The 72,089-nt window shown below is 28.0% G+C and overlaps 2 protein-coding genes and 1 pseudogene across 10 annotated transcripts; 1 reads left to right on the top strand and 2 right to left on the bottom strand.

Moving 5' to 3' along the window:
- Positions 1-25,792: 25,792 nt before the first annotated feature.
- LOC135924304 (putative uncharacterized protein DDB_G0271982) lies at positions 25,793-27,213 on the top strand (annotated as a pseudogene).
- Positions 27,214-28,287: 1,074 nt separating this feature from the next.
- On the bottom strand, positions 28,288-33,165 carry LOC135930979 (zinc finger MYM-type protein 1-like). Of its 9 annotated transcripts, XM_065467806.1 has the most exons (9): positions 33,140-33,165; positions 32,843-33,103; positions 31,787-31,873; positions 31,512-31,598; positions 29,844-31,328; positions 29,508-29,797; positions 29,314-29,464; positions 28,965-29,269; positions 28,297-28,922 (listed from the first exon to the last, which is right to left on the bottom strand). In XM_065467806.1, exons 5-9 carry the CDS (start codon positions 30,116-30,118, stop codon positions 28,555-28,557), a joined length of 1,389 nt encoding a protein of 462 aa, XP_065323878.1. In that variant the 5' UTR covers positions 30,119-31,328; positions 31,512-31,598; positions 31,787-31,873; positions 32,843-33,103; positions 33,140-33,165; the 3' UTR covers positions 28,297-28,554. The 9 variants fall into 9 exon arrangements, with proteins under 9 accessions (XP_065323884.1, XP_065323878.1, XP_065323881.1 ...); XM_065467809.1 differs by having other exon boundaries at positions 29,844-31,598; XM_065467808.1 differs by lacking the exon at positions 31,787-31,873.
- On the bottom strand, positions 30,430-34,107 carry LOC135924298 (uncharacterized). The gene is made up of 5 exons (XM_065459354.1): positions 34,093-34,107; positions 33,836-33,982; positions 32,843-32,986; positions 31,512-31,598; positions 30,430-30,942 (listed from the first exon to the last, which is right to left on the bottom strand). Exons 1-5 carry the CDS (start codon positions 34,105-34,107, stop codon positions 30,430-30,432), a joined length of 906 nt encoding a protein of 301 aa, XP_065315426.1.
- Positions 34,108-72,089: the final 37,982 nt, after the last annotated feature.

The raw sequence follows: 72,089 nt of genomic DNA, 5'->3' as shown, positions 1-72,089 counted from the left end.
TGCAAGCAAAGCCTTCTTTTGCATGGAAACATTTTGGATCCTTAATATTAAAAACTGACACAAATAATAAGAGAACCAGTGTTGCTACAAATAAAGTCTTTTGTAATATATGTTTGCAAATAGCACTTGATAAAGATGGTGAGGATGAAAATAATTCGAGTAAATTTTTTGATTATTTTAAAAATATTTGTAATTTTTTTTAATTAGTTATCCAATCAAATCTTTTTAAAAAAATATCGGCTAATAAAACATTTACTTGACAAACATGATTAATCATGTAAAGAAGAAATATCTAAACAAAATTTAAAGTTATTTTTCAAACCCATTGTAAAAGATACAACTGACCCTATAAAAGATAAAAAATGGATTCTGGTAAGGAATTATGTTCTCATGTGTTGCAAGGATTTAATGCCATTCTCTTCTATAAATATTACTGGAATGCAAGATTTTCTAAAGGTTATTTGTAAAATCATTATAATTTTTTATAGGGGAATCTTAATTTTTATTTATTAGGACATTTAATTATTTTATAACATCCCACATTTAAAATATTTTATGGCATAATATTTTTAATATTAAATTTTTATTATGTAGAAATATTGCATTATTACAGATGCCAAAGAATTACCAGATAGAACTACACTTAGCCGGAGTGGATTAGATGATGTGTATTTATCAATGAAAGCATACATATGCCAACAAATTAATATAGGTCCTAAATTTTATGCTATAACTTTTGATATGTGGACCGACAAATATAGACGGCGAAATTATATCACCTTTACATTTCACGAAATAGATAATAATTTTAATATTGTATTTTATACATTGGCGACACATCATGTCAAAACATACCGCTGAAACTATTCTTTCCGAAATAGAAAAAGTTGAAAATGAATTTGATTTAGGGTCCAAGAAAATTCAAATGGTTACGGATGCAGGACCCAATGTAAAGATTCGTCTAGGAGAATATGACCATCATTTATGTTTGGGGCATGGATTACATAATCTAGTGTCAGTCGATGGAATATAAAAAAGTTAATAAAATAGAAAATCTCATTAAAAAAGTGAGAGAAGTTATAGTTACCTTAAGATTCATAACAACGAATTTTGAAAATATAAACGATATAAAAAATAGAAAATGTTTTGAATCGATATCATATACATCGGATATTTTAGATTTGGATGATAATGATCCTTTTTATGAAGATCGTTTGGGGTTTGATGATGATAGTGAAAATCAAAAATCATATGAGAAAAAACATAAAACCTTAAAATTAAATGTGCTTACACGTTGACATAGTATTTTAATAATGCTTGAAAGTGTGACTAGCAATAACAAAAATCCTATAAATATTCTATTAAATAGAATGGAGAAATCGGATCTCAAATTATTTAACTCCGATTAGGACTTGGTGCATGAACTTTTAAATTTTCTTAAAACCTTCAAAAAAACTGTTGAATTTTTATTTGTCCAAAAAGGAGTTACTATAAATTTAGCCTTATTATTTCGTAGTGAAATTAAAAATCATCTAATTGTAAAAGAATATGATAGTCCACCAATAGCATCCCTTAAACAAAATATGCTTACTAAATTTGATCATAGATTTCCAATAACCGATCTTCAGGTAGTATTTTAAAATATATAAATTATTTTTTATATATTATTTCTCTTTCTTTTATTTTACTTAGGTGTTAGGAGCACTTTTGGATCCTCGTTTCAATCAATAAACATAGTAAATGAATATTTAAAGGAAAAAAAATATTACTCCGGTTGAATTTTTATGTCAACACGCTACCTCTCTACGGCCTTACACGGACGAATTAAAGGAATGTAAAACGACGGAAGTTGCTTCAAAACTCGATTATCTTAAGTCATTGGCTACGAAACATTCATCTATTCAAAACAATAACCTGGAACAACAACACTATTTAACTAGATTAGAAAAAGAGTGTTATTCATTATTTTCGCCTTATAATTTGGAGATAAAAGATGTCTTAGATTTTTGGAAGATAAGAGCATTGGACTTTCAATATTAGCTAGAAAGGTCCTGTGAGTTCCAGCTACAAGCACACCCAGCGAGCGTGTGTTTTCTATAGCTGGGCTCACTCTGAACTAGGCCTACTCAAAAATAATTCGAATATTCGATTCGAATTATTCGAATCTAATCGAATAATTACGAATACGAATAATAAATTATTTGTTTTATCTGAATACATTCGAATAAAACGAATTATTCGCAATATTTAATAAATTGTTTAATAAATCTAACATTTGTCATTTCTATTTGTTGACCTGCCAATCTGACAGGTGATGTGTTTGTGTTTATAAAGATTCTAGCACAAATTTAAAAATTTCTGAAGTGAAAATTTAAATTTTTATTTGCCACATTTTTTGAATCTCACGAAAAGTTTATTTTTTGAATCTCATAATAAATTATATTAAAAATTAAACAAACCAGAGGTATATAAAAATATATTACATCTCTAACAATAATTATTGTTAGCTAACCTAATTATGTTAGAGGAGAATGCTTCTGATGAAATTATCCTTGATGTTGAAGATAAGAAAATTTCCTCACAAAAGAGAGCAATCATATGGGATTAATATCAAATCCTTAAAGAAGGTGAAAAGGCTTCTTGCCATCATTGAAAGAGTATTATAAAATGTAAAGACAAAACAACCTCTCCTCCTATTAATCATTATAATATGTTTCATTCACACCTTAGTAAAAAAAATAATAAAATTGACATTTTTTTAAAGTCTACACCAAATTCTTCAAAAAAAAATTAATTTTAAGGATAATTTATTAAAATTATTGATAAATAATAATATACCTTTTAAAATTATTAATTCAAATTATTTTAAAAATTTTATAAGTGATCTTGATTGTTCTGTAAAATCATTATGCTCCAATACTTTTAAATTGCACATGTATAATATATTTGCAGATAAAGAACAGTTGGTAAAAGAAAAATGTATAAAAATAAAAGTCAGTTTAATTTTTCATCTGACATTTGGTCTAGCAACACAGGTTCCTTTTTTAAGGCTAACAGCCCATTTTATTGATGATAATTTTAAAATAAATAACATAATTTTGAATGTCAGTCCAATAAATGAAACACATTCAGGTGAAAATATATTTAAAGCCTTTGTTAAAATAATTAAAATTTATAATTTAGAGAATAAAATTTTTTATATAACTTTTAGATAATGCAACTAATAATACAACATTTATTGATACATTTTCTTTAAATAAAAATAGGGCACATCCGATGCTTTGCCCATGTAATTAATTTAATATCCAAAGAAATTTTAAAAATTTTAGATCCTTCAATTCTAAAACTAAGAAACATTATTAGAATGATTAGTATGTGGTGGAAGACAAATGCATATCGGATCCCCATGCTCTCGAAAATGACAATGGATTATCTATCTATACAAGGAACATCAACTGCTTGTGAAAGGCTTTTCTCAGTTGGAACTAATTTATTGTCAAAAAACCGTATGTCATATAAGGAAGAAAATAAAAGAAAAACTCTTTGCCTTAAAAATTGGCTTAAATTATAAAATAATTTAATAATATACATTTTATTTTTGTTTATAACTTGATTATATATTATTTATTATCAGATTATTGATTATATATTATTTATTATCAGATTATTGATTATATATTATTTATTATCAGATTATTGATTACATATTATTATAATTTTTTCTGTTTAAAATCAAATTTGTAATAAAAAAATTTGTCAATATATTTGAGTATGATTTATTTTATTATAAAAATTAATTCGAATTAACGAATAATTTAAATCGAATACAAATAGTAGATTTTATTATTCGTACGAATTCAAATAGTAAATTATTCAATTCGTTTAAACGAATCGAATATGAATAATGCACTATTCGATTTGAATTCGTTTTTGAATAGACCTACTCTGAACTCTAAAAGATCATTATTATGTCCTTTAAATCTTGATAAAATAATATTTATTCATGATAATTATAACTTAATAAAATCATTAAATTATAGTTATAAACATAATAAAGTATAAATTTTATAAATTTAATTAAAAAAATTTAAGTTAGAAAAATATTTGACGCCGCCGCCAGCCGATCATTTTAAAAAAAGAAACGTCGCCGCCGAAAATGCTGTCGGCGCACATGTCTAGATATGGTACTTTTAAACAAAAGTAATCATCATCTTCATCAATTGAAGATTTTGTTGACGTATTAATTTCAATATTATTTTTAAAAATAATTAAAGCTTCATGTATTAACAAATCCTGAAGGTATTTTTTTTTCATTTTCACCATCAATCCAACGAATTTTAAAATAGGGATGAGAAATAGTTGCCAAAATTGCGTTTTAAAGTTATTATCAAAATCATATATATTTTTAAATCTTTTATTTAAAGAATTTTCTACGACAATAGCTAATGGTTTGCAAAAATGTAGATCAGTTTGAATTAAATTTGTAATTTTTTTTAACGACATTTAATATTGGAGCTGATTCTCCATAATAGCAGTTGATTTCACTTTGTATTTTGTCAATCGCTATAGCCAATGGGGCCATTATATTGCAATATTCTTCTAAATATTGAATTTCAATATCTCTTAATTTTGGAAATTCTAATTTTTGACATAATTTAGGAAGTTCGCCTTTAAATTTTGATAAACTAATAAGACTATCAAACAAACTATTTCATCTTATGCAGCAAGGTAAAACTAATTGTTTTCCTAAAACTGCTTTGATAAGTTCTGCAGTTTTAGGCCTATTACTAGCATTCCATAGCTTAGTACATTTGGCTATTGCGGGATGATGAATTTTAGAAAGGTTAGGAGAATCCTTAATAGCTTTCTCGACATCTGTTGTGGCAATAAGACTTATCGTATGGCACAGACAACTAATGTGTCGAGGAAATGTTATTGAGGCTTCTTTAGACCCTTAAATTTAAACAAATAAATAATTTTATTTGAATAAAATCTTTTACTAAATTTACGATATCATAATAAATTTTACTATAAAAGAAGTATTAAATAATACTTTCAATGATTTCGAATTCTATACATTCATCATCATTGATGTCAAAATCATTCTCCACACCTTCCATAGAATATCCAAACTCCTTGAAAGCTTTCTTTCATCAATCAATAATATGAAATTTTTTTAAAATACTTCTAAATTTAGCAACAGATATATGGAATATGAATTGGTAATGAATATGAATATAAATGTGATTTATTATATAATTATATATTATACTTTTAGATGCTTGACAAAATTTGATGATGAATCCGCAAAACCACTTATAGATTTGTGGCATTCTTTACATTCTGCAGTAATTTTATTATGATCATGTTGAAGTACTTGAAAAAATTTCTTATTTAAAATACTTAATTTAAATTTATAGTTATATTTTTCTGTTAAAAAGAATCATCTGAAGACGAAGATAAACATTTATTCTATTTTCTTCTTTCATTATTTTAAAATAGACGGATATAAAATGATTCAAATAAAATATGGTAGTTCTAATTGTTAGCAAATTGCTATATGACGACCAACGTCATATATCATAAATTATCTTAAAATATCTAAATTCTGATTAAATTTTTCATTTAAATTTTAAGACAATATCATTTTAAATTTTAATACTATTTAAATTAACTAATATAAAATTTTTAAAGCATCTGTATCTTTTTGAATACAAAGTTGGTTAAGATACAAATACTTTTAAATAATATGTATCTTAGATACAAATATCCTAGTTACTGCCCAACCCTGCATATTGTAAATAGATATTAATAAGATTTAAATAAAAGAATTAAGATATTATATAATTTTTACGTTAATAAATCTCTCATTAACTTTGAACCTTTGCGCAAATAAACAAGAATATCTTCAAGTTCAATCTGCGCTAATAGTTCTCGTTCAACTGACATATTCATATGCCAAAAATAAATTAGCGTATGCACTTGTTGTAATAGTTATCGATGATACAGAAGACTTAGCGTCTTCTATCATTTTCCATGCTGATAAAATATTTAAATTTTTAGTTTGAAGATATAATGACAGTGGCCGCCCCATTATTTCAAAATTTTCCATATATAATATAGCTGTATTTAGAGTCTTAAATTTACATAAATTATCGAGTTTTTGCCTCAAATGATTTATTATCTATTATAAATTGAAGTGCATTTATCGTTATTGGAGCAAGGTTTTTTTGCCATATATCCATCAAAAGGCTTTTTCACGTGCCCACCACCTTATCTCACCTATTTTTTACGGCCTTCTCAACTTATTTTGGTCAGATGAATTATTGTGTTTCACCCAAGCATCCATCCTTTTATATAATACATCGACCTGCGTTTTATTAAATTTCAATAAATTAAGAACAAGAAATGTTGGCTGTAGTAAACTGTGTTACTATTGTTAATTAATGTCGAATTAGTGGGAGAGACTGGAATATCTGTGGAACTAATAATAAATAAATAAATATATAATTATTTAATAATTTCAATACTAAATTTACTAATTTTACTCTTCCAATTCTATCTAATAAAAATAATAATGATGATGATTATATAAAATCTTTCCATTATATACGATTTTTTAATATGCAAATACATTTAAAATTCATAAAATATATTGAAAAATATAATTACATATGAGTATTCATAAAAATATATTAAAAAATATAATTAAATATAAGTATTCATAAAAATATAACAATTATTCTCTATTCATTCAAATATAACATCTCCGCCCCTTAAGATTAGTCTTTTACCGCCTTTGTTGAATTCCCATCTTCCTGTACGGCAAACTATATACCATTGCTCGAGGACGCTATAATCGTCGGACAAAACCTCAATTTGTGTCTTCCTCCGCACGACCAACATTCTAATCTGTTTCTCCTAACCCCATACGGTTCCACTCTTCTTTCAATCCTCTGTCTTCGGGGTACCTCCTGTAATATCTCCCCGTATCTTTGTTGCGCTTCTGTTCTTGCCGCCTCCATCCATCTGTGGGATTCGGCTGATCCGTCCACTTCTCTGATTTCCATCTTAATGATCTTATTACCTATTCTGAAGTAAGATGCCATCTAAAAAAATTACTATAAAATATGTATTCCATAATCTTCTAATCATCTACTATTTCTTTGGCCATTCCTAACCATTTACTCCCTCATAATTAAATCTATCATAAATTTCTTTCATCGACCATGATGATTCTCCTAATTAAATCTATCATCTATTTAACCCTTGATACATTATTATTCCCCTAAATTGTCTATCATCAATTTCATTTCATCCGACAATATGATTCTCCATTTAGGTCTATAATCAATTTATCTTCTTATAAATTATGGTTCTCATCATTATGTCTATCACTAATATGATTCTCATAATTATGTCTATCCTCAATTTATCTTCTTAAAAATTGATTCTCATAATTATGTATATCATCAATATAATTCTCATAATAATGTCTATCATCAATTTATCCTTTATCATTATGATTCTCATAACTATGTCTATCATCAATTTCATTCTATTTGAAAATATGATTCTCATAATTACATCTATCATCAATTTATTTCTTCAAATGGTATCCAATTTCTCTTCTTACCCTAAACTTCTAAGTCTTACTTGTTTCAGGTGTCTAGTAGAAGTTCCTTCTTGTCCTTCATTTTCTACTTCTACCTTTTTCCTTCCTATATTCTTACTTATTATACCCTTCCCCCATTTAACTGGACCATCAAACAGTAGAATCCATACTAAACTTCCAACTTTAAATTTCTCATCATATGTATCCTCCTTTTGCTTTCTCCTTTCTTTCAAAAAATCTAATTCAGTTCTTGTCTTTCTACCTAAAAATATCTCCGCGGGTGACTTCCCCTTGGCTGTCTTAGTGTTATTATAAGCTAATAATAATAACCACCATTTTCCTTCTCCATATTTTTCTTTCTTAATCCAGCTTTTTACAATGGAAACCATTCTCTCGGCCTGTCCATTATTTCTCGGGTAATGTGTTGGCGATAATAAATGCTTAACATTCCACCTTTCAGAAAATTGGTCAAACACTCTATCTTTAAACGCTGGTCCTCCATCCGTAACTAAAGTTTCCATTAATCCAAACTTACCTACAAAATCTTTTATTTTGGTCAACGCTATCTTCGTCGTTAAACCTGAAACCTGTTGACAATCTATCCATTCGATCCTGCATCTACCATAATAAAATATTTTCTTTTTTCATATTCTAAAAAATCTACATGTATTCTTTTACATGGAATGCCCGTTTCTGGCCATTTATCTGCTTTATTCCTTGGTGGTACATTAGCCCACATGTTACATGTCTCGCAGCTTCTAGCTAATTCTTCAACTTCACTATTCATCTTTGGCCACCAAGTATATTCTTTTGCTTTATTCTTCATTCTTTCTATACCCTGATGTCCTGCATGTAATACGGCTAATGTATCTTTCCTTAACTTACTCGGTATCACTAATCGATATCCTCTCAATAAACAATTGTCTTCTATATTTAATTCATTCCTTATATTCTTAAAAGCTTAGTCTTCACTTTTCCATTCTGCTTCTCCTTTCAAACAAGTTATAATTCTTATTAATTCTTCATCTTTTTTTGGACATCTCCTCTATTCTTTCGAACGTTATCGGTTCTTCTCTTGCACCTATCTTCAAAGCTCTTATCACTTTACTATTTAATTTTTCTTCCTCTTTAATATATTCTAAACTATTGCTTACTGTATCCTTGTCTGCAATGTCTTTATTAAACAATCTCGATAATATATCTGGTAAACAATTTTGTTTACCCGCTCTGAATCTTATTTCAAAACCGAAATTACCAACTAAAATTAACCATTTTTGTAACCTGGGTGACATCATAAGCTCCTTATTTTCTTTTTTGAATAAATCTACCAAAGGTTTATGATCAGTATATAAGACAAACCTTCTTCCTATCAGATATTCTTTGCACTAGTCCGAATTTCACAGCCAGAGCCTCAATCTCGATCGTGGAGTAATTTTTCTAGTGCTACTAAACCGTCTAGATAAATATAAAATCGGTTTCTCAACATTGTCGGTCATCTGTAACAAAACTCCTCCTATACCTTCATTAGATGCATCAACCGCTAATATCATATTTAATTCCTCATTGAAACAATTTAAAATCGATTTCTCTACCATCTTTATTTTTAATTTTTCGAAACTTTTCTCCTGTGCTTCTCCCCATTCAAACCTTTTATTTTTCTTTAATAAATCATACAACGGTGATGCGATTTCTGCAAAATTTTGAACAAACCGATGATAATAATTCGTTGCTCCTAAAAACGCCTGTACTTCAGTTTTATTATTTGGGCCTCTCAAACTTATTATCTTATCTATGTTCTTTGCAATTGGAGTAATTTCATTTCCATTTATAATAGTCCTAAATATTTTATTTTTCTTGATCCAAAAACACTCTTCTTCATATTAGCTTTTAAACCATTTTCTAATATAATATTTAACACTTTAATTAACCTAGCATTGTGCTCTTCTTCTGTTCTACCAGATATCAAAACATCGTCTAAATAATACATTATTCCCTTTATTCCCTGAAATAACTCCGCCATTGTTCTTTGAAATTTTGTAGCCGATACTTTCAAACCAAATGGTAAACAACAAAAAGCAAATAATCCTCCATGCGTTGTGATCGTTAATATCTTACTTGTTCTCTCACTCACCTTTATTTGCAAGTAAGCATTCGAAAAATCTATCTTTGAAAAAATTGTTGCTCCTCTTAAATTAGTCAGTAATTGCTCTATTCTAGGTAATGGATATCTTTCGCTTATTACCCACGGGTTAACTGATACTCTATAGTCTATACACAGTCTTAAACTATTATTCGGTTTTCTTATGGGAACTAACGGTGATGCCCATACACTATGCATTATTGGTTTTATAATTCCTTCTTTTAACCATTTGTTTAATTCTTTATTTATATCTTCTATCCACGAAAACGGCAATCTTCTTGCGTAGCAATATTTAGGTCGATAATTTTGTTCTAATCGTATATCTACTTCAAAATCTTTAAGAGTCCCTAATTCTTCTTTAAAAACCTCTAAGTACTGATCCAAAATCATACTTATTTTATGGCTATATTTATTTTCGATAATCTCTTCCTGTTCTACTGTCTTTTTAATTATTTGTTTGTTGATTTCGACGGGTGTTACCTCTAAAGAATTTATATCTCTTGACATCTTATTCTCTTTGACTCTATATTTAATCAAAAATTCTGGTGTTCGATTTCTAAGTTTATCGAGAACTAATTCTTGTTTATCTTCTATACTAGGTAACTTAATTTTCTCGAAATCTATCATTTCACTATTTTCATCATTACTTACAAGGATAGTATCGAAAAATTTCCACCAATTATAAACTGGACCTAACGTTCTTATATCATACATCCTAAAATTGGTTCAATCTTTAGTTATCCACAAATTTATACTTTTATTAACTCCTGGTAACCTTACCCTATAATACCCTAAAATTTTCACCATGCTACCATCCAATTATTTGGCTCTTATCTTTTTTTGTAACAAATTCTTTCTCTGGCCAAAATCTCATAAAATCCTTTATACTTATCAAACTAATTTCTGCTCCTGTATCTAATAAAAAACAAATTTCTGCTTCATCCATGTTTATCTTTACTCTAGGGCATCTATTCTTCATTAAAAAATTCTCTAATTCCATTTTTAGTACGTCTACACAAGTTGCCTTTTTAATTCTATATATTTCAAAATCTCTACTTTTTATTTTTATATCACTTCTATTAATATCGCTTGAATTATAATTATCAACGTTAAAACACTTTTTATTATCGCAAAATTTATCGTTCTTATTACAATAATTTTTCTTACTTGCACTAGCATTATCAACATTATCCAAATTATCATTATTAAAATTAAAATACTTATTTTTACTACAATTATTAACATTACCAAAATTATTATAATTATCAAATCTATCATTAAAATTAAAATGCTTAATTTTACCTGAACTAAAATTAGAAAAACTATTATTACCAAATTTATTATTAAAATTAAAATATTTATTCTTATTTGCTACTAAATTATCAACATTAAAAAAATTACTAAATTCATTATCAAAATATTTCTTTCTTAGTCATTTGTTACATTTTTCTTGAGTGTGTCCATCCTGGCCACAAATATTACATCTCACAATTATATTGTTTAATCTACATCTTATAGCTAAATGGCCATTCCTGCCACATCTCGCGCATTTCAAATCCTTTGTTAAATCACAATCATGCAACATATGGCCTGGCTGACCACAGCTATAGCAACTAATTGGTTAATGATGCTTACTACCAAGTGAATGTATGGAAATATTCTAAATACCAACCTAATTTGCTAAATACTGACCAAAATTTATTAAAATGTAATAAGATTATTATTATTTAATATATTAATACGGAATCACGTGGTCGAGTCCGGCCTCCTATATATTATCCCCCCAAGGATGGAACCACCAAGTTAGAATAAGAAAAAAAACATGATCATTCCCTGGATTCGAACCCGGGACCATGGGATAAGTAAACCATTGCCTACTAGGCCATAGAGGCTTTCCAAAAATCACGATTTTCAAATATATATTATAAATATATTTGGTAGTGCCTATCCAAATGAAAAATGAACAAAATTCAAATTTGATAGATGGTACCTTAAGGTACCAAGCATCATTAACCCAACTAATTCGTCTGAAAATATCTGTACTTCTAGAAATGTTTATGTTTCTCTCCTTAATTTCCTCATTTAATATATTTTTTATCTTATCTAATTCCTTATTTTCTATTTTTATGTACGATGTATTTCTACCTAAAATTAAACCTAATAAAAATGCTAAAATTATTACCGAAATTATTATTACCATTATATTTTCCAACAATAAATTCCTTAAAATAATTTGACTTAGATACATTACAAAGAATTCAAAATAATTTTAATCACAAATAACATTATGCTGCGGCCAAAATTATACAACAATGTAATTAATATTATGATTAAAATAAAAGCATAAAAAGGCATTAAAAATAAAAGAAAATATATATATATATATATATTTATTTTTTTATTATTTTTTCTTTTACCTTAAATTCGCTAGATCCACAGTAATATTAGAATGAACTTTGGTTTTCTAAAGCCTGATAAATCACTCTAAGGCACCAATGTAGTAAACTGTGTTACTATTGTTAATTAATGTCGAATTAGTGGGAGAGACTGGAATATCTGTGGAACTAATAATAAATATATAAATATATAATTATTTAATAATTTCAATACTAAATTTACTAATTTTACTCTTTATTCCAATTCTATCTAATAAAAATAATAATGATGATGATTATATAAAGTCTTTCCATTATATACGATTTTTTAATATGCAAATACATTTAAAATTCATAAAATATATTGAAAAATATTACATATGAGTATTCATAAAAATATATTGAAAAATATAATTAAATATAAGTATTCATAAAAATATAACAATTATTCTCTATTCAAATTAATATTCAAATATAACGCTATATTATTTCTACAATAAATCAATGTATAAAAATATAATTTAATAAATTAATTAAAACTTAACTTTCACTCTACTCTCACTTCATTTGAAAAAAATCAAAGAAAAGCAGGTGGTAGTATAGCGTCAGTTATTGATATTTTATGCATTAAATATAGTAAACGACATGATAATTCTCAAGGAATGTGATATTCAAATAATAGAGTATTATTAAAAATAAATAAATGATAAGAGATAATAATGTGAACATAATAATATTATTTTTTTTCTAATCGGCCTATTTTTTGATATTTTCCTCTGATCGGCCTCAAAAATTGACATTTTCTCGCGGCCTTGTGGGCAAAATGACAACCTGGTCTTATGGCCAGTCTGCCCCTGAGGAAATGTATTTCATCATCTCCTAGTGTTTTAAGGTTTTCTATTGGAATATCATCTGGACCCCTAGCTTTGTTATTTTTCATATGCTTGAGGCATATGATTATCTCTTGTTCTGTTATTGGTGGTACAAGGTCTTGACATGGGGAGTGTTCATCTAAATGTAGTATGTGGGGATTAAAGTTGAGAAGCTCCTCAAAATATTCTTTCCATCTATTCATTATTTCTTTTTCCTTTATTATCAATTTACCATCTTTATTCTTGATTACTTTCGGAGCTCCGTTTATATCCCTAGAATTTTTTCTCGCTGTTTGGCTAATCTGTATATTTTATTTTGCCCTTCTTTGGTATGTAGTTCTTCATAAATGTTATCGTATGCCATAGATTTGGCCCTAGCTACCGCCTTTGTAGCTATTATCCTGTATTTTTTGTTGTCATCTGGGTTTTTGGATTTGTACCATATTTTATAAAAGGCTTTTTTCTTCTGTATAGTGATTTGTACCTCTTCATTCCACCACCATAGTTCTTTGTATGATTTGTTAGCCCCCCCCCTTGTCAAGCCTAGTGTCCATTTGGCAGTGTCTATTAATCTGAATGAAAGGTCTGTCCACATTTTTTCACTGACTTGTGAGGAATCTATTGTTTCAATGTTTGCATTGATTGCAAAGGGATCTGTCATTGTTTTTAATTTACCCCATTTGAAGGTTCCAGTTTCATCTTGTTTTTAGTGGATTTATTTGTGATGTGTAAATCCATGACTAGTAGCTATGTGTTGCGCGGCTATATCTTCTCCTGGGATGACCTTGCAGTCTATTACATCTTTTAATCTTCTGCGAGAGATTAGCATGTAATATATCTGTGTTTCCCTTGCATCACTTCATATGTTATTAAATGACTGTATTTTTTCCTATAGTAAGTGTTGGTTAAGGCAAGGTCGAAGGCTTTGCGCAAATTTCAGTACATGCTCTCCTTCATCATTTCTTTCTCCGCATTCACACCAAGATGTCTTGTAGCTATCTCTTGCTATTCCCACATGTGCATTTAAGTCACCACCTATTATGACTAGGTCATCCTTAGGGATTTCCATTACAACTTCATCAAGGATAGCTCTAAAGTCATCTTTCTCTTCTTCCTTGCAACCCATTTGAGGAGCATATACTGAAAGGATGTGTAGCATTGATTGACCAATGCAGAGTTTTATCTTCATTAGTCTATCAAAAATCCTGTTGACATCTACTACTGAGGAGGTTAGATCTTGACTGAGGATGATACCGAGACCGTTCCTATTGCTAAGAATTCCATTATAGTACAATTTATACCCATCTCCAATCATTAAGGTCTTCTGACCTTTCCATTTCGTCTCTTGTATGCACGCTATGTCAACTTTTCTTTTGTTCAACATTGTAGCCAATTCTCTCGTTTTACCTTCAAGGGTCCCAATATTCAAACTTGCTAATCTTGTCTTCTTTGCTTTGACCTTTATTTTACTTTTCCCAGGATGGAGATTTACACCCTGCGCGTCGCTTTGAGGGAACGCCCTAGCTTTCATATTCATATTTTCCTTTGTTTCCTTCATTTTGTTTATTGGACAAGTATCCTTAGCACCCAGCTGCCCAGGCCTGTCGGTGACCGGAGTGTCATCTCTAAGCTCCGAAATTCATCTTATATGTCTTTACACATTAGTCATCGAAGAAAAACCTGAAATTTTTTATACTCCTTACCAGGATTGAATCTAATTCCTCAGTGTCCTTCTGTTTCCAAGCATACATCCTAAGCCGTTAGGCCACCCTGGCGATTGGCATAATATACTTTTAAAAATTAAAAATACGTATTTTAAGAGGAATTTAAAAATTATTCTATCTGCTGAATATCCTCAGATGTATCGGCCTATTTTTTGATATTTTCCTCTGATCGGCCTCAAAAATCGACATTTCTCGCGGCCTTGTGGGCAAAATGCCCACCTGATCTTATGGCCAGTCCCCTGCATTTCCTCACAAATCTATACAATAAAATAATTGGAAATGAAGAGGTTCCTCAAAAATGGAGGCAGAGCTATCTAGTTCCTATCTTCAAAAATAAAGGCGACCCACACAATTGTCAAAATTACAGGGGTATAAAACTAATGTCACACTGTCTAAAACTATACGAAAAAATAATATAAAAAAGATTAAGGCATAATCGAAATAGGAGAGACTCAGTTTGGCTTTATGCCTGGAAGATCAACAACTGATACTATCCACGCAATTAGGCAAATGAGTGAAAAATACAGGGAAAAGAACAAAAAGCTACACATAGTCTTTCTCGATCTAGAAAAGGCCTTCGATAGAATCCCAAGAAAACTTCTTTGGTGAGCGCTACGCCACAAAAAGGTTCCCGAAAAATATATAAGAATAATACAGGATATGTATATGGGCCATACAACAATGGTCCGTAGCACAACAGGTACTTCAGCAGGCTTCACATTAGCCGAAGGAGTTCATCAAGGGTCGGCTCTCAGCCCACTTCTCTTCATTACAGTAATAGATGTATTAGCACAGTCTATACCTCAAACAGTCCCGATGGAATATGATATTTGTAGATAATATTGTGATACTTGCCGAATCCAAGGATGAAATGAAAGAAAGATTAGTGAGTTGGATAAATATCCTAGAAAAGCACGGACTAAAGTAAATAGAGAAAAGACGGAATATATGGTGATAGGAGGAGATGAAACAGTGAGTATTGATATAAATGCAGATATCGGCAATTGAAAGCTGCAAATATTTGGGCTCCACTATACAAACACACAATCGAAAAAGAGATAAATAGTAAAATTAATCAAGGGTGGTTAAAGTGGAGATCTTTATCTGGAGTATGACAAAAGAATCCCACAGCTCCATAGTACAACCAACTATTCTATATAGTTCGGAAACATGGCCAACCTAGGAATCAGACGAGAGAAGTCTACAAATACAAACTATGGAGATGAGAATGCTGAGGATGATTGCTGGGGTAACAAGAAAGGATAAAGTGCGCAGTACAAGAATACTAAGTAGTTTAAAGGTTGTGCCCATTAAGACTAAGTTAATGGTAAACAGACTTAGGTATTATGGGTACACAATGAGAAGGTCTATGAACTACATAGGAAATAAGGTTGAGAGTTTGGAAGTGATGGGCAAACGTAAAAGAGGAAGGCCAAAACTTCAATGGGGACATAAAGTTGAGCCAATATGAAGAAGTCAGAAAAATAATTTAATGATATACCCCCTTTTAAAATGTTTAACTATTTAAAATTTAGATTGCAAATCTTATATTGCTGAGGATACTCAGCAGATAGAATAATTTTTAATTTTCCTCTTAAAATGTTTGGAAAATCCTATGAGGTTGGGAAGTATGATTTCAGGATTTCTATCTTGATGAAATAAATAGTAAAGATATATATATGTTAAATTACGTAACGAATAATGTTCATTTGCCAGTGTATTCAAAGATATGGTAATAAATGAAACGGAAGATGATCGTATGAACAAGTGAGGAGTCAAATGAAGAAGACGGAATATTACAATATGATAATAACTAAGAGTGTGATAATAAGTGTAACAAGTGTTTAATATGCGTGTATGAAATTTTTAAAAGATGCAATATGCATACAAGTGACACTAATTTATTGGCATATGAATACATTTTAACTTTGTCATTTACGAAGGTTAATTGCGAGAAAACATTTAGTAAATTAAAAATTATAAAAATAAGCTGAGAGCTAATATTGACCAAGAAAAATTAGAAGCGTTTATGATGTCAGTTGAATGAGAACCATTAGCGCAGATTGAACTAGAAGATATTCTTGTATATTTTCGCAAAGGTTCAAAATTAATGAGAGATTTATTAACGTAAAAATTATATATTTCCTTAATTCTTCTATTTGAATTTTATTAATATCTATTTACAATATAATAGGTGCCTGATTTTATAAGTGGAGCAATTTTATACGCTGTAATATTGTATAACTGCAATAATTTTATATGTGTAAAATTAATTGATTTGATATATTGAAGAGTATGTATTTTGTTATATTTAACATGTGATGTATGATTTGATTTTATAGTGCAATATCATTATAAATCTAATATAAAATATATATGTGCAATGAATATTATTTTATATTGGTAGTGAATATGATTTTAGATGTGAATTTTTTAAAAATAAATTATAAATACTATTTTTTTTTTTACTAAAAATGTAAATTTTTTGAACTTATTTTCAAAATTAAGAATTAATAAAAATCATGTAAAACGAAGAAGCCATATAAGGGAAGGGGGCGAAGCCCCCATATAAATGAGGCCGCTATAAATGCCCACGAGGCCGTAGCGTCGCCAGTTCGCCCCTGATACCCTGATAGACACAATTATGAGAATCATAATTCTGATGGAATGAAATTGATGATAGACATAATTATGAGAATCATAATTTATAAAGGAATAAATTGATGATAGACACAATTATGAGAATCATAATTTCTGATGGAATAAATTGATGATAGACACAATTATGAGAATCATAATTTCTGATGGAATAAATTGATGATAGACACAATTATGAGAATCATAATTTCTGATGGAAGGAAAATGATGAAAGATACAATTATGAGAATCATAATTTATAAAGGAATAAAATGATGATAAACATAATTACGAGAATTATAATTTTGAAAGAATTAAATGGATTATAAAAGGATCATAAAAATTCACTAGAATATTGAGAAATATAAATACATTTATATAAAGGCGCGTACGCAGGAATTTAGTCTGTGGGAGGGGGGGGGGGGGGTAATAAATTTTTTAAAGAAATATTATTGTTTTTTAAAAATATCAAGCATAAATTTATTAGAACTAATAATTATTTCTAATACACAATTTTAAATATATGTGAATTATAAAAAAATTATATGTATAAACCGTCATATAAAAAACTATAAAATAAATGTGAATTAAAAAATATTAAACGGATATAACTGGCGGTATAGAAAAACTATAAAATAAATGTGAATTATAAAATATTAAGTGACATAACCATTATATGAATCACTTAAGTGAACCAAAATAGAAATTTGAATTTTTTGAGCCTTTAAAATTTATATAATAATAAATGTTGGAATATAAATGAATACCAAAAAGTTTCCTAGGAATAATTGTATTTTGTATGTTATATATTTATATGTAAAATCCAATCTTCGTTGGGATTGAGCTAATTTTTCAATTATCTCATCCTTGCTTGTCGTCAAATGGCAATAAATATTCAAAAGATCCAAACCTTTCAATCTACTTTCAGAAGTTGTACTTTTTGGTCTGTCTTTCAGAGACCGGCCCCACCCATATTTTAATTTTTTTAAATATACCCGGGCCGAGCCCGATTTTTTTAAAAAAAAACACCTGGGCTGGGCCTGAAAATTTTTTTAAAAAAATATCCGGGCTGGGCTGTATATTTTAAAACAGCCTATATTTGATCGATATTATTAGCTATAAAAATCAAAAAGAAATATAATTTATTTTAAAAAAATCTGGGCCAAGCCTGAAAATTTTATTTTAAAAAAAGCCAGGGCATGCCTAAAATTTTTTAAAAAAAAACACGAACCAGGGCCGTAGAATCTTTTTAAAAAAAATCCGGGCCGTGCTCTGCAAATGGTACCTCTGCAGGATTCTGTTATTATTCTTAAAAAAGAGAATGTTCTCTCATTAGTTTAATAATGGCAAGAGTTGCTAATTTATATAAACCCTTTTAATACATTGGGATTCCCAATGTAGGGAATATAATCTAAAATATATTTGAAATGCAAAGCATCCATAGCATTTTTGGACTATATCAACCATAGTTAATCTTTTAAACATAGTAAAATCTAAAAAATATTTTTTTTCTATCACCATCAAAAAGGTTGGGAAAGGATTGGTAAGTGCGGCATGATGAATTAAAAACCATTCATTTATTTGGGTTATAAATGTATCTAAGAGAGGGGATATTTGTCACTCTTCTACTGATCCTATATTAATGTTTTAACGATGAGCTTGCCTTGCTGCAAGTCGAGGTAGACAAATATTAAACACAATAGCTCTGCTTTTGACTCAACATTAAAATATAAAATATGAAATTCTTCATCAACCTTAGCCCTAATTTTGTTGAGCTCTAATAAAATGCTCTCCGCTATTCACATCTTCTTAATCAAGCCATGTCATGTTTTTGAAAAGTATTACATATAGTTGTATAATTAAATAATACATTCTAATGAGAAAAAAAATTTGGAATAAGCATTGAATCCTATAATTTTTTTGCTTCTGAGGAAATATTTCTTTCAGGCCATTGTGATATTTTAGTAATAGCAAATAATCAGCTCTTCTAACTCCATAAAAGCTGTTACTGCTTGATAGCGAAGACGCTATCTCGTTGGACAAACTTGCAATTTCTTTCTCCCTGTTGAACAAGGAGTTTCAGAGATAATTATCATTTGACTAAAAATTTAGATAAATATTACGCCACTAAAATTTTTAAATAATAGGTAAATTACGCCAAGGAAAACTTGAAATCGAAATTAATTGATAAAATAACTTAGTAGGAATGTGATAAATAAATGTAATTAAATATATATATATATATGAGATAGGAATAAATATTAACAAATATAAATTAATATTAACAAATAATATTTTTGAAAAATATAATTCGGCATCTGCATTTTTTGGCTTTGGGGGGGGGGGGGGAGATTTGCCTTGCGTACGCGCCTGTTTATATAGTAATTCTTTATAGATAACATCCTATTTTAGAATAGGAAATAAGATTCTAAAGGTTGAGATCCGGGAAGTAGATGGATACTTGGAGTCAAGAAGATGGATAGAAGCGGCACGAATGGAAGCTCAATAGAGGTATGGAAAATTACTTCAAGAAAGGGCAAAAAGACGACAGTACAAAAGATATACTAAACAATTTTGGGTAAAGAAAAGCCGATTAGAATGTTGGTCTTGTGGAGGAATGCACAAGTTAAGATATTGTCCCATCGCAGTGGTAACGTGTAACGTCACATAATAACGCAGCTTTATCAGTGCGGGAAAATGGGGAGCATACTAAAAACGCTGTAGAAAGTTAATTTTTAAAGGGGGTGATGTTATATTTGCTTGTTTTTATTTCATTTTTTTAATATTTAAATAATTACTCTGTAATTTGAATATTTGTATAGGATTTATGTTGTTAAATAATTATTTTATATTTGAATATTGTGTTAATGGAGTTTTCGATTATTATAATAATTTAATATTTAGTTATATTTGAATATTTAAGTTGTTTGATTATATTATTATATCATGAACTTTGATTTGCTTTTAATTTTTAATATTAAAAAATATATATAAATACGCAAACGATTATAAAATTATTATTAGTATTTTTTTTCGGAAATCCCTTTTAATAAAGTCATAAGAATTGTTGTTGAATTAAATTGTAATTATTTTTTTATAATTTATGCAAATTATTTAAAGTTTCATTTTTATAGATTTAACAATCTCTGTAATTTGCCTTGGAACTTTTACCTAGTTTCCTTTAAACCATTCAATAAATATATTACGATAATTAAGATCGTAACATTAATTTACAACTCATGTATTTTACGAAAAACACATAAAAGCCAACAACGTCTGTTATGCTACATTACCCTAAAACATACTAATATTATTTTAAAAACAATTTGACTAAGGATATTTATATATAAAACTGATTCAAAAAAATTATTCGAGGTATAACATGCCATGAATCGCCATTACGATCAAATGCATTTAATAATTAACATAAGCCCTTCCTTTATTTTATATATTGTTATGAATAATGTTACCTAAATAGGTTTTACGGAATTCACCGAATTTCATGTCATGATCTCCGTCAAGGGCTTTAGACTCGAATAAATTTTTAAAGTAGTTAACCAACATTTCATCAATATATTTAATACCATTCAAATCATCGTCATAAGACTGGTATAGGTGAGGCAAGAGTATGGCCAAGACTTAAAAGAGGTAATTAAATCCCTGGAATATCCTAGTAAGGCTAGTATTTTGTGTTTATCTCGTACACTGTTATCCTATTTTTCAGAAAATTTTTTTGATTTTAATGAATAGGAACGGTAATAAAAATCGGTAGGAGGATCGTAAAATCCTTTTTGGAGATAGTTGAAGGTGGTCATTTCGTGACTATCCTCTATGAAAGCAGTTTATACGCAATTTCTCTCTTTTTAAACGCTTTCCACTTAAAACTGTAGTTATCGAAGCAATCCGTTTTGCCAATGTCTTCGGGATATCCCTCCAGGAATTTACCAGTTATTAATGCCACCAAATTGGGAAAAGTGTGATCTCCTACTTTAATATAGTGAAGCTCTCAGTTCTCTGAGACAACAAGTAACGATGAGTATTGAATAATTCACGAAGAAAATTTAATCTTGAAGTTGAATCTATATCAATCAAGAGAAGGCTCAGTATTCGATTATGAATTGGCGAATGTTTAAGAAATCTAAGTGTCATTAATGTCATTTGAGCTCATACTACTTTGATTTGGTTACTTTTGTTAGGCGGTATAGTTCTTTATACTAATTGATCTTGGAGTCCATATTTGCGATAAAATACAGAGTCTATAGTTCCGTTAGCATGTATATTGCTATAGAATGTATCTCTCCCACTCTTATTGTAACATTTAATTAACACAAAATAATCCTTTACAAATGCATCAATCTTATAAAATTTTCTATCCTCAGACAATTTGGTGCTATCATTTGGATTAATCACATTAATTCCTTATTAATATATGATAATTGTAAAAATACATATTCACCTTCTTGTAATATTGATTAAGGAGATTATAATTGACTACCAGAATATGATTTTGAATGGTTGTAAGGGCTGGGTTAGAACATATTAAGAGTTCCATCGTTTTTTTAATGAAGCCTCATTTTTATCTTTAGGGTCGAGATGTCGAACTTTGCAGTTTGTTGTGTAGATCATGATCCAAATTTTATATACTGTGATATAAAAGATTTAATGGATATCTTGGTTATCGTTTGATATTTAAGCTAAGGAATTCCGTATTATTGTGGATTGGAACAAAATGATTAACTAAAATAAATGAGCTGGAAAAGTGATATTATGATCAATCACGAATACCACAAAAAAACAACAAAGAATGTTGAAACTACAAACCCATTTGTATAAAATTTTATCCATGCAAATAAACATTCACAATTTCGTGTGGTTATTGAGTACCTGCCAGTGCATAAATGATATTTTTTGTAATATATTCTTTGCTTAAATATTCCTTCTATAATAAAAAAAAAATGGAGAGGCAATCCTTCGGTTTAATTTTTTACAAGAATATGTATTTTTATAAATAAGTTTCACCTTATACTTATTTTTAAATTTCGTTGGCATTGTCATATTTTATCAAAAACGAATTTTGACACTCGTTACGTTACCTATACTTAAAAAAGAAATACTCTCGGACTACTCTTTAAAAAAAAGGAGCGCATTGCCTTTAAAAATTTTAAAAAAACGTGTTAGAGCTAATTTATAAAAAATAAGCCGTTCTAACGCTACTTTAATAATATATCATTCTCTAAAAAAAAGAAGCACCAAACAGCTACTTAAAAAATGACGCTTGCGCTAGAAAAATGGGGCAACCATAAATTAAATTTGAGTTACCCAAAATGAGAAAATATTTGCATGAACCTGAATCATTAAAAGTAACCTTTAAGATACCCAAGGCCAACGCCACTGTACATGCCAGAATATTTTTATAATACACCATATTATTCATTCAAAACTTTTAATATATTATTTATTATTCTTAAAATAGCATGGACATTAGAGATCTTCAAAGTTAGGCCCGGCGCGTACCCGGCCCAAGTCGGCCTAATATTTTTAAAATAATTTCGGGCCGGGTCGGGTCTGACCTTGGAAATTTTATTAAATATATCTAAATATATCTAATTTTATCAATTTTATATTGAATATTTTATGTAAAATAAAAATTTTTAATTTAATTTATTGAAACTAAACGCTATATAACATATATCTTTTATTTTAAGTAATTATAAAAATTAATTTCTATATTTAAATAAATTCGAGCCTGGCCGGTAAATTTTTAAAATAAATTTCGGGCCGGGCCGGTCCGGCAAAACTTTGTTAAAAAAAATTTCGGGCTGGGCCGGGCTTGAAAAATTAGTCCCGATGCAGATCACTAATGGACATTTCAGTTTTATTCCAAAAAATAAAAGTTTTATCAAAATCTTAAAATAAAAGGAATTTTCTTTGTTATAATAAGAATATCGTTTTAATAAGCTTGTAAACGATTTCTTATATAACCGATTAAAATATACATATAACAAGATATTTTTCTCCCTAAAATCGATATGAATGTGATTATGATTTGATTAGATTTAGATTGCAATAAAGTTAAATATAAAAAAGCAGGGGCAGTAAAAATTTTGAAATTATGGTCAGGTGGACCCAACAATATATAATATATTTCTTACCTAGACTTCATACAGGAAACCAGAAATGGTGTGTTATCAGCTGATGTGCATTTACATTTAAACGTTATGGTATTTTTTAAATTCATACGATTTCAATTAAATTTGTTCATATTTAATTATAAAAAAAATATATTATTAAATATATTTATCCACATAAGTTTAAGTAAAAGATAAATTTAGGATCGAAAAATTGATCAATAGTAAAAGTATTACCATCACGATCCTCATTTTTTTAAGCATCGACGATCCAGACAATTTGCTAAAATGAAAATAGAGTTCAGCTTCTATCCTTAGATTGCGATCCTATAAAAACTCTGAATTTTACAAATTTTGAAAGTAAATCTTATTAAAAATATTCAAATAATTTTATAAATTTATAGAAAGTTACCTTTATTTTAAAAATTTTGGGAAAGAAATAAACAGCCTATATCTTCTTCCAGCACTGTATTTCGTTTATAATATTTATCTCATCCAGACATTCTAAATAATGGGTCAATAGCTAGATTAAATTTCTAATGTAATTTAAAATATATATTTCTTTTTTTTTATATTTAATTTTTAATATATCCATTTTAATATATATTTTTTAATCCTCTGTAATTTTAATGAAAATCAAAAAATAAAATACAGTTTAATATAAAAAAAAAAAAAATCAAAATTATATTTTTTATTTTAAAGCCAAAAATCTTTATTAATTTTATAAAATTTTAAAATAAATTACGATTTTTTTCCCCCGTTCAAGTTTCTTTATAACTAAAAGAATATATTATAAAAAAGGAAAGATATAATATATCTAACTGATATAAATATAAAATTGTAATTAAGGAGAACAAAAGGATAAAGATTTAAAAGAAGATATCTAAAAAAGTAGATAGTAAATAGAAACTAGGAAGAAGGAGGAAATAAAGCATAAAGAGGCATGTAAGATTATTTGATGAAAGAAATACTTAGGTAGTTGGAACGAATCATAGCGGTAGCAAGCCTTTGTCGTAAAAAAAGAGATTCCATAGGCTGATCAGTATTTTCTGAAATTAGTCTCCCTTAAAAAACCTTTGAGCTTTGTTGCAAAAGTGGCAAGAGTAGAGCAAGCGATGGGTTTGAATGAGTAAGAAGAATCAATGGGGCTATATGTGGTGTCGGGGTTCTGCAAGAGAGAGCATTGTTGTGATAGTATATAATTTTATTTTTAGTTTTATAGCGTTAACATTTTTTTAGATTTGTGAATTTTGTTTTTTTAAAGCCATTATGATTGCGATTTTTGAGTCATTTTTATTTGATATAATCGCGATTTTCAGCATGATTATGATTTTTATATTTTAAAAAAAAATATTTTTTAGCTTACCTATAAAAGGGAAACAAAATTATAATATATTCATTCGTTTTTTTTTCTGTTTTAAAAATTTAAAATATAATTAATAAAATGTTTGTAGTATTATTGGGATTATTTTCGGGGAGTAATATTCACCATAGAAACGGCACAACAGCAATAATCAGTAGCTAAAATTGATGTAATCTAATGTGTAAGAAAGTATAAGAAGGACATTTATGCATTTTTACTATATATAGATGACTAACTTTAATTTGTATTGTTGGGTTTCACGATCTCTGTAATGACAGATAAATCCGCATCTGTACTATAATTAAGAGAGGTTAAGACAGGGACTGCTATCTAAAAAAAAACAAAAGAAAAATTAAAAAAATAAAAATGAAACAAATCCCCAGAGGAGTCACTATTAGATGTGTCTTTCTAATTATCTAAAATACATATATATAATTTACTTTTATATAATATAATTTACTTATATTTAAAATTTCATGTGAGACACATTAGTTCTAATTTTACATGAATATTATATTTCTCTTCAAATCTGCAATACATTGTAATTAAAATTTCATGTGACCCATTAAAATTGAATTTACTTGAATACTGTTAAGTTAAATTTAGAGTAGAATGATTTGAAGAAAAATTGCGCATACTTTATGAGGATAGGTTGGAGAACTGAAAATCATATATATATATATAATTGAATTTACTTGAATACTGTTGAGTTGAATTTATAATAGAATAATTTAAGGAAAATATTTATTATTATTATATTTTTGATATTTTTAAATAAAGTATCTATTTATATTTGTATTTGTATTTATATTTTGATATTTTTAAATCAAAATAAATAAATACGTACCTATGACATGACTTAGTAAGGACATCGGAAAATTAAAATATAGATATAGTGATACTGAGTAAGTAGTGGGAATAATGGTAGATCCAACGAAATGGCAAGTTTTAAAAAGTTAGGATTCTTAAGAATAGATATGATATATAATTTTATTTAAATAATAAAAATAAAGTACTATGTATTTGGGGAAAGGAAGATAAATGAATAGAAAAAGGGAACGAAAGAAAAATGTAAAAGAAAAGGAAATTGGAAAGGAGTATAGAATAAAAATGTAAAAGAAACGGAAAAAGATGGAAATGAGAAAGCAAAGAAAAGGTAGATGAAAGAGAAAAGAGAAAGGGGAGGTAAGGGGAAAGAGAAAGGAAAAGTAGGAAAGGAAAGAAAAAACGAAAGGGAAAGAAAAGGTGTAAGGGAAAGAAAAGGTGTAAGGGAAAGAAAAATAGAAAGGGGAAAAAAAGCGAAAGAGAAGAAGGGCCGAAAAAGCGTTTTCATTCTAAATCGCTAAAATAAAAATACCTGAAGATAAAAAAAATTGGGAATTTTGCTTATATATCCTAGGAAATTTTTCAAGTAAATTTGAAATTAATTTTAATAGATGCTATAGAAGTAAATTCTTGTATTTAAATTTGAAGTTTTTAAAAATAGCTAAAAATGAGGGAAATAAGAACAATTAAAAAGGGAAGACAGGAAAGGGGAAAAGGGGGAAAGGGAAAGAAAGAAAAAGGGTAATGAAAGGGAAAGAAGAAAGATGAGAGAAATTAAAAGAGAAAGAAGTAAGGAAAGAAAAAGAGAAAGAAGTAAGGAAAGAAAAAGAGAAGAAGGGAGTAGGTAAAAAGAAAAATTAAAAGGGAAGGGGAAAGGGAAAAGTGAAAGAAAAAGTATGGAAAAGAAATTAAATGGGAAAAGGGGAAAGGGAAAGAAAAGGGGAAAGGGGGAAAAAAGAGGAAAGGAAAAAAAAAAGAGGAAGGAAAAGAAAAAGGATGATGAAAAGAAAACGGTAAAGAAAGGAAGCAAACGGGAAAGAAAGGGAAATGGAAAGAAAAGAAGAAAGCTAAAGAAGAAGGAGAAGAAAGCTAAAGAAGGAAAAGAAAAAGGAAAGAGAAAGGAAAAAGGAAAGGGGGAAAAGAAAAATTGAAAGAAATATTGAGAGGAAAAGAGAAGTAAAAAGGAAAAAGAGAAAAAGAAAGGAAAAAAATAGAAAGAAAAAGGAATATGGAAAGGAAATTTTAAAAAAAGAAAGAGGGGAAACGCTAATGAAAAGGTAAGGGAAAAGGGTAAGAAAAAGGTAATGGAAAAGAAAAAAAAGAAAAAAGAAAAGGAAAAGAAAGAGGGAAAGAACAGGCAGAAGAAAAAGGAAAGTGGGAGAAGAAAAAGGGCAAGGAGAAGGAGAATGAAAAGAAAAAGGGAAATGGAAAGGAAAAGGTAAAGAAAAGGGGTAAGGAAAAGAGAAAGAAAAATAAAATAAAGAAAAAGGGAAAGAAAAAGCGAAAAATGGAATAGGTAAAAAAAAAGGAATAGGGAAAGAAAGCGGCAAAGGAAAGGGAAAAGGAAAAGAGGATGGATAGGAAATGTAAAAGGGAAAGAAAATGGAAGGGGAAAGAAAAGGATAAGGCAAAAGGAGGAAAAAAAATTGAGAGAAGGGAAAGAAAAAGAACGGACAACGGATAAGGGAAAGAAGGGGGGGGAGGGAAAGAAAAGGGGAAATGATATAGAAAAGATAAAGGTAAATGTAAGGCGAAATGGAAAAGAAAAAGGAAAAGGGAAGGATAAGGGAAATAAAAATGAGAAGGAAAAGGGAAAGGAAAAAAGAGAAGTGACTAACGTTATTTGAATGGTTGACAGAATTTGTTGGATTTCGTGATTTATGGAACGTTTTATATTGTTGATCAACTTGCCGTCTCTTTCTTTGTTTGCAACGCCAGATAAATCAAAATTTGTACGATCAATAAAAGGGGTTAAGACAGGGCCTGTTTTCTAAAATAAAAACAAAATATAAAATTTATAAAATAATAATACACTGAACCTGCAGAGGAGTCAATATTAGGTATGACTCTGTAACAATTGTGGGAATATCATCAGATATTCGTAAAGCTAAAACAGATGTAATATGTTAAATATAAAATTAAAGATTATTTGAATATAAATTTTATAAATTGTTTAATCTTTAAATTTTGTAAAGTGTTTAACCTTAAGATTTTATTAATTTGTTAAATTTTCTTTTAAATTCTTTTTCTTTAATCTTAAAATAAATTCTTTTTAAATTTGTATATGTAAATAATTATAAAATAAATAATATATACAGCGTCTACATGGCAGAAAATTTGATGGAGGCAAACCCCTCCAAAATCTACCCATACCCACCTAAAAAAATCCTGCGGCCTTCGGCCGCGAAATTTACAGACCTACGATGGTATAGTGATTTTATTTAAAAAATCTTATCTGCCACCATTTATAACCTTACAACATAATTCTATTTACAATCTTTCAAGCCTATTTAGGGAAAAAAAATTTAAAAATTTGTAAGTGATAATGAACTTTTATTTAAATAATGCAATCTTTTCATAATTTGGTATTCACTTTATTTTCATAAAATATATATAAGTGAATTAAATGAGATAACATATTAATATTTCTATGAAAAAGATCTAAAATATTGTAAAAAATATAAGACGAATAAATTTAAAGAGGTATATTTAGCTTGATTCCACATAATTAAAAACATGTATTGTAAATAGAGCTATTATATAAAATATTAGAATAAAATGAATTATAGTATATTTTGCATTGAAATTATAAAATGTTAAATTAAATATACATTATTTAAAAGCCTATATATTCGCTGTGAAAAAGATACATTAATTATTTTATTAATAATTTGGATAACCTTATTGATGTTAAAGCAAATTGTGTTATAATATCATCAATTGTAAATTTTTCAAAAACATCAATTTCGCTGGATATTAACAGTAAATTTTCCAAAAATGGGTCCGAAATTTTATTCCGCATTCGAGTTTTGTTAATTTTTACTTTACTCATGGCTCTTTCGGCTGAACAGGAAGTTTTAGGAAGGGTTAATAAATATTTATATAATAAATTTAAATTTGAATAAGAATTTAATTGATTTAAAAGTCGGTATGGTAATATAAAAGAAAATTTTATCCATTTTTTTATTTTGGTCATGATTTCGCTGTTGATATTTTCTTTGGTAATTTGATCGTTTGCAATACCTTTAATTATATACAATTACAAATAAAATATCAATAAATTACTTTCATCAATATATACCGCGTCATTCTTTTTAACTTTTAAAAGATCTTCGCAAAAAATGATTGATTGAGACTCCAAATATAAAGAGCGAAAATCATTATATTCATCAACAATGTTTTGGACATCTAATTGATAAGTATTACAAATTTCGGATATTTGCCATCCTTCTATTTTTTCATTATCCATAATTCCAGCGGGAGTAAAAATGGATATCTGTGATAAAAAATTTAAACAATCATAATTAAATCGATCATTTAGGTGATTAATTATTGCATTTAGAACAGGGAAAAATATTTCCGTTCTATATCTATAATAATAAATAATAATTTAAATTTTTTTAATTTATTCAACTTGTTTTTTTTTTGTTCAACATAATTATTGAATTCTGTTTGATCCAATTTGAATATTGATTTCATATTATACAAATCAGTTATTACATTATTCTTTTTCAAAAAACTATTAGATAAGGAATGTAATTTTAAAAATAAACTGTCTCCATTAGCTATATTTTAAAATTATTTATAGAAATAGTAACTAATATTTACCTTTTAGTTTTTGTAATTTATTTTTTGTATGTTGTATTAATTTGGTTACCAAAGCCAAATCATTACCAACTGCCTGCATTTCAATACAAGCCTCATGTGTACATTTCAATATTTCTTTCAAAATAAAAAGACTTAATATAAAATTTTCATCTTTAATTCTTGATAATAACCCATCGGCAATGGAAGAGGTGCTTGGGTCATTAGAATCTTTTAATTCAACTAATGATGCTAAAATATGTTCATAAACATCTAAAAAGATTTCTACAGATTTGTAGGATGATGACCAATTTCTGAAAATATATAAGTTTCAAGTTTCATTAAAAATATTTTATTTACCTTGTTGTGTTTTTAATTCTTTTAAGAGATTTCTTGGACTTTCTCATTTGATATTTAACAAACACACCTTGACGTCTAACTCCATTCATAAAATTATATAACTCATCTAATATTCCCATTGCCTTTTTCATTTCAATTTTGCATCCACAAACATGAGCAACTACTAAATTTAGCCGATGTGCATGGCACCAAATATAGATGGCTTTTGGAGCCTCTTTCAATATTAAAGCCTGCATTCCTTTGTATACTCCTCTCATATTCCCTGCACCATCCATACTTTGTCCAACCAAATAATCAAGAGGAAGACCAAGATCATTAAACTTAGAAAAAACATGTTTCTTTATATTTTCCCCAGTGGTTTCTGATGTTGTAAAAACATGTATGATCCTTTCTACAGGATGTGGATGCAGATCATCTTCTATATACCGTACAAGCAAAGCTATGCATTCTTTTTTAGACACATCATATGTTCCATCTAATATGATGCTATAGGCACGATTCTCTTTATTTGTTTGAATAATGCTTTTTGTTATTTTTATCTTAATAATTTCAGTTATTTTTTTCACGTGGCCATATGACAGTAAATTTATATAAGGTCTCGAAATTTTATCTGATTTTTTCTCCGCAATTTTTCGTTGTTATCCATGTATGCACGTAAAGTTGGAACCGTTTTTGCCATTAATTTTATGAGACACATAAAATTACCTTCATTCGAATTAGAACCCCAAAAGGCTATATTACATTTTATAAGGTACATAATGGCATTGATAATATTATGAACTATATTACGATTTTCCATGATTATATCAAGCTTATTTGATAGCAAATGATCTTGAATGCGTTTATTTGCAAGCCAAGTCATGTTTGCATATTCACAATCTTTATGAAGAGAAGATGCTTCGTGTCTCTCTAAGTCACGCTTTATGTTTTTCCAATTATTTACCCCATGTTGAGTCCAAAAAGTATTGGACTTAGGGCCACCAAACATAATACAATATAGACAAAAGACTTTGTCTAAAGTAGTGCTATAAGATAGCCAATTTCTGGGGTTGAGGGAACCATCTATATTAACCTTTCTATAATAGGTTATATTAATGCTCTTGTTTAAAAAGTAAAAAAAAATATATTGGTATAGAAATAATGGATGGGTAAAAATTAATGAAAATAAATATTATTTAAAACCTGTTAGTAACAGGATATTGAAATTTATTTGTACATGGCTGACAAGGGCCTACAGCAATTATGAAATTTATTAAAATATTTGTCATCCTAAATAATATAAAGTGAAAAGGGTCATTTGGTTCCTTTTTTTTGTATAGCTGAATAAGACTTGGACTTTGAATATCCTCATAATTTATTCCCTTCAAAAGTCATTATATAAATTTTATTTAAATATAATGCCTCATGCAAAGTAAGTGCCTCACTAGAACCGGGGATTGGATGAGGAGATAATACAATTTGTGAATCTTCAATATTGGAGATTTGCTATAAATAAAGAGTATAATTTGTTTACTTATGAAAATCTATTTTTAATATAATTTCAGCCAAATGGTCATTTTATTCTTAGCTACATTATAATTAAGTTAATCAATAAATGTTGGAAATATTTAAATGTCCTAATTTATTTTCTTCAAAAGTTATCATATAATTCGTATTTAAATTAAATACCTCATCATGCAAAGTAAGCGCCTCACTGGAACTGGGGATTGGATGAGAAGATAATACAATTTGTGAATCTTCAATATTGGAGATTTGCTATAAAGAGTATAATTTGTTTCTTATGAAAAACTATATTTTTAATAAAATTTTAGTCAAATGGTCATTTTATTCTTAACTACATTATAATTAAGTTTTTAATAAAGGTTGGAAATATTTAATTAACCTCATAATCATAATTTATTTCTTTCAAAAGTTATCATATAATTCGTATTTAAATTAAATACCTCATCATACAAAGTAAACACCTCACTGGAACTGGGGATTGGATGAGGAGATAATACAATTTGTGAATCTTCAAAAACTGAGATTTTCTATAAATAAAGAGGAGTTTAATTTCTTTCCTTATGATAACTATATTTTTAATAAATTTTTAGGCAAATGATAATTTTTTTTAACTACATTATAATTAAGTTTTTAATAAATGTTTTAATTCTACATGAATACATGATTGAGAAAACAGGTATTAAAAATATTATGAAGTCCAACATAAAGTTATCAGGTTACAATGGAAAGATGATACAAGTAATAGGTAAAGCATAAGTGAATGTAGAATACAAAGGGAATTCACATATTTTGAACGCAATAATCATAAACATCAATATGACTTTGTTAGATCATGTAAAAACATTTTTAAAATATATTTGAAAGATTCATAGGCATGATAGATGCAGATTAATATAAAACTGCGATCACATGAAGAAATCATAAAACAATATTATAATGACTATAAAAATAAAAACAATATTAAGTATAAATAAAATTGTGAAATTCATGATGAAAGTATATTATCTAAAGAAATTCTAATAGCTAAATAAAACAATGATAATAAACACACCTAATTAAAGGGGATGAAACTCACACAGATAACATTTTGAAAATAGTTGATTCCAAATCATATTTTATAAGATTTATATTTAAAAAAAGTAAAAGAATTTGAAGTCTTAATTCAATTAAAGATGAAAAGATTTAAATTTAAAAATTCCTAGAAATTAACATTACCTTATTTTACTACATTATATTAACTTAATAAGTTTTTTTAATACTTTGGTTTTAAATTATTATTATTAACTTATTAAACATATTGTTAAATTGAACTTTATAAAGTATATATAGATATAAAAATAGTGTGATAAACAGTTAAAAAACATTAAATAATAATATATATAATTTATTTTCTCTATACCCTGACTACTTTAATATTAATATTATTCTGGTAAAATTTTAAATCAGTTTCTATTAATTCACAAATTTATAGTTACAATAATAAATAAAAATATTACTTTTTGGAAGTAAGATGTTATTGTCTTTTTTTGCAACTGGGTTTCAACTCCATTTGTGATATTATATGGAATATCACAATTTAAAGATACCCAATTATTATTATCTCTTTTGATGGCTTCCTTTGTAAATTTCATATCAGCTGGCTTGACATGAGGATGTTTATGTTTATAATGTTCATGTATCTTGTCACTTCTTATTTTAGAAGTTTTGCAATTTTTAATATTGCACTTAACTTTAAATATGGTTTTGTTACTTGGCATCTAGAAAGAAATAATTATTATAATATAATTTTTTACATATTATGTTTTTTATTATTCTTTGCTTGCTGATATATGTTTTTATGCATGACTCAAAAATTACCTAAAATTTATCCTGCTAAAATCTATAAATTTATTAAAAAACATAATATAAATATATTAACCTCTAAGAAAAGTACCAAATAGGAAATGTGTAAATATTAACTTGATAAAATGCTAAATGAAAATCGTTGACAAAGAAAATTTATATTATTTATTAATTGACAAATATCTTTACTTTAATTGACATTTTTCAGAAAATCAAACGATAACCATCATAATCGTATCAATTAATGGATTAAAAAAAGATTATAATTCAAATCAAAAATTACCCACCAAAAATCAATACCTACCCCCAAAAAAATAATGCCTACCCCCAAAAAATTAATATCAACCCCTTAAAATCGATACCTACCCCCAAAAATGCTAATATATTTTGGAGGCATTTGTCTCCTACCCCCCCCCCCCCCCACCGGCCATGTAGACGCTGAATATATATATAGAATAGAAAATTGTAAAATACAGATATAATTTTGATTATAAAAAATTTAATATCTTGTTATCTGCCTTCCCTGTAATTATCATAATATTAAATGTAAGAAAGTATAAGATGAAAAGCATGTTTAAAAAATAAAAAAAAATTATAAATTAAATAAACATTTATACATTTTTAGTATATATATATAGATGACTAACTTTATGTATGGTTGGTAGAATTTGTTGGATTTCGTGATCTTTGAAACGTTTATTTTGTTGATTAACCAACACACTTTCTTTGTTTAGCAATGACAGATAAATCAAATTTGTACAATCACCAAGAGTGGTTAAGGCAGTGTCTGTTTTCTAAAATAAAAACAAAAGAAAAATTTAAAAAATAATAATGAACCCCCTAAAGGAGTCACCATTAGTTGTGTCTTTTTAATAGATATCTAAAATACATATATATGATTTACTTCAAATCTGCACATCGTAATTAAAATTTCACGTGTGACCCATTAGTTCTAATTTTACTTGAATATTATATTTTACTTTAAATCTGAATAACATTGTAATTTAATTATAAAATATTTATATATTTTATTAGTTTATTTGATATTTATAACGTATTTATTTTTAATTTTTGCTATTTTTAAATAAAAATAAATAAATACGTACCTATGTACCGATAACATGACGTCAGAAATGACGTATCGAGGACACCGGGGAATTATAATATAGATATTTTATTATTTGATTTAGTTCTTTTAAAAAAAGAATAATTTTTGAAAACAAAAAAACTTCCACATTTTTAAGCAACATTTATTTTTAGTCTTATAAAATTATGATCAATTATAAATCTCTCAACTCTAGTTCAGCAATGGAAATTTGGTAATAAATAAATTAATTTAAATATTTTTTCATATATCTTTACTTTAATATTTATCAATATTCAAAGAATTCTCGGATAATCTGCGCAGATTTTCGCTCCACAATAAAAGTTTATCAATGGAAACAAAAATTAGCAAAATTTTGTCAACCTTTTGAATGTGTTACAAAATCAAAACTCTAAAAAATAGAACAACATTTCATTTAATAGAAAAATTTTATTATGCAGCTACTACATAAGGTAAACTTTCTAGACCCGAATTTAAGTCTTAAGTTTTTAATAGATGAAGAAAAGGAAGATATATATAAAACAAACTTAAAAGTGTGAAATAATATAAAATTAGATGATATGCATAAGTCGATGCCAACTATCATTTATAACTTTTTTAATTCATTCTGCACACATAAAAAATTGTATATTCTAAATGAAATATTTTAAGAATTTCTACATGATTCAGATGAAGCATCAACATCTACCGATAAAAGTTGTGAGGATCAGATTTATCTTTCATGAAACAAATAACAATGAGAATATTTTGAAGTTTTGGAAGCAGAAAAATTTATTTCCTTTTTTGAGATTAGCAAAAAGTTTTGTCAATCCAGGCAAGTGAAAAGTTATTTTCTACTAGAGGAAAGGCTAACACTTATGAAATAAAAAAACATGTACATTTTTCTTTTTCTAATTAAATATTTTGATTTATAAATTATAATTATTTTGTGTTATTAATATGGAATTAGAGAATTATAAATGATAATAAAATAAATTCAAAAAAGCGTAAAAGTATTGCAATAAATTCTTGAAAAATTAAAAACACTGTGAATTTTCAGAGGTGACGAGAGATATTGTCTTTCGTGAGCGGACGGGTAGAGTTTAAATTTTTTTTATTACCACAGTGAAATGGAATCATGTTGATGAGCCCGATCTCCTATATATCATCACCTCAAGGACTTAACCACCAATTTATCTTCAGAAAAAAAATGATCCCTGCTGGGATTGGAACACAATATCATCGAATTGGCAAGATTCGCTCTTATGGACTTGGCCACAGACGATTAAATATATACTATAAATTTTTGGCAGTGCCTGTCCAACTAAAAAATAACAAAATACCAATTTGATACATTAACCGTCAAAATGCAATCAGAAGAAAAGATATATATAAAAGTGTTCTAATATGTATAAAATATATATATATATATAAGCCTCAAATGTCAATCAGATGGATTGTAGACATCTGATTGGAGAAAAAAATTATTATTATTTAATGTAAAAAAAATAATAATTAATATAATAATATATTTTTTTTAAAATACAATTTTTATGGATTTTGATTCATTCTTTTTTTTGTTATGAATTTGAATCATTATGTATTTTTGGGATAATTTTTATAAAAAATAAAGAAATTTTGAATAATTTAAATATTATTTTTTTTATACTTATTCTATCGTTTTATACAATTCAATATCAACATGGATATCAAGAATACACTTAAAAAGTGTTGACCGTTCTCCCAGGATTCGAACCTGGAAATTCAAGGGTATTCATTATTTTAAGGTAAAAAAAAAACTCATTTGTATTTTACATATTATATGTTACCTTAGGACACAACGCAATAATAACGTTTTTGTTGTTTAAATTTTTGAATTTTAATTAACAAAATAGTTTGAAAAATATTTTGTTTTGTAATATGCGATGGTTGTGTATTTTGATAAATTCTGAGCCTACTTTTATTAATAAAATTGCCATCTTTAAGGATATGGGTTATAAAATCGTATCAGAACCTTAATGAATTGGATATAGGTCATCACTTAGTTACATTAGGATTAATAATAATTTTATATTTAATATATATACTTTTGAAATTTTTATGTGGAAAATGTACTTTAGTTGCGACCAAGGTATATGGTAATTGGAAAAAGGACACTCTGGTGTCGGTTAATTGTTTTAAGAGAATTTCGGACTTGGAAAGTAGTTTAAATGGAATTTTAAATGAAATCAAGAACGACAAACCAGGAATGGTTGAAACGATGAAAGATAATAACGATGATCGTTTGGAATTTGTGGAGAGGTCAGTGGTTATCCTCCAGGAATTAAAATATATAAAAGAATCTATTAAAGATATTTATAGTGATGTATCCAGGTTGATTAGTATGAATAATCAAGGGGATAAGAAGCAATTCGGTGATAGAATTATTTCGAATGGAAAGAGTTTTCCAAAGATTATTGCTGACATAATTTGTAATCGGTGTGGTTACAAGGGTCATTATTCTAAAACCTGTGTTGTAAAGGAACAGAATTTTAGAATGGGTTTTCCATTGCAAAGATCTAGTGGAGAAAATTCCAATGTAAGGAAGATTTAAGGCCTAGATGTAAATAAAGTTGATTCGTTGAAATTGAATTTGGATGGGTCTCGTATATGTTTTAAATGTAAAGAGACGGGACATATAGCTATAAATTGTGATTTACACTGACTATATGATAGCAAATGTAATCATATAGTGTTAGAATACAGGGAAATAAAAATTTTAAGAAAGTATACTATAATAGTAAAAAGAGATGGGATTCTCATAATTTTAATGGTTTTAATGAAAATGTTTGTTATCATGAAGATAAAGTTAAAACGGTTGATTATAGTTTTAATGTGAATATAATGAAAAATAATGCTTTTAAATGGGAAAAATTTTCTGGGAGCATTGTGAAATATACAAATAGAAAAAATGTTGATAATTTTAAATGGAAGAAATATCCTCGGGATATTATTAAAAAATATAGTTATATTAGTAAAAAGCCTCGAAATTCCGAGTTGAATTTAGGAGGAAATTTAAATTCTAATGAAATGCATATTTCAGAGGGAATATATAGCTATCAGCCCCTTAAAACTTGTGAAATTTTAAGGACTGATGGAAGAAATAGACTGAGTCAATGTCCTAGGGTTAACTTGCGAATTGACTGCAGGTATATTGATATGCTATTTGACACTGGTTTCAGCATTTCGATAATGTCTTGTGAAAATTTTTATAAATATTGGCCTAATGGCGTGATTATTAAGGAAAATATGTGTTTAAAACAGTTCGATGGTTCTGAAATTGAGGTTTTAGGTAAAACTCAATGGTATGGGGCTTTTAATGATACTATCATAAGTTTAGATTTATGGATAGTAGGAAAAGCCGTGGAAACTATTATGGGGTGGGATTGGATTACCACAATTGGACCCTAGAATAATTATTGGAATTTATTTATTATTGATAGCGAATTGGCTAGTGATAATGTTAAAAGAAAATTAATGGCGGATAATATCCGAAATGAACTTCAGAAAGAAGGGATATCTAAATTATTGAACGATGGAAACAGGATTGTCGTTAATAATAATTTTATTGAAACTCCCGAAAAGGTAGTGATCAGTTCTGATCATACCGAAATAAATGGTAAAATTGATAGGGATCAATTTATGGAAATGGAAATCGATGGATTAAAAAAGATCGATCTGGCTATACCTATTTTGGTTAGAAAATATGGTAGAATTTTTGAAGAAAAATTAGGACGTTTAAATGATTATCAAGTAGACGTTAAACTTAAAGAGGGGTTTTCACCCATCTTTTTGGCTTCGAAGAGTTACTTTTGAGGAAATCGATGAAGAATTGGACCAATGGGTTAGAGATGGCATCATTATCCGTGGAATATAGTGAGTGGGCCACACCATTGGTACCTGTTAGAAAATCGAATGGAAAGTTAAGGCTATGTGCTGATTTCCGTGTTATTTTAAATAGATGGGTAGTGGAGGTAAAATATCCATTGCCTAGGATTGAGGAAATTTTGGCCAGTTTAAAAGGTGCCAAGTATTTTTCCAAGGTTGATTTTTCTTCGGCTTATTTGCAATTGCCTTTGAAAGAGGAAATTCATAAATTATTTACAATAACGACTCCGAAAGGATTATTTGCCTTTTGTAGGCTACCGTTTGGATTAAGTGTGTCAGCGCCGATATTTCAGCGCACTAGTTTTCCAGGGCTTAGAAGGAGTTTATTATTATATGGATGATGTGTTGGTGACTGGTATAACACCAGAGCAACATAATGAACGTTTGGAAGAGGTTTTCAAGCGGATTCGTGATAAGGGTCTGAGGGCCAGCAAGGAAAAGAGTGTTCTTGGGGTAACGGAAGTTATCTACTTAGGACATCGGATAAATGGAATGGAGGTGAAACCTCTGGAAAAAAATTTAAAAAATATAACGAATATGAATCCGCCAACCAATAAAGCGGAGTTGCAATCATTTTTGGGTATGGTAAATTATTATCATCATTTTGTGGAGGATTTTGCAAAAGTGGCATCTCCATTGTATGGTTTAAACGTTCATTTTGTGTGGAAAATTGAACAGAAAAATGCTTTTGATATTTTAAAAGGAAAAATTGGTGAGGAACCGATTTTGGTATGTTTTAATAATGATTTAGAGATCATATTGGCAGTTGATGCATCCAACAAGGGGGTTGGAGGTGCATTGTTACATTTAATGGATGGTGTGGAAAGACCCATCATATTTTTTTCGAGAGTTTTCAGGGAAGTGGAAACTAGATATTCGGTTATTGAACAAGAAGCCCTAGCGGTTATCTTTGGATTAACCAAATGTCGTGAATATTTGATTCGTAAAAGATTTATAATTTACACGGATCATAAGCCGTTCATTCATTTATTTAAAAAAAGATAATAAAGAGTTAATGCTGTCTCCCCGGTTGCAACGTTGGTTGTTTGGTGGGAAGTTTTAATGTGGAAATCAGATATCGCAGGGGCAAGGAAAATTGTTTGCCTGATATTTTATCTAGGTTAGGATCCAGTGAAGAGGATCTTGACGTTAACAAAAGTATAATAGTGAATGAAGACAGGGCATTAATTTGTTCTTTATCACATATGTTAAAGGGTGGTCCTACGAATTGGAAGGATCTTAAAAGAAATACCTTAAGGGATAAGGAGTTGGGTAGAGTAAAATTATTTTTGACGGGACAAGAGCCGTGGAAAAATAGTAGTAAAGTTTATAAAAAGATTGAAAAGGAATTGTCCATAGTGGATGATTGTTTGATGCGGGGTAATAGAGCCGTAATTCCGTTGAAATTACGGAGTAAAATTGTACGATTGTTGCATGCAGGACATCAGGGTCGAGATAAAATGAAATCTTGAGCTCGTGAATATGTATGGTGGCCTGAAATGAGCGATGATATTGAAAAGATTACGAGGAGTTGTGTTCCATGTAATTCGTGTGCCGCTATGCCCCGGAAGGAAATAGGCAGTTATTGACCGAGACCTGAAAAGCCGTGGGAGCGTATTCACGTGGATTTCTTTGACTTAAACAAGAAGTCGTATTTTTTAGTTGTTGATGCATATTCTAAGTGGATTGAATATGAAGAAGTTCATGGATTAACCACTAGAATTGTTATCAAATTGTTACAAAGGTTATGGGCTAGATTTGGGATTCCTAAGACAATAGTGTCTGATGGAGGTCCGGCCTTTGTAAGTGAAAGTTTCAGAGATTTTTGTAATGCATTGGAAATTAAATACGTATTAGCTCCACCATATCATCCCAGTTCCAATGGACAGGCAGAGAGAATGGTAGCTATCGTGAAAAATTGGATTAAAAAGGCCAAACAAGAAAGTAATGATGTTTAGATGGCCCATTTATATTATAATAATTCCAGAAACCGAGAGGGAATTACTCCGGTTGAGTTATTTTTGGGAAGAAGGACCAGAATGCCGTTGGATTTCTTAAAATCCAAAGATGGAGCTGGTGTACCTTCGGTTGATAAGATTGTAATAAAATATCCTGTGGGAAGAATTATATGGGCCCGTTTGTTTGATAACAAAGGGAAGAAATGGGAAAAAGGTCGTATAGTAGAAAACCTTGGTTCCAAATTAAATGAAATTTTGCTAATAAATGGAATTACGGTAATCAGGCATAATGATCACGTAAGGTTAGGAGAAAGTAAGAAGGGATAAAGATAATATGGAAATGCTTAAATATTAATCTTATCTGATTATTTTTCCAGAATCTTAGATTATTGGAATCATATAGCATAATATGTTAAAGATGAATAATGAAAATTTATTGTAGTAATATAGCATAATATGTTAAATATGAATAATGAAAATATTGATACTCTGATAACGATACTTGCGTAGTATTGGGAGGAAGATACTATCATAAAGATAGGGGTAGGCTTGTTTGTGATTAAGTGTTAATGGAATCCATTAAAGGATGCTTAATTGAAACTTTGAAAAGCCTGGAAAATAAAGGGATTTTTATATTTCGGAGGGAGAACTCAACATCCTATAATTATACGGGATTATAATTGAGTCTCGGGGTATTGAAGGGCAAAGATAATTTTTTTTTGTTTTACCTTGAAGGAAGAGATTCCTTTGGTTATTTAAATAATCAAGTAATTGATAAAATTAGTGGAGTACAAAACAAAATTATATAAATTAATGAATTAGTTGAATACTGAACAACTGGGGGTGTTTTGGTAATTTATGCTTTCGGTTAAATGGTATTAAAATCCATCAGAGGAAAGTATTTTATTAATTTATTGATTATTTTATATACTCGAGTATCCTTATTGTAGAGTGATAGGAGTATAATATAAGTAATTAAATGATATAACGAGGGAATCGTTTATGATTATGTTATATACCGAGCAGTTGTTTTTTTTTTCAAGGAAAGTAAAGAAAAAGTTAATAAAAAATGTAAATTTTTGAGATGGATGGTCAGTAGAAAAAGAAAAAGAAAGTTATGTTTTTTTGTTTTCACGGACGGTTTACTTTGATGTTGCTATGGTTATAAAGAAAAAAGATTCAAATTGTGTTAGACAATAAAAAGACTATAAACTTTGACCTTATGGTTGAACTAAAACTAATAAACTTTGACCTTGTGGTTGAGCTAACGAGATTCTCAAAAGTGAGAAGAGAAAAAATTTTCGTTCGTTTCAATTGATGTTATGGAGGGCTATCGTTATTCAAATCAAGCCAACGATTAAATGCTGACTATCGTTATTCAAATCAAACCCACAATCGCATGACGATTATCGTTACAACTAGTAATCAAGCTCAAGAGTATATAAATATGGAGTAAAAGTAGACAACTGATTATCCGGATTTTTCCCTATGAATATGATATAAAAAAAAATTCTCTTATCTTGACAACATAATTAGTAATATAATATTTTTCAAAATATATATTAAATATTATATTTAATGGAGAGGAATGTCATAGGCCCATAAAGGGGTGACATGTTCTAATATGTATAAAATATATATATATATAAGCCTCAAATGTCAATCAGATGGATTGTAGACATCTGATTGGAGAAAAAAAATTATTATTATTTAATGTAAAAAAAATAATAATAATTATAATAATATATATTTTTTTAAATACAATTTTTATGGATTTTGATTCATTCTTTTTTTTGTTATGAATTTAAATCATTATGTATTTTTGGGATAATTTTTATAAAAAATAAAGAAATTTTGAATAATTTAAATATTATTTTTTTTATACTTATTCTATCGTTTTATACAATTCAATATCAACTATGGATAGCAAGAATACACTTAAAAAAAAGGAGAATGATATTATCTATATAAATGTTAGGTAGCTAAACCATATCCAGATATTATATCATACATACATATAAAAAATCAATTTAACAAATAAAGTAATTCATAATAATTACATTATAAACATACATATATATTTTTATTATATCAATATTAAAATATACATATGTAATAAATTGATATTCATTCTTTATTAATGATACGTAACATACAAATCCGAAAAGTATATACTAATATGAATGATGCCTATATGAGTGTTAGGTAGCTAATCATCACCCGATATTATATTATTAATAAATATATATAATCATTATAAAACATACTTAATTAACGAATTTAATAATACATAATATAAAATTATATATTATAATATATTCATACATATATTCATTATATCAATATCAATATTACCTATATGTATTATCATGTAATTATAATGCAATTTCCAAATTACTACTATACGTATAATCATTCAATTAAAAATATTATTAGTAATTTACTATAACTAAGAGATGGCAACGAAAAATAAGCTGTCATTTATATATAAATGTCTTTTTCCAATAAAATGTGAATTATAGTTATTAGTTTTAGTTAAAAAAATTATTAACGTTCTTATTTTTCTTTTCAAATTGTTTAAGATATGTGCATGCATTTGGTGGACATTTGCTTAAAGTGATATTTACAAAAACTGACATATTTCTGAAGGGGGGGGGATTTCCAATTTCCCCTTGCCCTTTTATTTTTGGTAAGAGCATTGATCCACAACAAAGAGAATCCCTCATGGAACCAATAAAAAAATAACAAGGAGCACACGTTAAAACTGAAGCCAGATAATAACTCCATTATTCAGAGCAAAAATTGAAAAAAAGAATATAAGCAATAAATTACAATTAGAAAAAAGTAAAAAGTAGAAAACAGTAAAAATATTCTGTTACCTCCAATTTTTATAATAAATTAAAAAATAGGGAGCAAATTATAAAGGATATCACTAATAGCATAATAAAGAGATATCGGGTAGGGGAAATATGTGAGTGAGTAAAATAGATGCAAACCGAATATAACTATCAAGTGCTGGGATGAGTTAAATGAATATACTCAAATTTAATTATCACTATATAATCGAAGTGATAAGCATTTTTAATTGCTTTCATTTATTCCAGGGGGGTTACTAACCTTTGCAATCTTTGGGGGCTCAAAAAATTTTTATAAATTATTTTCAAAATTACCTTTTTTTAGCTAGCATTATCTAAAATTACCTTTTTTTTAGCTAGCATTATCCAAAATTACCTCTTTTTTGGTGGTATAAAAAAATTACAAAATTTTGAGGGTACTCTTCAAATTTCTCCTAATGATGCTACTGATTTAATTGAACTAAGGTTGTTGGTTTGTGTGAACATATTTCTTTACCAGATTGATATTGTGTGTAGCTAAGGTGGTTTTGCCAATTCTAAGGCATCGCGCTGGTCAATAAGAAAGCTAACTATATCCTTTTCTCGGTGTTGTGATTGACTATTAATATAGCACATATGATCCAAAAACCTATAAAAGGAAGGGATTATTTGTGGATAAGAACTTTTTTTATTACCAAAATCACTTTTCGATTAGTTGAATTTAAATACTATTTATAATAATTAATTTCACTTTTGAGTTCTTTTTAACGTTTAATAAAGATTGTAATAATTGAAGGGTATTTTTTTACTTCTATGGATACCCATAAAATTCTTTTTGATTATTATATATATAAAACACAATAATTTTATTTACATTTTACGTGATATTAATTCCTTACATGATTTTATATTAATAGGATAGCACCCTAAACTGACTTAGGTCCAAACCTTATTCTTAGGTATTGCTATCACTATTGACTCCTCCGTTTATTTACAATAATCAAAATCACTCCTTCTAACTGAGCTAGCGGAAGCACCTAATCTTGTAATCATCTTTCCACACCCCATACCTCATTCAATCCTATGACCTCAAACGTAAAAGTATATCCAGCAATAAAATTTTTTAGAGAATAATAATAAAATTTAGGTTTTTTTAAACATAATTCTAATATCCTGGTATATAAAATACTATGAACCGGTTTTTAAAGGTATTATTATTTTATACGAACCGAACCAGAACCATTTTTTTATCCCAACCAAACCTATATTTGTTACGGTTTGGATCTCTGGTGATTCTTTAGTAGTATTGTTAAACGGCTAAGCCGAGTCGACTTCTGCGACTCGAACCTAGTTTCTAGTCGATAAAACGACTTCTCGAGTCGACTAAATGAGCCGCATTGGTCGGCTCGTATAATCGGCTCGTTTAGTCGGCTAAGTCGACTCGCTGGGTCTGCTCAATTTTTTTGTTTTTTTTATAAAATCTGGTAAATTGCTAAATTTTGGGTTACTGATTAATATAAACAAAATTATAATAAGAATATTCATATCGTAACTAAAAATGGCTCAGGACCCGAATTCTGCTTCAGGGATTATATACCTAATTTTTTTAACACAAAATTGCAAAAATATAAATTATATTGTAAAGATGTTAAATTAAAATTTAAGTGAAGATGTACTCTAGATAAGTGACAATTGTCATAATCGTTATTTTTAAAGATTTTTGAAATTTTTTAACGCAAATGGGTAAAAATATAGATTGTAAATATGTTATATTAAAATTTTAGTGAAGATGTACCCTAGATAAGTGACAATTGTCATGATCATTATTTTTAAAGTTTTTTGAATTTTTTTGACGTAAATGGGCTAAAATAAGTATTGCTAACATGTTATATTAAAACTTTAGTGAAGATGTACCATAGATAAGTGACAATTGAAATCGTTGTTTTTAAAGTTTTTTTTGACGTAAATGGGCTAAAATAAGTATTGCTAACATGTTAAAATAAAATTTTAGAGAAGATGTACCATAGATAAGTGACAATTGTCATAATCGTTGTTTTTAAAGTTTTTAAAATTTTTTTGATGTAAATGGGCTAAAATAAGTATTGCAGGTTTAAATAAAATTTTAGTGAAGATGTACTATAGATAAGTGACATTTGTCATAATCGTTGTTTTTAAAGTTTTATAAATTTTTTTGACGTAAATGGGCTAAAATAAGTATTGCTAGCATGTTAAAATAAAATTTCAGTGAAGATGTACTCTAGATACAGGGTTTCCCATGCAAAAAAGGAAAAGTCCCAATCAAAAAAGGAAAATCGTAATTTTTTTTAATTTTTTGTCAATTTTTCTTAAACTTTTATTTATTTTTGTTATTCCTTCTCAATTTATTTCTAAATTTTTGCGATTTCTTTACGTTTTTTTCTTATTGATCTTTTTTCAATTTATTTCTAATTTTTTGCGATTTTCTTTATTTTTTTTTTGATTTGTTCATTAGCTGAAATAAATCGAACTCCTTTCGATTTAATGGAAGGTGAATCTGAGTTGGTGTCAGGTTTTAATGTTGAGTTTTATAATTTTTCTTCTCATTTTGATAATTATTTTGTATTTTTAATAATAATTTATAAATTTAGGTCCATTTTTTTAACAATTCTTAACGTTTTTTTTTCATCATACATACAATATTCTTGTTACAATTCCTTATATGAATTGTAATCAAATTGTCGAAGGCTCGTGGGAGAGACCTAATGAATTTAATGGAACCTAGTATTAATAAAAAAGAATATATATAAAAATTAAATAATTCGGTAAAATCTTACGAAACCAAATCTCGAAATTTATACCACAAAAATAAGTTTCTTGAATTATAAAACCATACACTGACTTTTATTTTAAAATCTTTTCCTTTATATACAATTTTTTAATGTGCAAAAAAATTTCAAGTATATTAAAAATTCATAAAAAATATTAAAAATTACAAGTATTCATAAAAAATAATTAAAACTACAAGTCTATTCATGTTCATAAAAAAATAAATTCCTAGACTGCATATTCAAATTATTACTTAACAATCGTCGATCACATATTCACAAAGCGAATATAACACCTCCACCCTTAAGACTAACCTTCCACTGCATCTTTTGTTGGTTCCCCATTCTCCCGCACCGAAAACGCTGTATTGTTACTTGAGGTCTCTACTGCTATTGGACAGAACCTCAACTTGTGCATCCCTCCGCACAACCAACATTCTAGACGGTTTTTCTTCACCCAATATTGTTCCATTCTTTGTTCGAATCGTTGTCTCTTGGGTACTTCCTGTAAGAGTTCGCCATATCTCTGTTGTGCTTCCATTCTCGCAGCTTCCATCCATCTGTTAGATTCTACTGATCCATCCACCTCTCTAATTTCCATCTTTATAATCTTATTTCCTAAGCGAAAGTATGACGCCATCTACAAAAATTATACTATAAAAATATATACATATTCCATAATCTTCTAATGATCTACAATACATTGTATTCTATCCACATAATAATTCTCTTAACCGTTTTAACCCTTATAAATTATGATTCTCATAATTAGGTCTATCATCAAAATTATTTCATCAAGAATTATTATTCTCCTAATTAAGTCTATCATCAATTTATCTCTTTATAAATTATGGTTCTCAACATTATGTCTATCATCAATATGATTCTCATAATTATGTCTATTATCAATTTATTTTTTTATAAATTATGATTCTCATAATTATATCTATCATATATGATTCTCATAATAATGTCTATCATCAATTTATCTCTTTATAAATTATGATTCTCATACTATGTCTATCATCAATTTCATTCTATCTAAAAATATGATTCTCATAATTATGTCTATCATCAATTTATTTCTTCTAATTATATCCAATATCTCTTTCTTGCCCTAAGCTTCTAAGTCTTACTTGTTTCAGGTGTCTAGTAAAGGTTCCTTCTTGCCCTTCAATTTACTTCTACTTTTTTTCTTCCTATATTCATACTTACTATACCCTTCCCCCATTTAACTGGACCATCAAACGGTAGAATTCATACTAAACTTCTAACTTTAAATATCTCATCATATGTATCATCCTTTTGCTTTATCTTTTCTTTCAAAAAATCTAATTCAATTCTTGTTTTTCTACCTAAAAACATCTCTGCTAGTGAATTTCCTTTGCCAGTCTTAGTATTGTTATGCTAATAATAATAACCACCATTTTCTCCCTCCATATTTTTCTTTTTTAGTCAGCTTTTAACAATAGCTACCATTCTCTCGGCTTGCCCATTACTTCTCGGGTAATGTGGTGGCGATACTAAATGCTTAATATTCCACCTATCACAAAATTCGTTAAAAACTCTACCTTTAAACGCTGGGCCTCCATCTGATACCAAAGTTTCCATTAATCCATATTTACCTGCAAAATCTTTTATTTTAGTCAACGCTATTTTCGTCGTTAAACCTGAAACTTGTTGACAATCCATTTCGATCCAGCATCTACCATGATAAAATATTTTCTTTTTTTATATTCTAAAAAATCTACATGTATTTTTTTACCTGGAATGTCCGTTTCTGGCCATTTATCTGCTTTATTCTTTGCTGGTACACCACATATTACAAGAATCAATTCATCAATTTCACTATTCATCTTGGGCCACCAAATATATTATCTTGCTTATTCTTCATTCTTTCTTTGCTATGATGTCCTGTATGTAATACGGCTAATGTATCTTTTCTTAACTTACTCGGTAATCGATATCCTCTCAATAAACAATTGTCTTCTATATTTAATTAATTCCTTATATTCTTAAAAGCTTTGTCTTTACTTTTCCATTATGCCTCTCCTTTCAAACAAGTTCTAATACTTCATCTTTTTTGGATATCTCCTCTTTCTCTTGTATATATTTTCAAAGCTCTTATAACTTTACTATTTGATTCTTCTTCTATATATTCTAAACTATTGATTACTGAATCCTTGTCTGCAATGTCTTTATTAAACAATCTCGATAATATATCTGGTAAACAATTTTGTTTACCCGCTCTGAATTTAAATTAACCATTTCTGTAACTTGGTGAAATCATAAGTTCTTTATTTTCTTTCTTAAATAAATCTACCAACAGCTTATGATCCGTGTATAATACAAACCTTCTTCCAATCAGATATTCTTTGCACTTCGCTAGCCCGAATTTCACAGCCAGAGCCTTCTTCTCGATTGTGGAGTAATTTTTCTCAGTGCTACTAAACCGTCTCGATAAAAATAAAATCGGTTCTCAACATTATCGGTCATCTGTAATAAAACTCCTCCTATACCTTCATTAGATGCATCAATCGCTAATATAATATCTAATTTCTCATTAAAACAATTTAAAATCGGTTTCTCTACTATCTTTATTTTCAATTTTTCGAAACTTTTCTCCTGTGCTTCTCCCCATTCAAACCTTTTTTTTTCTTTAATAAATCATACAACGGTGAGGCAATATCTGCAAAATTTTGAACAAACCGATGATAATAATTCGTTTCTCCTAAAAACGCCTGTATTTCAGTTTTATTATTTGGGGCTCTCATATTCATTATCTTATCTATATTCTTTGCAATTGGAGTAATTTCATTTCCCTTTATAATATGCTAAATACTTTATTTTTCTTGCTCCAAAAACACTCTTATTCATATTAGTTTTAAACCATTTTCTAATATAATATCTAACACTTTAACTAACCTAGTATTGTGTTCTTCTTCTGTTCTACCAGATATCATAACATCGTCTAAATAATACAATATTTCCTTTATTCCTTGAAATAACGCTGCCATAGTTCTTTGAAATATTGGAGCCGATACTTTCAAACCAAATGGTAAACGACAAAAAGCAAATGATCCTCTATGCGTTTTAATCGTTAATATCTTACTTGTTTTCTCACTCACCTTTATTTGCAAGTAAGCATTCGAAAAATCTATCTTTGAAAAAATTGCTGCTCCTCTTAAATTAGCCAGCAATTGCTCTATTCTAGGTTATGGATATCTTTCGTTTATTACCCACGGGTTGACTGATACTCTATAGTCTATACACAGTCTTAAACTGTTATCTGGTTTTCTTATAGGAACTAACGGTGTTGCCCACACACTATGCACTATTGGTTTTATAATTCCTTCTTTTAACCATTTGTCTAAATCTTTATCTATATCTTCTATCCACGAAACAATCTTATTGTGCAGCAATATTTAGGTCGATAATTTTCTTCTAATCGTATATCTACTTCAAAATCTTTAAGAGTCCCTAATTCTTCTTTAAAGACTTTCTCATATCTATTCAAAATATTCTTTATTTCTTTGTTAAAAATATCCTCAACAACATTCAGTTCTGCCATCTTATTAATTCCTTGTTGTTTGTCTTCGACTGTATTTACCTCTATTGTCTTTATATCTCTTGTTTCCTTATTTTCTTCTAAGTTACTTCTATATCTAATTAAAAATTCTGGTGTTCGATTTTTGAGTTCATCGAGAACTATATCCTGTTTGACTCTTAAACAAAATAAATCAATCTTCTCCTTATCCTCACTTCTTATTATCTCCTTCGTTATTTTGTTGTTCTCATAGACATTTTCAAACAAAGACCACCAATTATACTCAGGACCTATCTTCTTAATGTCATTCCAACCTAAAATAGGCTCCATCTTTAGTCTCGTAATCCAAAACTTTACTTCCTTATTTATATCTAACAATTTTATCACATAAAAACCTAGAATTTTAACCATGCTACCGTCTAATTGTCTAAATTTTTTTCTCTTTGCAATGAATCTTTCTTTTGAAAAATATTCATTAAACACTCATTAAACTAATCTCAGCTCCTGTATCCAATAAAAACACCTATTTTTATCTTAATCCTCGGACATTTATTTTCCCTAATTATTTTTTCTAAATCAATTTTACGTACGTTTTTTATTTCAACTTCTTTATTTAAAATTTTTTTATCATCAACATCATATTTATTCATATATTTTAAATCAATATTATTATCATTTATTCCTAAATTATAACTAAAATTTAAAAATCAGATCTACTATTAATATTAAAATTTATAAAATTATCCTTATCTTTATATAGTCATTTATTGCACGCTTCTTGAGCATGTCCACTTTGACCACATTTTAAACACACTAAATTATTGTCCAAGAAACTTCTACAATTGGTAACTATGTGGCTTTTACGTCCACATCTCGCGCAATTCAAATGGGTTAATTCACATTGCCTCGAAATGTGTACATATCTTCCACAACTGTAACACTTGACTGACCTAACATTATCTAATTGACTTATCTTATTTTCATTTCTTATAACATTTTTAATTTTTTCTAACTCTTTTTTTCTAATCTTATAAAAGATGTATTTCTTCCTACTATTAATCCTAAACTATAACTTAAAACTAGAAACACAAATATAATAATACTTATATTTTCAAGTATTAAACTTAATAAATTTATTTATGAAATATACATTATAACGTACTCAATAACCACTTAATTAAAATAATCTTGATTAATCTTAAAAAAATTAAAATAATACGAATAAAACCAATAATATGATAAGAAATTTATATAACATAAATAAAAAATTTCCTTTTTAACCGAAAAATATCTAAAAATTTATATATAAATATTTTTTTTTTACCTAGTTCCAAAGTATAATTAGACTGACCTTCGATCTTCTAAAGCCTGGATCAATCAATATAAGGTACCAATGTTACAATTCCTTATATGAATTGTCAAATTGTCGAAGGCTCGTGGGAGAGACTTAATGAATTTAATGGAACCTAGTATTAATGAAAAAGAATATATATAAAAATTAAATAATTCGGTAAAATCTTACGAAACCAAATCTCGAAATTTATACCAGAAAAATAAGTTTCTTGACTACTTTTATTTTAAAATTTTTTCATTTATATACATTTTTTTAATATGCAAAAAAATTACAAGTATATTAAAAATTCATAAAAAATAATAAAAATTACAAGTATTCAAAAAAATAATTAAAATTACAAGTCTATTCAAGTTCATAAAAAGAATAGACTGCATATTCAAATTAATACTTAACAATCGTCGATCACATATTCACAAACTAGCAAATTATATAAAAATATAATTTATATTCAAATTAATACTTAACAATCGTCTATCACATATTCACAAAGCGAATATAACAATTCTTTTTATGATTTTTTCATTGTTATCTTTTATACATTACTAACCTTTTCAATCTCGTTATTTTTAATCTTTGTTTTTTTGAGCATTTCTCAATTTTTTTGTTCTCATTTTTGATAATTATCTTTTAAAATTATATTTAATGTTTTTGGCAGACAATATAATTACAATTGTTAAATTATAAATTAATCGTTTGGTTATAATGTACCTTTTTAAAATTAAATTTGAACTGTAATACCAAACGATATTTAAATTAATAAAATATAATCATTTTTAAATTCTTATTTTTAAAACGCATTAGAAAATTATTATTATTTAAAGTGTATATTATCTTATAAATAAAGATTATAGATAGTAAAAAAAATGCGTCCTTATTGATTTTTTTTAAAATTTATAAATTAGTTTTATCAAAGTCAGATATAAAATAGATGTTTAAACTAAATGGTCTTTATAAACAAAATTATATGTACTAGGATTCTGTAATGAACTAAACTAGCAAAAATGAGAAGAAGAAAATTGAGAAATGCTCAAAAAAATAAAGATTAAAAATGACTTAAAGAGATTAAAAAGGTTAGAAATGTATGTAAAAGATTAAAATGAAAAAATTATAAAAAGAATATTATATGTATGATGAAAAAAAAACGTAAAGAATTGTTAAAAAAATGGACCTAAATTTATAAATTATTTTTAAAAATACAAAAGAATTATCAAAATGAGAAGAAAAATAAATTGAGAGAAGATATAGTAAGAAAATTAAAAGTAAAGAAAATCGCAAAAAGTTAGAAATAAATTGAGAAAAGATACAGTAAGAAAAAAAACGTAAAGAAATGGCAAAAATTTAGAAAGAAATTAAGGAGGAATAACAAAAATAAATAAAAGTTTAAGAAAAATTTAAAAAAATTACGATTTTACTTTTTTGATTGGGACTTTTCCTTTTTTGAGTGGGAAACCCTGTATCTAGAGCACTGAAGTTTTATTTTAATATGTTAGTAATACTTACTTTAGCCCATTTACGTCAAAAAATTTAAAAAACTTTAAAAACAACGATTATGACAATTGTCACTTATCAATGGTACATCTTCACTAAAATTTTATTTAAACATGTTAGCAATACTTATTTTAGCCCATTTATGTCAAATAAATTTAAAAAACTTTAAAAACAACGATTATGACAATTGTCACTAATCTATGGTACATCTTCACTAAAATTTTATTTAAACATGTTAGCAATACTTATATTTTATCCCATTTACGTCAAAAAAATTTAAAAAAACTTTAAAAACAACGATTATGACAATTGTCACTTATCAATGGTACATCTTCACTAAAATTTTATTTAAACATGTTAGCAATACTTATTTTAGGCCATTTACGTCAAAAAAATTTAAAAAATTTAAAAACTACGATTATGACAATTGTCACTTATCTATGGTACATCTTCAATAAAATTTTATTTTAACATGTTAAGCAATACTTATTTTAGCCCATTTACGTCAAAAAAATTCCAAAAACTTTAAAAATAACGATTATGACAATTGTCACTTATCTAGGATACATCTTCACTAAAATTTTAATATAACATATTTACAATCTATATTTTTACCCACTTGCGTCAAAAAATTTTAAAAATCATAAAAAATAACGATTATGACAAATGCCACTTATCTAGGGTACATCTTCACCGAAATTTTAATTTAACATCTTTACAATCTAAATTATATTTTTACATTTTTGTGTTATAAAAATTAGGTATATAATCCCTGAAGCCGAATTCGGTACCTGAGACATTTTTAGTTAGGACATGAATATTCTTATAATTTTGTTCACATTAATCGATAACCCAAAATTTACCAAATTTTATAAACAAACAAAAAAATTGACGACCCAGCGAGTCGACTTACGTATCAGGTCAATTCAGCGAAACTTTTATCGCGAAAAGTTTTTAAGCGAAGGTAAAATCGTGAAACCAATTCTGCGAATTTATCTATGCGAAAAATTTATAGCGAAGACAATTTCGCGAAGCCATTGTCGCGAATTTATTTCCGTGTAACCTTAATCGCGAATTTAAGACCGAATACATTTTAGGGAAACATTTTACGCACACTTTACAGCTAATTTTTTATCGCGAATATGTTTGCGCGAAGTCATTGTGGCGAGCGCATTACCGCGAAACAATAAATATATTGCGAATGCATTTATTTAAAAGAAAACAACATATTATTTATTATTTGATGTTTTTTAATAAAAAATGATATGCTACTATTGTAATATTATTTTTATTTATTAGTGATTTTCACGCCCAAGATTTTAAGTAAAAAATATTTCTTGAAGTTAAAAAAGATTTTTGAACATATTATGATAAAAATTTTAAATCTTCTTTGTAAATATATCTTTTTTGAGGAATTCTTTTGTGAAATTTATTATAAATATAGAATTTTTAGGTGAAATCTTATCATTTTTGTAAAATTATCTATTTCTTATGTATATTAAAAGAGGTGGGTTTTCTTAATAATTTTTTTTTAAATATTTATATTTAACTTATTTATGTTATTTTATGATCTCTTTAAGGATAATATTTTAATGTGACAATTGTCATATTCGTTATTTTTAAGATTTTTGAAATTTTTTGACTCAAAAGGGTAAAAATATCATTTATGTAAAGATGTTAAATTATAAATTCAATGAAAATGTTCCTTGGAAATATGGCAATTATCATAATCGGTATTTTTATACATATTAGATTTTTTTAACGCTAATGGGCAAAAATATGTATTTTTAACATGTTAAATTATAATTTCAATTAGGATGTACCATAAAAAAGCGACAATAGTCATAATCATTATTTTTAAAGTTTTTTTACAATTTTTTGACGTAAATGGGCAAAAATATAAGTTGTTACATGTTAAATTAAAATCTCAGTGAAGATGTACCATAGATATAAGTTAAAATCGTCATAATCGTTGTTTATAAAGTTTTTTGAATTTTTTTGTTGTAAGTAAAAATATAGATTGTAAACATGCTTAATTAAAATTTCATGAAGATCTACCATCGAAAAGTGACAATTGTCATAATCGTTGTTTATAAAGTTTTTTGAATTTTTTTGACCAAAATGCGTTAAAATAAGTATTGCTAGTTTGTTTAAATAAAACTTCAATGAAGATGTACCCTAGATAAGTGACAATTATCATAATCATTATTTTAAACTTTTTTAAATTTTTTAACGTAAATGGGTAAAAATATAGATTGTAAACATGTTAAATTAAAATTTCATGAGGATGTACCATAGAAAGGTGACAATTGTCATAATCGTTATAAAATTATTTGAATTTTTTAGACGCAAATAGGCAAAAATATAAATTGCTTACGTGTTAAAATAAAATTTCAGTGAAGATATACCATAGATAAGTTACAATTGTCATAATAGTTGTTAATAAGGTTTTTTTGAATATTTTTGTTGAAAATGGGTTAAAATATAGATTGTAAACATGCTAAATTAAAATTTCATGAAGATATACCATTGAAAATTGACAATTTTATAATCGTTATTTTTAAAGTTCTTTGATGTAAATGGGTTAAAATATAGATTGTAATCCATTTTAACTATAATAAAATCTTAACATTAAATTTATAGGATGTTGATTGTATTATATTACTAAATAATATTCATATGGTTTTTAAGTTCTTTCTATAAAAATCCTACCCTGAATTCAGACTCAGCACTATTTTATCACGAGTATACAAAAATATTTGCTAACTGTGAATGCAAGGTTATACATTTTTATAATGTAGAATTAAAATTAATTAATTAAAGGAATAAGATTGTAAATCCATATCTTAAAAGTTTAGAATTTAACATAGGTTACAACTATCTTTAATAATCACTATGCATATTTTTATCAAATTTTAAGCAGGATAAAAGGAACAACGATTATGAGAATGAAAATATCGATTTGTTTTTTTGTTTGGACTGAAATTTTATTTTAACATTAAAAAAAAACCTATAAACACAAACTAAAACAAATCTAAAATCTACCCAAACAAATCCTATAAACTTAACCAAACTTTCTAAAAAACGAATCGTCAAGAATTATATGAAATTATCAAATCAAAAGACAAATAAAACTAAAATATAAATCCAAAAATTTTATTCAAAAGAAAATTCATTTCTTTATAAAAAAAATATCCGTAATTTTTTATAAAAATTAATTAATTAATCAAAAAAAAATAATATCAACATATATTATTACATCTAATTTCTTTATCCAATCAACCTTATTTTAATTGGTTGATTGGCATTTCGCGTAAAAAAAATAAATAAAATGTTCACATATTTACAAATACGACATGCCACCCCTTTATGGGCTCATGGCATGTCGGCATATATATACTTTTGTTAAAAAAAATAATCGATATATAACGGTGTTACATGATCAATCAAATTGCTATAACAAATTAATCAAATTTTATAAAGTCCTTCAATTTTATATAATTAATTCAATAATATCATGATTACCTTAAATATTTCAAAAAAATAGCTAATTTCAATGTGAATGATCCATTGTGATAGTGGATATAACTATGAGAAACACCAACCCAAAAGTAACAATAGATATTTCCTAAAGTATTCAATTTCAGAATCGTCATTAATATTATTTTACACATTAACATTAAGTTGTTTTGCCGGTGATAATAAAATCCTTGTCAAATCATCTGCCACGTTTCCCGCTTCGTTTTTTTTTTCTTTTGCGATATCCATTCATAATAAAGAATGTTCATTGATTAATCATTGATGGAACTGTGATATTCCTTCGTGTACTGCTCAAATCGACGATGGCCATAGCATAAAGATCCCCATTTGCCTACATTGCCATCATACATCGGAATCGGGTGGTTGTCATTGCTCCGATTAGTTGATTAAACGATAATTCATGAGCATTGGCTTGATAATTAACTTGACACGAGTTTGTTAAGACTGTAATCGGTTAATACGAGTTCCTCATCCTATCATAGTCATAGCGTGCAAAGGTCTGATCTTCATTTGTTTACATATACGTCCTATGCAGGGGCCCCTACAACGGGGGGGGGGGGGGTCCGAAGCAACTGCTTCAGTAAATTTGAGTGGGGGTACTTTTTTTTACATCCATCATGATCATGTGATTTCTGGTTTATAAATGTAACAATAAGACCCCCCACTTAATATTTAATTTAATATATTGAGATTTTGGTCGATGTTTAGTAAATTTGTTATCCGAAATTTCTTGTCATAAATTATTTTTCCAATTTTAAAATATGCCTAAAAATATTAACCAATATTGACAATAGCAATTCCTAGAAATTTGATTACTTATAGTATTAAAATGTATAAAGTTTTTTGCTTAACACGTCTCTTATTTGGTGGTCCACACGCAAATTCAAAATGGACATGTGAAGGTCTAGATAAATGGCAAAATATTAATCGTGATATTATTCTGCATGAATCTTCACAGGCACATATGATGGCCTATTATGGAAGGCTTTCTCATAATAATTCGATATTAAAATTTATAACACCTCAGAAAGAATGTGTAGATAATAACCGTTCTATTATAAGAATTATAATAAGATGTTTAGATTATTTAATATCTCGTAACCAAGCCTTCTGGGGTAACAGGCAACAAGAAATCAATATGATGGCCCTTATTAAGTGTATTGCAGATTCTGAACCTATACTAAAAATGTATATACAGCAAAATGAAGAAAGAAAAAAGGATTAAAAACGAAATTATATTCAAACCTATTATCATATAATAACATAAACATTCTCATTGAAACCATGAAAAATATGGTTATAAAAAAATTCAAAATGAGATTACATTTAACAGGTGCTTTTCAATCATGCACATACGATGTTTCGAAATCAGAAGCAATAGCTTTGATAGTAAGATATGTTGAAAATAGTGAGACGCCAAAGCCTGTTGAAAGACTGATTGACATATATTGTAAGGGGAATACCACAGGTCTCGATAAAAAGCATAATATAATATCCAAACTTGGCTCGATGAATTTACCAACTATTTGGGCAAAGTTATGATGGCGCCTCAAACATGAGTGGAAGAATCAATGGTGTGAAAGCCTTGATTAGAGCAGAGGCGCCAAAGGCAGATTTTATTTGGTGTTATTGTCATCGATTAAATTTAATCGTTGTTCAATTATGCCAATCAATTAAAGAACTTCGAAATGTTCTAGGAATACTAAATGAGATTTATGTCTATTTTAATGGTGTAAAAAGATATGAGGTACTCAAAATATTTCAGTGTAATGATCTGAAAAAATCGAACGATTTCTACGCATCAATAATACCACTCGGTAATAGTACCTTATTTATTTAGATTTAAAATGTTTTTTTATTTAGAAGCTGGTTATCCTCATATAAAGCTATTGTAAATTTTTTTCTACTTTATGATGCCTTGAGGGCAGAAGGATTCTGAAGATCCTGCCACTTCCACTATGGCTAGTGCTATAGTCTTTAGAATAGAAAAATTTGATTTTATCTTATCACTTTGTATTTTGGATAAAATATTGTTGATAACAAGTTTGACTTGTACAAAATTGCAAACCATTTCGAAGGATATATGGTATGCAATAAATCAAATTAAATTGGCAAAAGATTGCTTGATTAATTTGAGAAGTATAATAAAAATTATTGTCTTAATTATTTTTTAATCTAGTAGATAATAACACTGAATTTTTAGATGTTTTTTCAAAGGCGCAAGATTTTATGAAGGAGAGAAATCTACATTTTTGATTAGGTGTGTTTTATGCTGCACTCGATTTAATTATTATGCAGTTTAACGAAAGATTTAATGATGATTCCATGAAATCTTTACATCAAACATCATTTTTTACGCCAAAGGAAATGGCAGAAAAATCAATTATTAAAGAAGATATCGAGGATATCTGTGAATTTACAATTTAAATTCAAGTAAAATTTTCGAAGAAATGTTGAAGTTTAGAAATAAGATGGCCAAAATGGGGATGTAATTATTACTCATGACCTAGAGGTTCAAGAATCTAAAGATTTGTCAGATTCTGAGAATTGTAAATTTATTTAATTAAAATATTTTTACCAATACATTATTTAGCTTCTTCTGATGATGATGATAATTCAGGGACTTACGATTCAGATTGGAAAAACTATTCATTTATTTTACCTTATCGTTTACTTTAAAATTTTTCTGCTTTCCCTAATTTAAGAATTTTATATAAATATTTATTAACCATTCCCACAACCTCATGTACTGCCGAAAGAGTCATGAGCAAAATTAAATTAATTAAAACAAGACTGCGCAGTACCATGAAAGATTCTTTTCTCAATAATTTAACCATATTATCAATGGAAAAATTTTTATTTAAACAATTAAATACTGATGAAATTATAAATTCTTTCGCTTTCTCTTCCCCTAATTTATCTAAATTATTAATTTAAAATAATATTTATAAAGTTATATTTTTTGCATTTTATTTATATTATATATTAAAAATTGATGCAATAAAAATTATTTTTGAAATTTATGAGTGTCATAATTATCATTTTTTCGAAGGGGGTGGGATACTTTTTAAGAGGGTACTTTTCATGGGGGTATTCTGCTTCATTCGCTCAAAAAGTGTAGGGGCCACTGGTCCTATGTATGTCATTAGATGGTCATTGGGGATTGTGGTTTGTTAATTGGTATACTTGAAACCACTCGAAATTTTTTCATATAATTTTCAAATTAGAATTTTGGGGAATTTAAAAAAAATAAACAATTTTATAATTAAAAAAAAAAATCTTTTACGAAAAAAAAAATTAAATTAAATAAACACTTTTTAAAACTTTTCCTATTTCCTTTTACGGGATTCCGAACATACACGGGCCATTAAATTATAAATAAGAGAAAAAGGGGGGAGAAAAAAAATAAAACAAAGCTTTTTAATTTTAATTCCTCTTTTACAAATGTATTCCTAATACCAAATAACTCAAACACGCCGCACGTGCTAACCAAAAAAAAAATTTTATTAAAACTTTTTAATTAATTATATCTTTTTTTTTAAAAAAAAAATATTTTCCCAGTACCAATACCAATGTTCAACAACCGTGATTTATCCTATAAGGCTATGAACAAAAATGTATTCACAAAATGAATTACAACTTTTCTATTCCTTTTATTTTTTTACACTTTTATTCATTTACAATACATATATTACCACAATTTCAATCTCTTTTCCTTGTACATTACAGACAGCCGGAACATTAAACCAGTTTAACTTAACATTACATATACATACATATACTTCAATTTCTCGTAATATTACCGAGATAACCTCCTTATTCAATTTCACTTTTTTACATAAACATCTATCAATAAATTCTAAGACCATCATATAATAATACATAAACTCAAACAAAAAGGTTACCGACCGTTCACGTACATTTTACTCCTTCATGCTTTAACTTTGCATAAATATATATATTTACCACTTTAAGATGAGCCCCTCTCCTATTCGATCCTTTAACTTCCCATTCCCACAGACAATATGTTACCCAAACCTTCATTTACACATTATATATTTGCTCGGAAACGAGTCTAATCCTTCGGGATGCACCTTCATTTTATTTATATATATAATTTCATATTTATATCATCATATGAGGTACCTCAGATTTACTCCCGCGGTCGTATATGATCATTGTGGCGCATAACTGTGCCGCCCATTTCTAATTGAATCAAATTCAACTTTGAACCTCTGTTTACCCCAACAATGCCCTTGGCCCATTTCTTGCCCCTCCCGTCAAACAAACGAGTCCATACTTTTTCTCCAACTTCAAACCTAATCTTTCGGTCCTTCAAAACTCCCTTCTCGTGACTCTCGGCCCTTAGAAAATCTAGGGGAACCCTAGTCCTCCGGCCCAAAAACAATTCAGCCGGTGTCACTCCCTCCTTATTCCTGGAATTGAGGTAATACAACTGGGCCAAATACACCCCATTCCCCTGATTGCCGGCCTTTCTTATCCAATTCTTAACAATTGCTACCATCCTCTCAGCTTGACCATTTGAGCTGGGATGATAGGGCGGAATCAAAATGTGTCGAATCCTAGACTCTTTACAAAACTGCTTGAAATTTTCGCTAACAAAGGCAGGTCCTCCATCAGATACAATAGTATCCGGCAATCCGAACCTGGCCATTAATGCCCTCAATTTCCTTACAACAATTTTAGTGGAATATCCATGTACCTCCTCGTACTCTATCCATTTCGAATACGAATCTACTACTAAAAAATACGACCTTTTATCTAAATCGAAAAAATCAACATGTAAGCGTTCCCACGGTTTTCTCGACCTGGGCCATATCTGACCCAATTCTTTTCGGGGCATCACCGCGCATGAATTACACGGCTCACATTTCCTTGTGATATTTTCAATATCTTTTCCCATACCCAGCCACCAAACATATTCACGGGCCCACGATTTCATCTTCCCTTGACCCTGATGTCCAGCATGTAACAAATTTAAAATTTTACCCCGTAATTTGAACAGAATTACGGCACGATTACCCCTCATTAAACAATCATCCACCACAGACAATTCCTCTTTCACCTTTTTAAAAACTTTACAATCCTCCTCCCAAGTCTTTTTCCCCATTACACATAACTTTATCCTAGTCATTTCTCTATCTCTCAATGTACTCAACTTAAGATCCTCTCAATTGGTAGGACCCCCTTTGAGCATATGCGAAAGCAAACAAACCATGGCCTTTTCACTGTTTCGAACCTTATCCTTGTTCCCTTCATCATTTTCTTCATTTAATCCTAATCGGGACAAACTATCAGGCAAACAATTCTCTTTACCGCAACGATATCGGATCTCCACATTAAAGCTGCCCACCAACAACAACCAACGTTGTAACCGGGGAGACATCATTAACTCCCGATTGTTTTTCCGAAATAAGTGAATTAACGGCTTGTGATCAGTAAAAATTACAAATTTTTTACCAATCAAATATTCACGACATTTTGTCAACCCTAAAATCACAGCCAGGGCCTCCTGTTCAATCACAGAATATCTGGTTTCCACCTCACGAAAAACACGCGAGAAAAATAATACGAGTCTCTCCAAGCCCTCTATGACCTGTAATAACGCTCCACCAACTCCTTTATTTGAAGCATCCAACGCCAAAACAATTTCCAAGTCATTATCAAAACACACCAAAACTGGCTCTTTTCCAATTTTTTCCTTTAAAATTTCAAAAGCAATCTGCTGTACATCCTTCCACTCATAATGAATTCCTTTTTTCAATAAATCATATAACGGCGCCGGCACCTTTGCAAAATCTTCCACGAACCTATGGTAATAATTGACCATACCCAAAAAAGACTGCAACTCAGCCTTAGTGTCAGGCCGTTTCATGTTCGATATATTCTTCAAATTTTTATCCAAAGGTTTCACTTCAATTCCATTAATCCGATGACCCAAATATTCAACCTCCATTACCCCCAGAACACTTTTCTCCTTCTCCTAAACACTTCCTCCAAACGTTTATTATGCTGCTCCGGCGTCACTCCAGTGATTAACACATCATCCGTATAGTAAAATACTCCTTCCAATCCTTAAAAAACTGACGCCATGGTCCGTTGAAAAATGGGAGCAGATACGCTCAATCCAAATGGTAATCTACAAAACGCGAACAATCCCTTTGGAGTCGTTATCGTCAATAATTTACGGATTTTCTTTCTCAAAGGTAACTGCAAATACGCCGACGAAAAATCCACCTTGGAAAAATATTTCGCACCCTTCAACTGAGCCAAAATCTCCTCAATCCTAGGCAATGGATATTTAACCTCCACCACCCATCGATTTACCGTGACCCTGAAATCCGCACAAAGTCTCAATTTACCATTTGCCTTTTTAACAGGCACTAACGGAGTTGCCCAATCGCTATATCCCACAGGAATAATAATGCCGTCCTTCACCCATCTATCTAATTCTTCATCGATCTCCTTCCTCCATTCGAAAGGAACTCGCCGACAAGCCAAAAAGATCGGTGAAAAACCCTCCCTCAGTTGAACATCAACTTGATAATCATTTAAACAACCTAATTTTTCATCAAAAATAATGCCATACTGCCTTACTAGAATAGGAATAGCTTGATTAACTTTACTCCAATCCTCTTTTTCCCCGACCATAATTTGCTTCTCATTCCCCTCATCATTAATATCCAAATTACTCGATTTCTCCATCATCTCCTCCGAAATTTCACAAATTTTATTATCGGTATTATCCAAATTTTCACCTTCTCCAACATCCACTATTACATTATCACTAGTATTAAAAATATTCCAATAATTATTGGGAGGACCAAGCTTGGTAATCCATTCCCACCCCATAACAGTCTCAACATTTTCCTTTACTACCCATAAATCAAGGAAAAATATAGTATCATTAAGATTAACCCCCAATTTAGCCTTTCCCAACACAGCGACTTCCGACCCATCAAACTGCCTGACACACATAGCCTCTTTTTCCAGTTTACCCCCAGGCCAATACTTATAAAAATTCTCCTGCGACATTAGAGAAATACTAGCCCCGGTGTCAAATAGCATTTCTATATTCCTATGATATCCTCAAACTAACCCTCGGACACAAACATGGTCCATCTAATTTTTCCGTCATTAAAATATCATATGTTTTAATCGGAGAATCAGCGTTTATTTTATCTAAAATAATAATTTCATTGGCATTCTCATTGCCCCTTAAATTCAACTCGGAATTTAAATTCTTATTACTGACAATTACATTTCTTTTAACAAGATTTGTGGGACATCTTTCCCAAATAAAACTCTTAACATCCCTTCTAAAAGAATAACAAACAATATTCCTCGGATATTGTTCCCACCTAAATCGACCAACCTTCCTCTCAGGGAAATTACGAGAATGATTTCTTATTTTAATTCTATCATTTCCCTCATTTCGACTAATAATATTAAATGTTTTATTATACACATTTTTCCGAACTCTCGGAGCCCCGACTCCTATATGATTCACCTTGCAATCATATAGTCAACACGAATTTTGTGATACTTCCATGCAGTCCACAGCTACATGTCCCGGCCTTTTACATTTAAAACATATTCGAGATTCATTCACCCGAACCACCTTTACACTAGCATTTCCTATTTCCGATCTCTTTAACGGAAATCCATCTTTAAACCTTTGCTCTGGGACCACGCAGGTATCCCTTTTATGTCCTCGCCATCCGCAACGATGGCAAATGATCATTTCAACAAATCTTTTATTTCCTGACACTCCTTTATTTTCCTCGTAATCATTAAATTTCTTATTCATATTTATATCACCCACCTGGCTCTTAACCGGACCTTTGCTCTCCTTCATCAACGCATTGATGGCTTCTTTCATTTCTTTCATTTCCAGGAGGATCCTATCTGACCTCTCCCCAACATTTCCAGCCTTGATTTCCTCTAAAACATCTTTTAGATTACTTTTCAAGTCTGCTATTTTCTTCCCATAAATATCCGATATTAAATTAAAATACATTTCCTCCATTTTCTTTTTATAAACATCAGACACCGCAGTGTCCTTCTTCCAACTGCAATACATGCCTGCCAGTACCGCAGTACCCCTTTTTACCAACAATTTCAATATAATAATCAATAAATACATCAATAATATTCCCACAGTAATCAACTGTTTACCTAAATCCAATTCATTAAAGTTCTTATACATAACTTTATAACCCAAATCCTTATAAAAGAGAACCTTATCTCCAAAACTATGCTCCCCACTAGGCCTAAAAAAATAAACCATTTGCTCATAAATTTTTTAATTAATTAATAATCAATTACAAAAATTTAAATATTTGTAGAAAATATTAATACAGCACCTTAAATAAAAACTTCTCTATCAGAATCGTATAATGGTTAGTACAAATGCGCAGTCAAAAATTCTAAAAAAATTATATAATTAAAAATTTTTAGTTTTACCTTCTAAACCGAATAACTACTAGGCAACTATCAGCGTCACAAGACACCACTAAAAAAAAACCTACAAACACAAACTAAAACAAATTTAAAATCTACCCAAACAAATCCTAGAAACTTAACCAAACTTTCTAAAAAACGAATCGTCAAGAATTATATGAAATTATCAAATCAAAAGACAAATAAAACTACAATATAAATCCAAAAATTTTATTCAAAAGAAAATTCATTTCTTTATAAAAAAAATATACGTAATTTTTTATAAAAATTAATTAATTAATCAAAAAAAAATAATATCAACATATATTATTACATCTAATTTCTTTATCCAATCAACCTTATTTTAATTGGTTGATTGGCATTTCGCGTAAAAAAATAAATAAAATGTTCACGTATTTACATACGACAAACATGTTAACAATTTATATTTTTGTACAATTGTGTCAAACAATTCAAAAACTTTAAAAATAACGATTATGATTATTGTCACTTATCTAGGGTACATCTTCACTGAAATATTATTTTAACATGTTAGCACTTTATATTTTAGCCCATTTGCTTCAAAAAAATTTAAAAACTTTTAAAAATAACGATTATGACAATTGCCACTTTTATATGGTACATCTTCATAAAATTTTAATTTGACATTTTTACAATCTATATTTTTACCCTTTTATATCAAAAAATTTTAATTATGACAATTGATCTAGGGTACATCTTCACTGAAGTTTTATTTAAACATGTTGGCCATTTATTTTTTAAATTCAAAAAACTTTAAAAATGATTATGACAATTGTCACTTATCTTGGGTACATCGTCATTGAAGTTTTATTTAAACATGTTATCAATACTTATTTTGGCCCATATATATCAAAAAAAGTTTAAAAATAACCATTATTACAATTGTCACTTTTCTGTGGTACATCTTCATGAAATTTTAATTTAACAAGTTTACAATCTATATTTTTACCCATTTGCATCAAAAAAATTGTCACTTATCTAGGGTACATCTTCACTGAAGTTTTATTAATACATGTTAGCAATACTTATTTTAACCGATCTACGTCAAAAAACTTTAAAAATAACGATTATGATAATTGTCACTTTTATATGGTGCATCTTAATTAAAATTTTAATTTAACATGTTAAAAATACATATTTTACCGTAAAAAAATCTAATATGTTTAAAAATACCGATTATGATAATTGTCATTTTTCCAAGGAACATCTTCAATAACTAATATAAAAATTGTCAGATTAAATTATTATCCTTAAAAAGATCACTACATAAATAAGTTAAATAAAAATATTTTTAAAAAATATTATTTAGAAAACCCACCTCTTTTAATATACTTAAAAAATAGATAATTTTAAAAAATGATAAAAAAAACTATAAAAGATTTCACCTAGAAGATTTTTTATTTATAATAAAATTCACAAGAGAACAAAAGATTTAAAAAAATTTATCAAAATATGTTTAAAAATCTTTTTGAACTTCAAAAAATATTTTTTGCTTAAAATTTTGGGCGTGTGAAAATCACTTTTTTTTATTAAAAAAATATCAAAGAAATCTATTTTTCATTTCATAGTATAATAATATAAATAAAAAATATATACCATATAAAATGTTTATTTGTTGATAAATAAAATATTAACTTAAATATAAATAAAATAAATTATTTTAATAAAAATAAAAAAATAATAATAGGCCGCGTTATATTTCGTGAAATAGTTTTCGCTATATTTTCTTCGCGATTTATGTTTCGCGATATTGACTTCGCGATAAAAATTTCGCTCTAATGTATTCGCTTTAAAGGTTTCGCGATAAGAGTTTCGTTATAAAAAATTCGTGATATTTGTTTCGCTAAATTGTTTTCGCGGAAAAATATTCGCTAATGTGGATTCGCGATAAAAGTTTCGCTATAAAATTCATTCGCGATAAACGACTTTCGCGATAAAAGTTTCGCGAAAAAGTGTTTCGCGATAAAAGTTTTGCTGAATTGACATGGAACCGTCGACTTACACTAGCCTACTTCATGAGTTGACTAAGCGAGCCGACTACATGCACCGACTAAGTGAGTCGGCTCATGCGGCTCCTTGATCGGCTTGAGTCGGAGCCGTTTCTTACGACTACGACTTGAGTCGCAAGTCGTAAGAACTCAACTTTTTAACAACACTATTCCTTAGAATGGTCTCTATAACATCAAAAAAAATATTGCTAATACAAATTAAGCTTCTCAAATTGTTTTCAGGGAATGCAAATTTTTTAGTATTTGCTCGCAAGTCTTTAATCATTTTTCCATGATTTCACGAATGGCACAGCATCCCAAGTAGGGGTTTATGTTGTGCTAATAAAATAATTTTATCCCTAATTGCAATTTCAATTATTAAGCTTCTTTGGCATAGTTATGTAAATTGTATATGTTATTTTGGCTCTATCTATAGTTCTAAAGCGTTTACTTTATTTTGGTCGGCCCTTTGATCAATAATTTTTCCTAGCAATTTATTTCTTGGTAAAGGTAAAAAAAGTATAAGTCCCAAAATATTCTTTAAATTTTTTAAAGCCCTTATAAATAGTTTTATTAATTTATAGGCTTTTAATGAGATCTCAAATTTAAGACTTTAAATAATATAGATAGTTCTCGAATATATCAATCATTAATGATAAATATCAAAAAGGAGATGCATGAACACAATGAATACCCTTTCCAAACTGGTTTTGCTACGGAGAGGTAACAAACTACAAAACAGGCGGCAAGTACTCGTACAGTTTTCATAATTATACTCACTAGCAATCTAGTAAAGTTCCACTAGTTCTTATTAAATTGATATTATATGTTACATTTTTATTAAAAAATTTCTTAAATTTGTTAAATTGATTGTTATCTGCCTGAAGCCTGTGGTTAAAGTAATATCAGATTATGGTATGAATTTTCCTAAAATTTTACTATATATTCTGGATATTTTTTTAAGCATTACTCTGGCACCATCTGAACAGAATGCAATGATAGTTTTATGATTTTATAAAAAAAAATAAATAAAAAATAATTTTTTTAAAGAAGTATCTTTTTTATTCTTATATTTTTTCTTCCTTTGCTACACTCATTACTAACATATACAAATAGCTCGGGTGTAGTCCCACCCTTTATTTTACTTCATATCTGGGTTACAAGGTTTGTTGGTATCCTTGAATAAAAAAATCGGAATAATTATATGAAGTGATCATATAATTCACGTACGCTCACATTTGGGCAGGTCTATGACCAACGTGTTATTAAAGATTAAAGATACTTTTTATATTGAAACCATATTAAAGTAGTCAAAATTAATTATTTGATTTTTACTCACTCTTTCTCCAATTAATAAATTTGTCTAATATTCCGAAACTAGGTAAGAGATAAAATGTGACAGGTTAGGGTAAGAGGTACGACTTTGCATATTTTCTGAAAACAACTGATTGAAAAGATATAATATAATATTAAATTAGATATTTAGGTTAAGTGTAATATACATTCAGTTGGACCAGTTTTTTTTAAACTAACTTTATAAACTAAATATATAAAATAGTTTTAAGTACGAAATTAGATGTAGATACATCCCCAAGTGAGACCAGTTTTTCGGAAACCAACTCAATTTTTTCTTCTCCTTTAAAAAAAATTCTTATGCGGGTTAGTGGTTTATCTATATAGCAGACATGAAGGGTTGATGAAGGTTACTTCTTATTTAATTTTAAAAATATTTATAGACGTGTTTAGACATAATATTCTATTAAAAACGCAAACCAACCTGTCGCAAGAAAAAAATAACTGGAGACTGAAGAGTGCTATATATGATAGATTATCTATTTAGGGACATGGTCCAATTTTCTGAGCATATGAATATCAGCCCCTCATTTGGGATGATCCTACACCTTTAAGCCCTGCCGACTAAATACACCCGTGCATCAGTATTCGACAGATTTATTGCCCAAAGATGCTTAATATTCCAAAGGTTCTAGATAAAATAGGTATAAATCTACAGATTGTACCTGTTTATGTCTGGACTCCCTATAATAAAACATCAACGGCAGCAGTTCTTAAGAGCATCAGTTTCACATGTACAATAGGAATGGGAGGACTTGTGTCATATCGAATTATTGAAGGACCCTACAATGAGTTTCTTTTCCTCAAATATCTTAGCAATTAATATCAATTCTTCCAGGTAATGCAATTATCATCATGGATAATGCCTCGATACCTAAATGTCATCTTATTGATGGCTAAAAAATTAGATAAAATACTATCCGTTATACATGCAAATCCATGATCAAGAAAAAGAGCTCAAGAATAAATAATGTTGGTTTGATATTTGATCGTTACTTATCATGTGAATTTATAAACTTTTATAATCATATATATGATTCTTTGGAAATTGGTTATCGAGGACTACTGATCTATTAAAATTAATACTTATTTTATATCTTTTCTCTATTTATATAAAAAAATAAAAGATGTCACTTTCGGAAGAGTTAAGCTTGAATACGAATCTTATTCTTACAAAATAACTTTGCAAATTATTATTCCTAGATTAATATTATATTATAGTAGTTGTACTTATTGGTTACGTATTATTGTTTATACAAAATTGAAAAAATAAAATATTTTAGAATTTAGAATTTAAAATTTGAAATATGTATTATTAAATTTTAATAAAGATTATATTGGTAGATTAATGGTTTGGGATTCGTAAAGAAATTTTCATAAACGATTTTACTCTTGGTATTATTGAATAAAATATCATTAATATAAACATTCATACTTATAAATTATTTTTTATATTAATTGGGTTTTATAGATTTAAAATTTACTAATGATATGTGACTAACAAATAGAGTAACATAAGCAATGGTTAATTTAAAAAATATGTATAATTAAATTTTTTTAGTGTAATACACATGAGGGACTAGAATTTTTTAATACTTCAAACATCTCTTATATAATAATCTTTGTTTTTATTGTTTTCATAAAAATTACTTATGCAGGTATGTATGTTATGTTATAGATTTTTTAAATTAAGTTTTTAACAATAAAAAAAATATATATTATAGTACTTATCTATATACATATATTTATAAAAATGTGTAATTTCTTTATCTGTTAAATTAACTGAAAAAACCCTATAATATCTATAAAGAAAATAGAATAATAAAATTCATAAAAATTTAAATAGGGAGAAAAAAAGATATCTTAATGTATTTAGATCTTATTTATTTTTGAATAGCAATTTAAAGTCCGATATTTAAAATCCAGCCTAAGGTTTGCACTTATTTTGGGCATGACTAAACTACGATTCGCGTAAAGTTACGAATCGCCAGGTAAACTGAGAATCGCGATGACTAAACTCTGCGAACTGGCTTTTATTTATTGATTGGAGGGAACACTTCCAAAAGTTTGGCTGACTTTACGCTTAAGGCGTGATATCAGAGTTTTAATTGGCTTGGTTACTTTTTTTGTGGCTGGAAACATTCATTAAAGAGTTAATAAGTAAGGTAATGCATGTTAACGCAAACAATATATTTAAACATCTATACTCTCCGTTCTGGCACTATCTACCAAACAGAATACAGCAAAGAAATGTACTAATAAAATACTACTTAATGGTTTGATATAGGTTTCAGAATTAGTTTGTTCAAATTTTTTTATAGGAGTGATCCTGCCAAAGGCCGGACAAATAGGGGTTTATGGGAGAAGCCCCTAATTTTTTTCATATCCCCCCACCCCTCCACCGAATAAATTCTCACAGCACCACTGCTATGCTAAGATATAAGTAAATAAGAAAATTATTAATTTTTAAGATGTGAGATAAAAAAATATTGATGTAAGATAATTAAATATTTTTTAACTATAGATATCTAACATTTTTTATCTGATCCATTTTTTGTGCCTTGATGATCAATCTATATTGTTGTGATGGATTTTTATTATGTTAATTTTATGTTTTGTTTTGTGTGGATTATTCTAATTTTTATGTTTTGTTTTGTGTGGATTATTCTAATTTTTATGTTTTTGGTTTTATTCATAGTTTTATGTTTCGGATGAATATGCAAATGTTGATAAAAATAAATTATAATATATAATATAATATTCGTTTTTTATATCAAAAAGCATTATTTCTGTTTATCTTAAAATAAAGTTGAAATTGATTTAATTTTTTGTAATTAAATTCATTCAATCCAGTATCCTTTGAAATATGGTGCCGGAGTCAGTAAAATAAAAAGATAAATTATACCAGGGACCGGAAGATTCCACCATATATAAAAGGATAAAAAGGTTATAAAAAAACAATAATTATATATGATAAACATTTTATATATATTAGACTAAGTTTATTAATTTTCTTATATGCAATTATTTTTTAAAATTAAAATTAATGTTAATTCGTTGGCTAGTTAACTATTTATTGATGTACATAACTCATTTTAATTTTGTAGATATTTTAGTTAATAATATTGTTTTGATTTTAATAGTGAATATTTTTAAGTTTTGCTTTAGGAGTAAGCATAGGAAGAAATACGTAATATATAAGAATTGATGGAAAAATTGTTGAGGAGTTAAAAAGTTGATAATAGAAAAAGATAATTTAAGACAGGATACAAATATGAGACATGTTAATTGTTATAGTTATGGTCAGCCTGGTACGCGACAATGCGAATTAACTAAAGATTTAAAATGCGCTAGATGTGGTAAGAATGGCCATTTACCTATAAGATGTAGAGTGAACAACTTTTTATAGAGATGTAACAAATGCGGTCAAGATGGGCATACGAAAGACAGGTGTAAGAATTGACTTAGAAAAGAAATTTTTTAATGATAATATATTTGATGCTAATAATTTTCGAATTTTTTTAATTATAAATCAAGTGATAATAATAAAAGTACAGATAAAAAAGAGATATAAATATAGAAAATCTGAATTTAGAAATATATAGGACAAATAATTTGAGTTGTGAAGATGTGCAAAAGGTTTAATTAGAAAATTATTCAATAAAAAACAAATGCCCGAGAATTAAGATAAATATAGAAGAAGCATAAATACGTTTGTTATCAGATACAGAAGAAATTACCCTTATTAGTGTAAAAGATTTTAATAAATCATGACCAGAAAAAGTTCGTTGTAAAAAATATAAAAGCCAGACAATTAGATGGTAGCATAGTTAAATTTTTAGGTTATTTTATGATAAAGTTACCTGGAATTATTAAAAGTATAACGTTATGGATAATAATGTTAAAAATCGAACCAATTTTAGGTTGGTGCTACATAAAGACAATAGGCCCTGACTACAATTGGTAGATTTTTTTTTGAAACTGTCTCCGAAATTAACGAGGTAAATAGAGAAATAATAAAAAGTGATAAAGATAAGATCAAGTTACCTAGTATAAAAGTCAAACAAGATTTAGTTCTCAAAATACTGAGAAATCGAACACTAGGATTTTTGATTAGATATAGAAGCAAGATAGAGGAGAATAATTTATCAAGAGATATAAATTTAATAGAGGTAACTCCAGTCGAAATAAATAAACAAATAATTAAGAATTATCAACAACCCAGAAATTTACTTCTTCAAAATACAATTAGCTTTATTTTTCCTTCTCAAAAATATGAATAATGATGATTTTTATAAAAATAAACACAAAATAACAAAATCCAAATTGATTGACATTCCTTCTAATATATTATTATTTAAATTATTAAATTGCCATCTTGAACAACTACAACATGCCCACCCTTCATAAGCCCAGTGTCCATCTCCCCTATGAAGTTGAAATTTATCAATCTTCAGATTCTTCCAATCATTGGCCTTCTTTTATTATTTAAATCGTCCCTTTGAATTGTATCGACTTT

Source organism: Gordionus sp. m RMFG-2023, chromosome 1 (genome assembly GCF_954871325.1).
Source record: "Gordionus sp. m RMFG-2023 chromosome 1, tfGorSpeb1-WG-v2, whole genome shotgun sequence".
NCBI lineage: Eukaryota > Metazoa > Nematomorpha > Gordioida > Chordodea > Parachordodidae > Gordionus > Gordionus sp. m RMFG-2023.
This window is presented reverse-complemented; position numbering and strand designations above follow the sequence as displayed.

Bases quoted from the DNA above. Each gene is read 5' to 3' on its own strand.
- LOC135924298 (XM_065459354.1), bottom strand. The intron at 31,599-32,842 runs GTAATATTTTTA...TACTCTTTATAG, and splicing joins TAACATCTTACTTCCAAAAA to CAAATCTCCAATATTGAAGA. The intron at 30,943-31,511 runs GTATTTAATTTA...TTTTTAAACAAG, and splicing joins CGCTTACTTTGCATGATGAG to AGCATTAATATAACCTATTA.
- LOC135930979 (XM_065467809.1), bottom strand. From the start codon at position 30,118: ATGGATGGTGCAGGGAATATGAGAGGAGTATACAAAGGAATGCAGGCT. The intron at 29,270-29,313 runs GTTGAATAAATT...TTATTATTATAG, and splicing joins GTTGAACAAAAAAAAAACAA to ATATAGAACGGAAATATTTT. The intron at 28,923-28,964 runs GTAATTTATTGA...ATATAATTAAAG, and splicing joins CGCGGTATATATTGATGAAA to GTATTGCAAACGATCAAATT.